This window comes from Leuresthes tenuis, unplaced genomic scaffold (genome assembly GCF_036924035.1).
Source record: "Leuresthes tenuis unplaced genomic scaffold, fLeuTen1.0.hap1 SCAF_4, whole genome shotgun sequence".
Taxonomy (NCBI): domain Eukaryota; kingdom Metazoa; phylum Chordata; class Actinopteri; order Atheriniformes; family Atherinopsidae; genus Leuresthes; species Leuresthes tenuis.
Genome location: NW_027325358.1, coordinates 32472702 through 32544790, shown reverse-complemented (window position 1 = coordinate 32544790; position 72089 = coordinate 32472702). Strand labels below are relative to the sequence as shown.

General features: G+C 42.4%; 6 non-coding genes and 1 pseudogene across 6 annotated transcripts; 5 read left to right on the top strand and 2 right to left on the bottom strand.

Annotated features, from left to right (window-relative positions):
- The first annotated feature begins 24210 nt into the window (after positions 1 to 24210).
- LOC140306463 (U2 spliceosomal RNA) lies at positions 24211 to 24401 on the top strand. The gene has a single exon (XR_011915768.1). It is a non-coding gene; the product is annotated as a U2 spliceosomal RNA (small nuclear RNA).
- Positions 24402 to 24812: 411 nt separating this feature from the next.
- On the top strand, positions 24813 to 24926 carry LOC140306296 (U5 spliceosomal RNA). The gene has a single exon (XR_011915617.1). It is a non-coding gene; the product is annotated as a U5 spliceosomal RNA (small nuclear RNA).
- A 275-nt stretch (positions 24927 to 25201) lies between these two features.
- LOC140306137 (U2 spliceosomal RNA) lies at positions 25202 to 25389 on the top strand. Its single transcript, XR_011915494.1, has one exon. It is a non-coding gene; the product is annotated as a U2 spliceosomal RNA (small nuclear RNA).
- Positions 25390 to 42646: 17257 nt separating this feature from the next.
- On the top strand, positions 42647 to 42838 carry LOC140306077 (U2 spliceosomal RNA). The gene has a single exon (XR_011915439.1). It is a non-coding gene; the product is annotated as a U2 spliceosomal RNA (small nuclear RNA).
- A 7985-nt stretch (positions 42839 to 50823) lies between these two features.
- LOC140306241 (U2 spliceosomal RNA) lies at positions 50824 to 50991 on the top strand (annotated as a pseudogene).
- An 8484-nt stretch (positions 50992 to 59475) lies between these two features.
- Positions 59476 to 59666, bottom strand: LOC140306412 (U2 spliceosomal RNA). Its single transcript, XR_011915722.1, has one exon. It is a non-coding gene; the product is annotated as a U2 spliceosomal RNA (small nuclear RNA).
- An 8937-nt stretch (positions 59667 to 68603) lies between these two features.
- On the bottom strand, positions 68604 to 68795 carry LOC140306084 (U2 spliceosomal RNA). Its single transcript, XR_011915445.1, has one exon. It is a non-coding gene; the product is annotated as a U2 spliceosomal RNA (small nuclear RNA).
- Between the last annotated feature and the right edge of the window lie 3294 nt (positions 68796 to 72089).

Here is a 72089-nt window from a genome sequence, read left to right as displayed (position 1 = left end):
CCACACTGTGCATACTGGGTGACTTAGACAACATCAACGTGGAATTTAGCTTAGCACACATGATCCTCACAGTGTTATGTATAGCAAAGAAAACTATTCTCATGAACTGGAAAGCGAAGAACAATCTGTGTATTAACCAGTTTAAAAATCGCTCTGGGCGGTTGGGTGTGTGCTGGGGGGGGCTGTGTGGCTTCGGGCGTCTGGTGGTCTCTCGGGTCGTGGGGACCGGGTTGGTCATTGCTAGGGGGGACTGTGTGTCGGGCTTGGAGGGCAGTTTTGGGGGCTTGCGGGTTGGGCTGTCTTGCGGTGTGGGGCGGGGTCCCTTAGGGGCCTTGGGGTGGTGGCTGCTGGCTCTGTACCGGGTGACCGGGCCGCTCTGGCGTGGGTGGTGGAGCTGGGCCTTGACCTGGTGGCTTGCCGCTGCCTTGTGCCCGGGGCGGGGCCCTGCCTGTGCCTGGGGGGGTCTGGGTTGCCCTGGACATGCCACAGTATGCGTGGGTTGGTGCAGGTCCTGGTGCCGGGCTTGTTGCTCTGGGAACTCCAAGGTGTCCGCAGGTGGTTGTTTTTTTTAGGGTGTTGGGGCGTGCGGTGAGGGGGAGGGGGTCTGTGTGGGGGTGTGCTTTTCCCCTGTTGGGAGGGGCCTGGGGGGGCCTGGGTGATGGTGGGTCTCAGGCCCGGGCTGCTGCGACTGGTGTGACCGGGTGATTTGTTTGTTTGTTTGTTTGATTTTTGTTGTTGTTTGTTTGTTTTTGTAGAGGTCCTCCGGGGTGGGGTTGGGTTGAGTGGTGTGGGGCGGGATTGGTTCCTTCTGGGGGTACAGTAGCTCCCGGAATATGGTGACTGCAGGCCCTGAGCCTGATGGACATCAGGCCCTCCTGCCCTGTGTTGGGTCCCAGGTAGCGGGGATGCCTATTGAAGCCAGTCTCTGTAAACATAAACAATAAACATTTATAAAACTTCCCTTGGCAAAGCAAATCTGTTTGGCATAAAGGTATTCAGACTACAATTCTGCTGCCAACAACACTAAACCTTTAGGAATCCGAGAATAAGCTTATTTTCACGAGTTCTACACAATTTCGGATTTTGACATAAAATTAATTCCTTCACTCAAACCAAGTTAAAACTGCTTTGTCCTTCATATTTATCCATGTCTAAATAGCTTTAAACAAAAAAGAACGTTGTACTTTGCAGGATAGGAAAGAACAACACTAAACCTTTTCAGGAATCCGAGAATAAGCGTCGTTTGACGAGTTCTACACAATATCGGATTTTGATATAAAATGAATTCCTTCACTCAAACCAAGTTAAAACTGCTTTGTACTTCATATTTATCCATGTCTAAATAGCTTTAAACAAAAACAAACGTAGTACTTTTCAGGATAGGAAACAACAACACTAAATTTTTTCAGGAATCCAAGAATAAGCTTCTTTTCACGAGTTCTACACAATTCCGGATTTTGATATAAAATTAATTCCTTCACTCAAACCAAGTTAAAACTGCTTTGTCCTTCATATTTATCCATGTCTAAATAGCTTTAAACAAAAAAGAACGTTGTACTTTGCAGGATAGGAAAGAACAACACTAAACCTTTAGGAATCCGAGAATAAGCTTATTTTCACGAGTTCTACACAATTTCAGATTTTGTTATAAAATGAATTCCTTCACTCAAACCAAGTTAAAACTGCTTTGTCCTTCGTGTTTTTGCATGTCTAAATAGGTTTCAGGCATAAAATTCTTCATATTACCCTGTATGTGAAAGAAGCATACTTGTGATGGAGCAATACACTCCTTTTGGGTAACCTAAACTGATGGTTGGGGAGGAAAGTTAGAAGAACAATCAACTATCAACCAAAGACAGATGACGTGATGAGCGGGCAATATAACTGTGTGTTTTTACTTCAGTGGTCAGAGCAACTCTGTATTCTGTACTGTGTTGTTCTCTCTTTCAAGATATTATTATTAAAGCCTCTTATCTCCTCAGGAGAAAATAACTGACTCTGTGCGTTACTAAATTTCCACCACAATTTTGGCGTCACGAACAGGATCCCTCGACTGGTGTCTCTGGACCGGATCGCAGTGCATGGCCAGCCTGGACTGAAGTAGCTGTTCCAGCCTCATACCTCCAAGGCCTTTTCTGAGAGAGAGGACTGGCAGGTCCTTTTCCTGAATACCAGCGCTGGGATCATTTTTGAAATATGATAGTCTGAGACGATAGGACTGCTTTTTAGTTTTTATTTGAATAAAAGAGGGTTTCCCGGTTGTGTCATTAGTGAGACAGAGATTTCATGGGTAAGTGAAACTTTTGAAGCAGTCCGAAGAAGTGTGAAGTACTCCGAAGAAGTGTGAGTACAGATTAAGGTCCTCATTGGAGACGTCCTTTGAGTGAAGGAATATATTTCCCCATTCCAAGTCTGAGAATGGGAAACAGTAGGTCTCAGACTTTTGACCCTACCGGGGGACCTGAGCATGATGAAATGAAAAAGACATATGGTCCAGAGGTTTTCCACCTGAAGGTTCTTTTAGTATGTTAGAAATAAGAAAATTAGAAGAAAAGTTTTGCAAATATGAGAAAGAGATGAAGCAAAAAAAAGAAAATTAAGTTTAAATAAGAAGTAAGAAAGGTATAGAATTTTGGAAAAAATAAAGTGTATTAAGAGAAAGAAAGGAAAATGTTAAACAAATGCCATGACGGAATGATGATAATAATTTAGTATTAGCTGTGCCGGATCCAGACCTGGACTCCTGCCCTCCACAACGCCTGCAACAACAACAGCCAGCCCTGCCACAAGCCTCTGGCTCTCGGGAAGAAGGGACTTCTTCCATCCTCCCTCGGGAAGAAATTCCATCATTCTCACAACATCAGTTACATAGGTCTGATGATGAGGAAAAGGAAGACGTTTGGTTCTCCAGCGTACCTGCCCAAGAACTTTTAACGCAAGTGACAAAAATCCTTTACCCACAATCTGGACTTCAGAGATCTAAACGTGAGAAAAAACAAAACCAGATTCAAACCATGCCTATGGTTAAAGTTGCAGTTCCCACTGGACCATTACTGGTTTATCGACCCTGGACTGAGACTGACATCATGGAAGCATAACAATGCTTACCAGATCCAGAGATTTCTGGACCCCATTTTGCTGACGAGTTGCGAGATTTCTGCGCACAATTCTGCCTGACTGGGGTTGAATTGCGTCGCATATTGGCAAAAAAGTTCAAACCGACCGACCTCGGCAAAATAGAGGCCAGTATGCTACAACTGGATTTGCGACCTACCAACAGTGAACGAGGACATAATGATAACGCTCAATATGAAGCAGCCATCCAAAGACTGTGTCAAGCCATCACCACTCAATTTCCAACCAAAATCAATATGTCCCACATTTACACCTGCAAACAGAAACCTGGTGAAGGGACTGATGATTTTGTACACCGCATCCTTGAGAAAGTCAGCAAGCACAGCGGTCATCAGAGACCAAGGGATTTGAGTATTGCATGCAATGGAATGTCCGACCATAGTTGGTAAGAAAAGGTTAAAATACCCGACTGTACACAATCAATAGTGGGAGCGTATGTGTTCGGCTACAAGAAGGTGTGAAAGTCCGACCATGGTTTGTAAAAAGCAGGTAAGAAAAGGTGCGAATGCCCGACAATGTATGATCAAAAGAGGGAGCGGAGGTTTTCAGCTGCAAGAAGGTCTGAATGTCCAACCATAATTTTTTTTAAAACGGGGAAGAAAATAATCGAAAGCCCGACTATACACCATCAAAAGCGGGAGCGGAGGTGTTCAGCTGCAAGAAGGTCTGAATGTCCATCAATAATTGCTAGAAAACATGAAAGAAAATTTTCGAATATCAAACCGCACATGATCATAAGCGGGAGAGGAGGTGTTCAGCTGCAGGAAGGTTTGAATGTCCACCCATAATTCCTGAAAAATGGGTAAAAAAAAAAGGTAAGAATGCCCAACCATACATCATCAAAAGCAGGTGTGAATGTTAGATCATAATTTGCAAAAAGCTGATGAGAAAGGGTGAGAATGCCCGACTATACACCATCAAATGCAGGAGCGGAGGTGTTCGGCTGTAAGGAGGTGTGAATCTCCGACCATAATTGCTGAAAAATGTGTTAGAAAAGGTAAGAATGCCGGACCATACATCATCAAAAGCGGGAGAGGTGGTGTTCGGCTGCAAGTAGGTGTGAATGTCCAGCCATAATTACTCACAAACGGGTAAGAAAAGGTAGTATTGCCAGACCATACATGATCAAAACAGGGAGCGGAGGTGGTTCGGCTGCAAGAAGGTGTGAATGTCCGACTAAAGTTCAAATATATTAACAAAAGCGGGAGGAGAGGTCTTCGGATGAGAGTGGTTGAGAATTTCCAACCATAATCTATAAAATGCGGTGAAAAAAAAGGTGTGATAGAACACTAAAAGGTGGAGCGGAAGTGTTCGGCTGCAAGAAGGTGTGAATGTCCGACTATATTTGGTGAAAAGCAGGTGAAGCAAGGTCTGAATGCCCAACCTTACATCATGAAAAGCGATATCAGAGGTGTTTGGCTGAGAGAAGGCCACAGTTTGCGATGCAATAATTAAAGGCCTCATGCCAGATGTCGCCACTGAAGTAAAGAACATTTACGTGGGATGGTGTGAGGGTCCTCGTTTGGCTGACGTTGGCCGATATGCTCGCCATGCTCAGAACCAAGTTGAGACGCGTAAGACAACCAAAAGGGACAAATGTGAAAAGGAGCTGCATTTGGCAGCCATGACCATGTATTACGCAGTTGGTGTAAACAGAGGACGAGGCCGAAGTCGAAGACGTGGACGTGTGGGAGAGGAGGTCGAAATGGGCCACGCCAGAGCTATGATCCGAATATTTGTTTTTACTGTGGCCAGACTGGACACTGGAAGAAGGACTGTCCACAGCTGAAAAGTGATGAAATTGGGCAAAAGGCTGACTGAGGGTGGGAGGCAGGTTCTGGACGTCACGCGGCAGCGGAGCCTCCACTAATGGGTGATAGCACAAACACACTCACACATTTTTCCTGCTCTGTGTAGTGAAGAAACGCTTGCCGACTGTGATTCACGTAGTAAAGTTTTGCATGCTATTTCCGTCCTAGAGCAAAGATATTTCTCTCAGAATATAGGAACTTATGTTCATCAGTAGTGACGTCAGGGGAGTTTGATTGTCCTCCAAAGTTAAGTGGAAACCACGTTTACTGTATGTCTGCATCAGGCCAGGTTGTGAAGGAGAAAATGACAATGCCCATTGCGTGTTGTCACTCCCGATGAGCTCTCCTTCAAACACTCATTTTTGTTATCAGAGTTGTGTCCCATTAACCTGATGGGCTGTGATCTCATGTGTAAATTAGGCATTATTTTAACTTCTACACCTGAGGGTGTTAAGGTTATGTTACAGCCTGACAAAGTTTTCACAGCAGTGCAGTTTGATTCATCGGCACTTACATATGCTTATGAGTGGAAACTTCCCAGCTCTCCTTTTTCACAACAACTAGTGGAAGAAGCAAAAGCGTTAGTTTCACCCCTTTCTGATTTCATGCAACCTACTGATTTGCACTGCACATCACACATTTCTTTGAGGCCTGACAATGACTATGAGAAGAAGTGAAAAAATATGTGCGCCTACTTTATTGGCTGTGTCGCTCACTCCAGAGCACTTCGATTTTTTTAATGTTTGTGGTACTCGCCCTCACATTTCCTTGGCCAAACGTACACACAGGCAGTGACAAGGTGTGGGAGAGTTTGTTGCTACATGTCAGAAAGAAATGGAGTGGACCGTTTCACCTGCTGATCCAAATTTGATGTTTTCTGAACGATTGTCATTATACAAAAAAACATTTTTGAGTACAATGCATTGTCAAAGAACTGTGGACTTAATTCCTACCACAGAATTACATTTTGAAGCATGTTTTTTATCTGAAACAGATTTGTCTTCGATACCCATGTTGGCTGAAGTGCCCAATGATCTTTGGGCTAAGAGCAAATATGATGTGGGGTTGATAAAAGGCTGTGAACCAGTAATTGTCACCCCTAAATCAGACTTTTGTCCATGTAAAAAACAATACCCTTTTAAGCCTGAAGCAATTAAAGGGATTAAACCTGTTTTTCAATCTTTTCAGAAAACAGGCGTTATTGTTCCTTTTGAAAATTCACCTGTGCTTACTCCATTGATTCCTGTTAAAAAGATTAAAGATGCTGGCCAGCCAGATGAATGGCGTTTTGTACAGGACCTCCAAGCGGTGAATGCTGCAGTTCAGCCACATGCTCCTACTGTGCCCAACCCACACACTATTTTGTCTCAAATTACATCAGATGCACAGTTTTTCTCAGTGGTTGACTTGTCGCCAGTGCACCCTGATAGCCCATTTTGGTTTGCTTTTTAGTTTGAAGGGAGATCTTGGACTTTTACCCGGTTATGCCAGGGGTACTGTGAAAGTCCCACTATTTACAATGCTGCCCTCAAAGCTAGTCTGGATTAACTTCAATCAACCACAGGCTCTGCTCTTTTGCAGTATGTGGATGCCATCCTTTTATGTAGTCCATCTAAACAACAGTGTGAAAAAGACAGTGAATCTGTTGAAACATCTTCATTCTTATGGCCATAAAGCCAGCCTTTCTAAGTTACAGTTTGTACAGGACGAAGTCACCTTTTTGGGTCATGTGATTTCTAAGGATGGGCGCTCACTTTCTCCTAAACGTGTTGCTGCAGTTCAGATCATTCCTAAACCGGTTACTAAAAAACAGCTTATGTCATTCTTAGGTATAACATCTTACTGCAGGAACTTTATTCCTAACTACTCTTTTCTCGAAGCTCTCTTAGGTACTCTTATCCATGGTAAAGGCAGCTGCAGTTCTGATATGCAGCTCCAGTCAGCTGATCGTGTTCCATGGACTCCTGAGGCTGAATCAGCCTTTAGTCAGCTTAAGCTGGCTCTTCAAACAGCACCAACACTTGGCATTCCAGATCCTCATAAACCTTTCATACAGGCAGTTGATGAGAAGCATGGTTGTATGACATCTGTTCTTATGCAGGAACATGGGGCAGGCAAAGGCCAGTGGCTCATTTCTCAGCAAAACTGGACTCTGTGGCTGCAGGCCTGTCTGGTTGTCTTCGTGTTGTTGCAGCTGCAGAGAAAGCTGTCCTGGCCTCCCAAGATATTGTGGGCTACGCTAATTTGACTGTTTTGGTTCCTCATGCTGTTGCCATTATTCTTCTCGAGCAGAAAACTTCACAACTTTCAACTGCTCGTTGGCTCAGATACACCTCTGTGATATGCCAAATGTCACTGTTAAACGTTGTACTGTTCTGAATCCTGCTACTTTGCTTCCGACTCCTGAGGATGGGGAGCCTCATGACTGTGAAGCTGTTTTGGAACAAGTTTGTACACCCCAACCTGATCTTTTAGAGACTCCTCTTCCAAACTCTGACATGATTCTTTTTGTAGATGGATCAGCTTTGCGTGATCCAGCCACAGGTACTAACTGTGTTTGGTTTGCAGTATGTTCTTCACATGACACTTTGTTGTCTGGTTCCCTTCCTAAACATTTCTCTGCTCAAACTACTGAGCTTATTGCACTTACTGAAGCTTGTAAGTTGGCAGCTGGTAAGTCTGTCACTATTTACACAGATTCCAGATATGCTTTTGGTGTTGTTCATGACTTTGGTGCGCTGTGGAAACACAGGCATTTCCTTAAATCAGATGGTAAAACTATTCTGAACTCCAAGCAGGTTTCTGATCTTCTTGATGCGATCCTTTTGCCTACAGCAATCTCGGTCTGTAAGTGTGCGGCTCACACTAACTCAGACGATCCTGTTGCTTGTGGCAATGCCAGAGCTGATGCTGCAGCTAAGCAAGCAGCTAAATCTTTTCCTGTTTTCGCTTCCCTCTCTTTGCAGGCAGAAGACTCCCTCACAGATCTCCATGCTTTGCAAACTTTTGCCTCTGCAGATGAAATTTGGTCCTCTGGACGCATTTGGTCCTCTGTGGGTGCAACTCATATGGATGGTGTTTGGATGGGACCTAATGGTAAACCCTGTCTACCTAAACATTTTTTTCCTCATTTTTCAAAATTGACACATGGGTTGGACCATGTGTCAAAAGGGGGGATGCTGAATGCACTCACTGCTCAGTGGTTCACAAAAGGGTTCAGTTCATATGCGCAAAAATACTGTCAGTCATGTATGGTTTGTGCCACACATAATGTAGGAAAGGCATTACACACATCGCAAGTTGCACACCCTCCACCAGAGAAACCTTTTGAACATTTGATGATGGATTTTGTTGAACTCACACCAGCTGAAGGAAAGAAATATGCACTAGTAATAGTGGACGTGTTTAGTAAATGGGTTGAAGTTTTCCCTGCAAAACATGCAAACAGTAATGCAGTGACTAAAGCACTGCTAAACAGAAATCATTCCTAGATGGGGCATTCCAGAGAAGATCAGCAGTGATAATGGCACACATTTTGTAAACACTGCATTGACTGAGGTTGGTAAATTCCTGGGAATAACCTTGCGCACACATTGTGCTTATCATCCACAGAGTGGAGGTGCTGTGGAAAGAGAAAATGGTACATTAAAGTCCAAGTTAGCCAAATGTTGTGAAGAAACAGGTCTGCCATGGACAAAAGCATTACCTATTGTGCTTACCTACATGAGAATGAGAATCAGAGCTCAAGTGAATCTCAGTCCATTTGAAATTTTATTTGGCAGACCTCCTAACCTGGGATTGGGACCTGTAACCAGACCCCTCCCTTCCACAACTGTTTGTGATGATGCTATGTTGTCTTACTGTCGAAACCTTTCCACTGTTCTATCTCAAGTTTCACAGACAGTAAAAGCAGCCCTTCCAGCCACAGAAAACACACCACTCCAACCAGATGACAGGTGGTGAAGGAACTTCGCAGGAAACATTGGAAGTCCAAACGTTGGCAAGGCCCGTTCCAGGTGCTACTGGTCACTCACACAGCTGTTAAAGTTGCAGAGAGAGCAACCTGGATTCATGCCAGTCACTGTAAGAAGGTACCAGAACCAGTAGATGACTTCCACCCTGACATACATCAGCCTAACCAACACGCCCGGAAGGACAAAGATAAGAGTCAGCAGTAAAAGCTGTACTCCACCGGTGTGTTAAGTGCTAGTAACCTCTGACACCGAAGATTGAAACATCCTTACTGAGACCTGCGATGAAGGTGATCATACACATGCTGTGAACCATGGCAGAAACTGTTTGTTGTTTGTATTTTCTTATTTGTAACCAGCATGTGCACATTGTACACATTCGTCCTGTACAAACTGTAACTTAGAAAGGCTGGCTTTATGGCCATAAGAAGGAAGATGTTTCAACAGATTCACTGTCTTTTTCACACTGTTGTTTAGATGGACTACATAAAAGGATGTCATCCACATACTGCAAAAGAGCAGAGCCTGTGGTTGATTGAAGTTAATCCAGACTAGCTTTGAGGGCAGCATTGTAAATAGTGGGACTTTCACAGTACCCCTGGCATAACCGGGTAAAAGTCCAAGATCTCCCTTCAAACTAAAAAGCAAACCAAAATGGGCTATCAGGGTGCACTGGCGACAAGTCAACCACTGAGAAAAACTGTGCATCTGATGTAATTTGAGACAAAATAGTGTGTGGGTTGGGCACAGTAGGAGCATGTGGCTGAACTGCAGCATTCACCGCTTGGAGGTCCTGTACAAAACGCCATTCATCTGGCTGGCCAGCATCTTTAATCTTTTTAACAGGAAACAATGGAGTAAGCACAGGTGAATTTTCAAAAGGAACAATAACGCCTGTTTTCTGAAAAGATTGAAAAACAGGTTTAATCCCTTTAATTGCTTCAGGCTTAAAAGGGTATTGTTTTTTACATGGACAAAAGTCTGATTTAGGGGTGACAATTACTGGTTCACAGCCTTTTATCAACCCCACATCATATTTGCTCTTAGCCCAAAGATCATTGGGCACTTCAGCCAACATGGGTATCGAAGACAAATCTGTTTCAGATAAAAAACATGCTTCAAAATGTGATTCTGTGGTAGGAATTAAGTCCACAGTTCTTTGACAATGCATTGTACTCAAAAATGTTTTTTTGTATGCTGACAATCGTTCAGAAAACATCAAATTTGGATCAGCAGGTGAAATGGTCCACTCCATTTCTTTCTGACATGTAGCAACAAACTCTCCCACACCTTGTCACTGCCAGTGTGTACGTTTGGCCAAGGAAATGTGAGGGCGAGTACCACAAAAAAATCGAAGTCCTCTGGAGTGAGCGACACAGCCAATAAAGTAGGCGCACATATTTTTTCACTTCTTCTCATAGTCATTGTCAGGCCCCAAAGAAATGTGTGATGTGCAGTGCAAATCAGTAGGTTGCATGAAATCAGAAAGGGGTGAAACTAACGCTTTTGCTTCTTCCACTAGTTGTTGTGAAAAAGGAGAGCTGGGAAGTTTCCACTCATAAGCATATGTAAGTGCCGATGAATCAAACTGCACTGCTGTGAAAACTTTGTCAGGCTGTAACATAACCTTAACACCCTCTGGTGTAGAAGTTAAAATAATGCCTAATTTACACATGAGATCACAGCCCATCAGGTTAATGGGACACAACTCTGATAACAAAAATGAGTGTTTGAAGGAGAGCTCATCGGGAGTGACAACACGCAATGGGCATTGTCATTTTCTCCTTCATAACCTGGCCTGATGCAGACATACAGTAAACGTGGTTTCCACTTAACTTTGGAGGACAATCAAACTCCCCTGACGTCACTACTGATGAACATAAGTTCCTATATTCTGAGAGAAATATCTTTGCTCTAGGACGGAAATAGCATGCAAAACTTTACTACGTGAATCACAGTCGGCAAGCGTTTCTTCACTACCAGAGCAGGAAAAATGTGTGAGTGTGTTTGTGCTATCACCCATTAGTGGAGGCTCCGCTGCCGCGTGACGTCCAGAACCTGCCTCCCACCCTCAGTCAGCCTTTTGCACAATTTCATCACTTTTCAGCTGTGGACAATCCTTCTTCCAGTGTCCAGTCTGGCCACAGTAAAAACAAATATTCGGATCATAGCTCTGGCGTGGCCCATTTCGACCTCCTCTCCCACACGTCCACGTCTTCGACTTCGGCCTCGTCCTCTGTTTACACACACTGCGTAATACATGGTCATGGCTGCCAAATGCAGCTCCTTTTCACACTTGTCCCTTTTGGTTGTCTTACGCGTCTCAACTTGGTTCTGAGCATGGCGAGCATATCGGCCAACGTCAGCCAAACGAGGACTCTCACACCATCCCACGTAAATGTTCTTTACTTCAGTGGCGACATCTGGCATGAGGCCTTTAATTATTGCATCGCAAACTGTGGCCTTCTCTCAGCAAAACACCTCTGATCTCGCTTTTCATGATGTAAGGTTGGGCATTCAGACCTTGCTTCACCTGCTTTTCACCAAATATAGTCGGACATTCACACCTTCTTGCAGCCGAACACTTCCGCTCCACCTTTTAGTGTTCTATCACACCTTTTTTTTCACCGCATTTTATAGATTATGGTTGGAAATTCTCAACCACTCTCATCCGAAGACCTCTCCTCCCGCTTTTGTTAATATATTTGAACTTTAGTTGGACATTCACACCTTCTTGCAGCCGAACCACCTCCGCTCCCTGTTTTGATCATGTATGGTCTGGCAATACTACCTTTTCTTACCCGTTTGTGAGTAATTATGGCTGGACATTCACACCTACTTGCAGCCGAACACCACCTCTCCCGCTTTTGATGATGTATGGTCCGGCATTCTTACCTTTTCTAACACATTTTTCAGCAATTATGGTCGGAAATTCACACCTCCTTACAGCCGAACACCTCCGCTCCTGCATTTGATGGTGTATAGTCGGGCATTCTCACCCTTTCTCATCAGCTTTTTGCAAATTATGATCTAACATTCACACCTGCTTTTGATGATGTATGGTTGGGCATTCTTACCTTTTTTTTTACCCATTTTTCAGGAATTATGGGTGGACATTCAAACCTTCCTGCAGCTGAACACCTCCTCTCCCGCTTATGATCATGTGCGGTTTGATATTCGAAAATTTTCTTTCATGTTTTCTAGCAATTATTGATGGACATTCAGACCTTCTTGCAGCTGAACACCTCCACTCCCGCTTTTGATGGTGTATAGTCGGGCTTTCGATTATTTTCTTCCCCGTTTTTAAAAAAATTATGGTTGGACATTCAGACCTTCTTGCAGCCGAAAACCTCCGCTCCCTCTTTTGATCATACATTGTCGGGCATTCGCACCTTTTCTTACCCGCTTTTTACAAACCATGGTCGGACTTTCACACCTTCTTGTAGCCGAACACATACGCTCCCACTATTGATTGTGTACAGTCGGGTATTTTAACCTTTTCTTACCCGCTTTTTACCAACTATGGTCGGACATTCCATTGCATGCAATACTCTCCCATGGTCCTGATTCATTACCCAAATCCCTTGGTCTCTGATGACCGCTGTGCTTGCTGACTTTCTCAAGGATGCGGTGTACAAAATCATCAGTCCCTTCACCAGGTTTCTGTTTGCAGGTGTAAATGTGGGACATATTGATTTTGGTTGGAAATTGAGTGGTGATGGCTTGACACAGTCTTTGGATGGCTGCTTCATATTGAGCGTTATCATTATGTCCTCGTTCACTGTTGGTAGGTCGCAAATCCAGTTGTAGCATACTGGCCTCTATTTTGCCGAGGTCGGTCGGTTTGAACTTTTTTGCCAATATGCGACGCAATTCAACCCCAGTCAGGCAGAATTGTGCGCAGAAATCTCGCAACTCGTCAGCAAAATGGGGTTCAGAAATCTCTGGATCTGGTAAGCATTGTTATGCTTCCATGATGTCAGTCTCAGTCCAGGGTCGATAAACCAGTAATGGTCCAGTGGGAACTGCAACTTTAACCATAGGCATGGTTTGAATCTGGTTTTGTTTTTTCTCACGTTTAGATCTCTGAAGTCCAGATTGTGGGTAAAGGATTTTTGTCACTTGCGTTAAAAGTTCTTGGGCAGGTACGCTGGAGAACCAAACGTCTTCCTTTTCCTCATCATCAGACCTATGTAACTGATGTTGTGAGAATGATGGAATTTCTTCCCGAGGGAGGATGGAAGAAGTCCCTTCTTCCCGAGAGCCAGAGGCTTGTGGCAGGGCTGGCTGTTGTTGTTGCAGGCGTCGTGGAGGGCAGGAGTCCAGGTCTGGATCCGGCACAGCTAATACTAAATTATTATCATCATTCCGTCATGGCATTTGTTTAACATTTTCCTTTCTTTCTCTTAATACACTTTATTTTTTCCAAAATTCTATACCTTTCTTACTTCTTATTTAAACTTAATTTTCTTTTTTTTGCTTCATCTCTTTCTCATATTTGCAAAACTTTTCTTCTAATTTTCTTATTTCTAACATACTAAAAGAACCTTCAGGTGGAAAACCTCTGGACCATATGTCTTTTTCATTTCATCATGCTCAGGTCCCCCGGTAGGGTCAAAAGTCTGAGACCTACTGTTTCCCATTCTCAGACTTGGAATGGGGAAATATATTCCTTCACTCAAAGGACGTCTCCAATGAGGACCTTAATCTGTACTCACACTTCTTCGGAGTACTTCACACTTCTTCGGACTGCTTCAAAAGTTTCACTTACCCATGAAATCTCTGTCTCACTAATGACACAACCGGGAAACCCTCTTTTATTCAAATAAAAACTAAAAAGCAGTCCTATCGTCTCAGACTATCATATTTCAAAAATGATCCCAGCGCTGGTATTCAGGAAAAGGACCTGCCAGTCCTCTCTCTCAGAAAAGGCCTTGGAGGTATGAGGCTGGAACAGCTACTTCAGTCCAGGCTGGCCATGCACTGCGATCCGGTCCAGAGACACCAGTCGAGGGATCCTGTTCGTGACGCCAAAATTGTGGTGGAAATTTAGTAACGCACAGAGTCAGTTATTTTCTCCTGAGGAGATAAGAGGCTTTAATAATAATATCTTGAAAGAGAGAACAACACAGTACAGAATACAGAGTTGCTCTGACCACTGAAGTAAAAACACACAGTTATATTGCCCGCTCATCACGTCATCTGTCTTTGGTTGATAGTTGATTGTTCTTCTAACTTTCCTTCCCAACCATCAGTTTAGGTTACCCAAAAGGAGTGTATTGCTCCATCACAAGTATGCTTCTTTCACATACAGGGTAATATGAAGAATTTTATGCCTGAAACCTATTTAGACATGCAAAAATATGAAGGACAAAGCAGTTTTAACTTGGTTTGAGTGAAGGAATTCATTTTATAACAAAATCTGAAATTGTGTAGAACTCGTGAAAATAAGCTTATTCTCGGATTCCTAAAGGTTTAGTGTTGTTCTTTCCTATCCTGCAAAGTACAACGTTCTTTTTTGTTTAAAGCTATTTAGACATGGATAAATATGAAGGACAAAGCAGTTTTAACTTGGTTTGAGTGAAGGAATTAATTTTATATCAAAATCCGGAATTGTGTAGAACTCGTGAAAAGAAGCTTATTCTTGGATTCCTGAAAAAATTTAGTGTTGTTGTTTCCTATCCTGAAAAGTACTACGTTTGTTTTTGTTTAAAGCTATTTAGACATGGATAAATATGAAGTACAAAGCAGTTTTAACTTGGTTTGAGTGAAGGAATTCATTTTATATCAAAATCCGATATTGTGTAGAACTCGTCAAACGACGCTTATTCTCGGATTCCTGAAAAGGTTTAGTGTTGTTCTTTCCTATCCTGCAAAGTACAACGTTCTTTTTTGTTTAAAGCTATTTAGACATGGATAAATATGAAGGACAAAGCAGTTTTAACTTGGTTTGAGTGAAGGAATTCATTTTATGTCAAAATCCGAAATTGTGTAGAACTCGTGAAAATAAGCTTATTCTCGGATTCCTAAAGGTTTAGTGTTGTTGGCAGCAGAATTGTAGTCTGAATACCTTTATGCCAAACAGATTTGCTTTGCCAAGGGAAGTTTTATAAATGTTTATTGTTTATGTTTACAGAGACTGGCTTCAATAGGCATCCCCGCTACCTGGGACCCAACACAGGGCAGGAGGGCCTGATGTCCATCAGGCTCAGGGCCTGCAGTCACCATATTCCGGGAGCTACTGTACCCCCAGAAGGAACCAATCCCGCCCCACACCACTCAACCCAACCCCACCCCGGAGGACCTCTACAAAAACAAACAAACAACAACAAAAATCAAACAAACAAACAAACAAATCACCCGGTCACACCAGTCGCAGCAGCCCGGGCCTGAGACCCACCATCACCCAGGCCCCCCCAGGCCCCTCCCAACAGGGGAAAAGCACACCCCCACACAGACCCCCTCCCCCTCACCGCACGCCCCAACACCCTAAAAAAAACAACCACCTGCGGACACCTTGGAGTTCCCAGAGCAACAAGCCCGGCACCAGGACCTGCACCAACCCACGCATACTGTGGCATGTCCAGGGCAACCCAGACCCCCCCAGGCACAGGCAGGGCCCCGCCCCGGGCACAAGGCAGCGGCAAGCCACCAGGTCAAGGCCCAGCTCCACCACCCACGCCAGAGCGGCCCGGTCACCCGGTACAGAGCCAGCAGCCACCACCCCAAGGCCCCTAAGGGACCCCGCCCCACACCGCAAGACAGCCCAACCCGCAAGCCCCCAAAACTGCCCTCCAAGCCCGACACACAGTCCCCCCTAGCAATGACCAACCCGGTCCCCACGACCCGAGAGACCACCAGACGCCCGAAGCCACACAGCCCCCCCCCCAGCACACACCCAACCGCCCAGAGCGATTTTTAAACTGGTTAATACACAGATTGTTCTTTGCTTTCCAGTTCATGAGAATAGTTTTCTTTGCTATACATAACACTGTGAGGATCATGTGTGCTAAGCTAAATTCCACGTTGATGTTGTCTAAGTCACCCAGTATGCACAGTGTGGGGCATGCAGGAATGCTACACTTTAGCCATGTTGATAGGTCCGCACAGACTTCAAGCCAGAACTTCTGGACAGGCGCACAAAACCACAAAGCGTGTGCATAATCATCAGATGTGTTATCTGTGCAATGTGAGCAGATGTTTGAGTGTGTTAGACCCATCCTGAACATCCTTTGTCCTGTATAGTGTGTTCTATGAAGAATTTTGTATTGTATGAGCTGTAAATTAGGATTTTGAGTCATTCTGAAGGTGTTCAAACATATTTGTGGCCAGAAGCTATGACTAGAACTGATGGATAAATCTGCCTCCCATTTTGAGGACGGTAGAGACATTGTGTCATCTATCTTAGACAATAATTTATATATATTTGATAGTAGTTTTGGGGTGCAGATGCTTAGAAATTCTGCTACCCTAATCGGGAGTTGTAAGTCTGGTTGGTGGAGGATATATTTCTTTGTTATTATAGACTTAAGTTGTTGATATTCTAGGAATTTATTGCTGCCTATCTCATGTTGTGATATGAGCTCATCAAATGAAATAAAATGTCCATTTTGGATTATATGTTCCAGATGTTTGATTCCTTTGATCTTCCACAGAGTAAAGTTTAGCATTTTTTTGTTTTGCAGGATGTCAGGATTGTTCCAGATGGGTGTAAGCTTACACGGGACAAGTGAAGACTTTGTTATTTTAAGAAATTCCCACCAGGCTGTCAGAGAGGTGCTGATGTTAATGCTTTTGAAACATTTGTGATTTTTTACGTTTTGACTAATAAGTGGCAGGTCAGAGATTTCCAGATTATCACACAATGCTTGTTCTATATTTATCCATGTTCATCTATTGGGCTAGGTTTAAACCATTTTGATATATACCGTAACCTATTGGCTAAGGAATAGTGCTGAAAATTAGCTAAATCTAATCCACCCTGTCCTTGGTCTTCTGTAGGGTTTTTAAACTAATACGTGGTGGTTTGTTTTTCCACAGAAATTTGGAGATGCATGAATCTAGTGACTTAAACCAAGTAGCAGGTTGGTTTTATGGGGATCATTGAGAACAAATAGTTAACTTTTGGTAGTATCATCATTTTAATGGTTGTAACTCTCCCCATAAGTGATATAGGTAAGGACTTCCAACGAGAGAGATTGTCCTTTACTGTCTTTAATAATTGCACATAAATTAGCTTTGTTAGCTCTGAGAGCCTGGAGGAAATGTTTATGCCTAAATATCTAATATTTCCTGACTGTAAAGTGATCGCAGGTATATTCTGGACCCTACAGTTAATGGGCAGAACTGTGGTCTTAGACCAATTGATAGAGTAGTCAGAAAGTGCTGAGAATTTATTTATGAGTGTGATCGTGTGAGTGAGAGACGTCTGTGAGTTCTGAAGGAAAAGTAATACATCATCAGCATAAAGACTTATTTTATGCTCAATATTTTGGGGTTGGTTGTCTTTAATATTTCTATCTTGTCTGATAGCAGCTGCTTAAGGTTTGATGAAAATAGCAAAAAGTGAGGGAGAAAGTGAGCAACCCTGTCTTGTACTTCTCTGCAGACTGAAGCTTGGAGAAGTTTGATCATTTGTCCTGACACTTGCATTTGGGGAGTCAGTTATTTTCTTGTGAGGAGATAAGAGGCTTTAATAATAATATCTTGCAAGAGAGAACAACACAGTACAGAATACAGAGTTGCTCTGACCACTGAAGCAAAAACACACAGTTATATTGCCCGCTCATCACGTCATCTGTTTTTGGGTATAATTGATTGTTCTTCTAACTTTCCTCCCCAACCATCAGTTGAGGTTACCCAGACACACTCGTAAATACCAGCCTAACCCTGTCCCCCCTAAAGTGCAGCTATCTCATTATAACAAGCCCACCATTGTAAAGAGGAATTTAAGAAAACAGGGCAGGGTGGTACCTTGCAGCTCGGTCATTTGCAGGTTATACACAGTAACACTCAATACAATGCATATAAGAATTATTTTCCATTACATTCCTCCCTTTTGATTATAATAATACCATTATATTAATCAACCCAAAATAAACAAGGAAAATAATAACTTTATCTGTAAAACATCAGCCTGCATTTGCACACAACGTGAGTTTAAAATGCAGGCATCATAGTAATAAAGGGTCCAATGATAAACAATCAAAACATGAACAATTAAACATGATTATCTTCATCCCTCTCTAAGTCAGCGTCACTAGAGGAAAGATTTTGAAAGCAAGAAAGTTATTTGAGTCATTTGGTCTTTTTCACACTGTTGTTTAGATGGACTACATAAAAGGATGTCATCCACATACTGCAAAAGAGCAGAGCCTGTGGTTGATTGAAGTTAATCCAGACTAGCTTTGAGGGCAGCATTGTAAATAGTGGGACTTTCACAGTACCCCTGGCATAACCGGGTAAAAGTCCAAGATCTCCCTTCAAACTAAAAAGCAAACCAAAATGGGCTATCAGGGTGCACTGGCGACAAGTCAACCACTGAGAAAAACTGTGCATCTGATGTAATTTGAGACAAAATAGTGTGTGGGTTGTGCACAGTAGGAGCATGTGGCTGAACTGCAGCATTCACCGCTTGGAGGTCCTGTACAAAACGCCATTCATCTGGCTGGCCAGCATCTTTAATCTTTTTAACAGGAAACAATGGAGTAAGCACAGGTGAATTTTCAAAAGGAACAATAACGCCTGTTTTCTGAAAAGATTGAAAAACAGGTTTAATCCCTTTAATTGCTTCAGGCTTAAAAGGGTATTGTTTTTTACATGGACAAAAGTCTGATTTAGGGGTGACAATTACTGGTTCACAGCCTTTTATCAACCCCACATCATATTTGCTCTTAGCCCAAAGATCATTGGGCACTTCAGCCAACATGGGTATCGAAGACAAATCTGTTTCAGATAAAAAAACATGCTTCAAAATGTGATTCTGTGGTAGGAATTAAGTCCACAGTTCTTTGACAATGCATTGTACTCAAAAATGTTTTTTTGTATGCTGACAATCGTTCAGAAAACATCAAATTTGGATCAGCAGGTGAAACAGTCCACTCCATTTCTTTCTGACATGTAGCAACAAACTCTCCCACACCTTGTCACTGCCAGTGTGTACGTTTGGCCAAGGAAATGTGAGGGCGAGTACCACAAACATTAAAAAAATCGAAGTGCTCTGGAGTCAATAAAGTAGGCGCACATATTTTTTCACTTCTTCTCATAGTCATTGTCAGGCCCCAAAGAAATGTGTGATGTGCAGTGCAAATCAGTAGGTTGCATGAAATCAGAAAGGGGTGAAACTAATGCTTTTGCTTCTTCCACTAGTTGTTGTGAAAAAGGAGAGCTGGGAAGTTTCCACTCATAAGCATATGTAAGTGCCGATGAATCAAACTGCACTGCTGTGAAAACTTTGTCAGGCTGTAACATAACCTTAACACCCTCTGGTGTAGAAGTTAAAATAATGCCTAATTTACACATGAGATCACAGCCCATCAGGTTAATGGGACACAACTCTGATAACAAAAATGAGTGTTTGAAGGAGAGCTCATCGGGAGTGACAACACGCAATGGGCATTGTCATTTTCTCCTTCACAACCTGGCCTGATGCAGACATACAGTAAACGTGGTTTCCACTTAACTTTGGAGGACAATCAAACTCCCCTGACGTCACTACTGATGAACATAAGTTCCTATATTCTGAGAGAAATATCTTTGCTCTAGGACGGAAATAGCATGCAAAACTTTACTACGTGAATCACAGTCGGCAAGCGTTGCTTCACTAGACAGAGCAGGAAAAATGTGTGAGTGTGTTTGTGCTATCACCCATTAGTGGAGGCTCCGCTGCCGCGTGACGTCCAGAACCTGCCTCCCACCCTCAGTCAGCCTTTTGCCCAATTTCATCACTTTTTAGCTGTGGACAGTCCTTCTTCCAGTGCCCAGTCTGGCCACAGTAAAAACAAATATTCGGATCATAGCTCTGGCGTGGCCCATTTCGACCTCCTCTCCCACACGTCCACGTCTTCGACTTCGGCCTCGTCCTCTGTTTACACCAACTGCGTAATACATGGTCATGGTTGCCAAATGCAGCTCCTTTTTACACTTGTCCCTTTTGGTTGTCTTACGCGTCTCAACTTGGTTCTGAGCATGGCGAGCATATCGGCGAACGTCAGCCAAACGAGGACCCTCACACCATCCCACGTAAATGTTCTTTACTTCAGTGGCGACATCTATATAATATTATCTGGGTCCCGTTAAAACATGTATTTTTCCCATCTAATTCCTTGTTTGCTTTAAAACAAGTATTCCCCATTTTCTATCCCTTCAGTAGCCAACCAGTTTGTATGGAGTACACTGGAGCAACTTGACTGATCAGTAAAACACTGCTTTTGTTGTCACCGCAAGGCTTCCCTCGTCGGTTGTTTCACTGAGACACTACTGAGTAACTACAACTCAACACAGTTTATACACATAACATTCATATACATACTAACAAACAAACAAACAATAATTTATCGCAATTTTCTCATCTCTGTTTGAACGTACACCCAGGTAAATATTCCTGTAGTCTTCTCATACCGACTATGGACCCATTCATTGTTTAACTTCACTGTTTTGCCAATCCTAATTGAATATTACACATTGACATTGAACTTTACTGGATAAGCAGGTCTTCATTGCATTCAGCAGCCTATATGTGAGCATCTATGTGTAAGCTGTTCTTCTTTGCATTTATCAGGAGCAAGCAATTCTTCACTGCACATGCATATGTAAATAGTAAAACAATTCCAATGTGTTAGCGAAACCTTCTATATCACAGTGGTTTCTAAGATCTATTTTAAGTTCTTTGCCATCAGTGAGATGACATAGTTTACAAAGTGTGTCAAATTATCACTGAAGATCTTTTCAGGAATTTCAAATCTAGAAATGAGTTATTTTACGGGTGATTTTGCTACTGAGAGTGCATCTGCTTGTGCACATGGAAATATTTCAGACCATTTGGTAAAAACCTCTGTTGTCACTGAGCAGAATCGTTTCCCTTAACATTAATTTAGTTCAATGAAATCTACACAATAATGAAATAATGAAATCCAAACAAATATGTTGAAAAAGATACACTGGCTTAGGGAATTATCTTAGTTTTGGTCTTAGATTGCCCTGTGGAATGTATTTTGCACATATTTGACCTGCTAGACAAAACTTTATTCATTTATTTATTCTAAAAAAAAAAATTCAATAATTAGTAAAACCATATGCTGTAAAAACCTTGTTCATTATTGCTTCCATCCCTCCTGTTGAGACATGACATGGTGCGTGGCTCAATACTGCAGCATATTTAAACAAATTCTTTGGCAGTATGGTTTTCCTTCCGGTCATTCATACGAGTCTATTGTAGATGGCAATTGAATAACATCTAATAATGTAATAATAAAATATTTGTAGTTTATACATTTAGCTGTGGATGTCAACATACCTGTTTTTCCAATGCTGTGTTAACACATGTACAGTTGAGAAGGCATACTGACTGTCAGTGTAAACGTTAACAACCTTTTTGTTATTTAATTTACAAGCTTCAGTTAAAGCTACCAATTCGACTGCTTGAACAGAGTAATTTTTTGGTAGTGGTTGTTTTAAGAAAACTTCAGTTTCTGTTACTACTGCAAATCCTGTAGCATTTGTGCCATCAGGGTTTTTTGCTTGACCTGTTGAATAAATATAGTTATTTCTGCATTTTCATAACGTATATCAGTTAAGTCTGGCCTGGGTAAAACACTGATGGTTATTTCTGACATGCAATCATGAGGCTTTCCATCTGTGGGGTAGGTAGCAGTGTGGATGGATTAAGTGTAGCACATCTCTCGACAACAAGGTGTGGCTGTGAAAGAAGAACTGTTATGTAGGAGAGATGTCTGGTAAAGATATTTTGTTAAGTAAACATATCACAGCCACTGCATGAGGTACCTTAAGTGTTAATGGGTGAAATAACACCATTATTGTTGATGCCTGCACTGCCAATGGCTTCTGGCCATTGATTCAAAAGTACGATCTCGTCCCTTTTTCCCCCTTTCAGTGGACACTGGCCCCTAATTACCGCAATTCAGCAGGGGGTCTTTCATTAGGAGTACTGGACTCCCCCGTGCACGGTTTCAGCTCCGACCCTGGAAAGCGGAAAAAACGTTGAGATCTGGTTTGAGGACCCAATTGTTGAGAAAAGTCTCTCAATGAGACTCAGAGTTGCTGGAGTCAGTTAATGCAAATGTTTAATCTTGCAGCAAGTTCAAGAATGTGTGTGTGTATGGGTGTATGTGTGCAAACGTGTGTGAGTTTGTGTGTGTGAGAGTTTAAAGAACCTGTTATCCACAGGCAGGTCTTAACTAGTATGGCACAGGTCCAGCCTGTCTCATCTTTTTTGGAAGGTCCAGCGCTCGGCCGTAACCCTTCTGTCTGTTTGGACTCTCACATACATTCGGTTAATCATAGAAAAACGAGAACAAAACTTTTTAGCCCCTTAAATTCATAAAACAGACATGGTGCAGTTATTTCCATTCTAGAAAATAAGAGTAATCACCACCATTCCTATAAATTCTGGATATTCTAACAATCTGAATCTTTTTTAAATGTTCGATGAAGCCCTTTGCTGTTCTGTTTAGAGACTCAGCTGATCATAAAACAAGTTTTGCTCTTGAACCAAGCTTCTAAACTCTTCACCTTTTTCATTTCTCAGTTAGTATTCACTTTAAAACTGATTAAAAGAAAAATTAAATGAATGCCTATCAACAAATGTGGGATCTAAACTCTAGTGCTTTCTCTAAAATAATTTCCTTTCTCAATTCAGAAATGTGTGTGTGTAAGTCACAACACCCGTGACACCAAAATGGCTTTCTTTTCTCTCTTTTCTCTACACTCTGCACTGTGAGCACACACACCAAATCAGAAAGGCTTTTTTCTCTCTTTTCTACATTATGGACTATGGGGACACAAACCGCTCTCTCTCTTTTTTTTTTTGATTGTGTGCCAGGGCGTTGTCTCACGTATTAGATTATGCTTAAGATACGAATGGGTTTATCAGTCACATCAGAATCCATACATACTGATCCTCCCGTAATAAAATGGTCGGATCTTATCAAACACACTTTGTTTCTTGTGACAAGTCAGCGAAACAACGTATACACGTCAAGACACTGAATCAAGTTTGCCACAAGAACTCATGAGTTTGGCAGTATTGCTCTGCCGTCAGCAATCATACACCCATTTTATTTTCATGAGACATGTGCAGGCACCTGTTCATCTACTGTTCTATCACTATGAATTAGTTTATCTATTATCAGTAAGGATACTTCTACAACTACTATCAAAGTATGTCCGGACTTCTTATGTTGTCAGTTGCTATATATGAATAAGTGGGTTGCTACTGAAAAGCATTAAGCATGTCACACAGCCCAAACATATAACATTTCAGGACACACCACACAGTTAACAACCACAGTGAAGCGTGTCAAAGCCCAAACATGTAACATTCAACAGGACACTTACACAACACATTCAAATCAAACAGTCAGACAACATACAAGAACATATACCCCAGCCGGCATTGCTCCCTGCCTATTTTCCTACAACTCACTATGTGTGCGCACACCTTTATTCACAAACTCTTCAACTTATACTCTTTAACCGAAGTTGCTACAGCTCGATTGGCCAAATACCCTTAGATCCTATTTCGGTGAATTTGACATCTGCCTTGTATGTAACAGATTAGCGGTTTAGCAGTTTTAATTTAGTTTGAGTGAAGGAATTCATTTTATAGCAAAATCCGAAATCGTGAAGAACTCATGAAAGTAAGCTTATTCTCGGATTCCTGAAACTTTAGATTTGCTCTTTCTTTTACTGCAAAGTACAACGTTGAGCAGCACTAATGAGTTGTTTCTATTTTTGGCAGGCTTTACCTTTGCGGATGAAGCCCTTTCTGTCTGTGCAAAAGAAATCTTGTTACTGTGCAGAGTGACTTCTCTGAGTAGAGTCGCCTTACTTGTTGCGACTGTGCCGATGTTCGAAGCTGGAGTGCAAAGTTGTTGCTTGAATGGTGCTCGCTGGAGCGTGTGGTAGTGTAAAGTTATACCATTTAAAAGGGCTGAAGAGTGCTCAGTGCAGCGGGTGGGCGGAGGTGCAAAGTGACACTATGGCCATAAAAAGAACACCGCTACAAGTGCGCATTGTGCCAGGAAGGGCCCTCGGACGTGAACCAGTGGACAGTTATCGCTTCTCGGCCTTTTGGCTAAGATCAAGTGTAGTATCTGTTCTTATCAGTTTAATGTCTGATATGTCCTCTATGCGAGGACTACATATTAAATGGATTTTTATCAATAGGAGATGAAAAAGGAGCTTGCTCCGTTCACTCCAAGCATCGACCCGGTACTGCAGTGCCGCTGGGAACGGTGCGCTCTCCTCTGCTCTTGTGAAAAAGCAAACAGCGGTGCAGGATGGAAGTTTCAGGGAGCCTAAGATGAAACTTTCTTTTAATCTGCTGAGAAAAGAGAGTGAATGCGAAGCAGACTTTAACACGCCTCTGGGAGCGAGTCGAGTGCGGGCTAACCGGGAGAATTGCTTGAAAGAAACGCGACACCGAATGAGCAGTCAGAACAAAGCCTCAATACGGTGTTCCCGTGTTGTTTGTGGCTGCCTTGTCTTTTGCACAGAGTAAAAGACAAGGCAGCCATCGAATAGGGCCCGATTGTTCCTACTTGGTCAGCCGAGGAGCAAGGGGGGGGAGCAAGCGTCTCAACCAAGCAAAGCTCACCATGGGGAAGGTGGCTATGCCAACTAGCCTGATGCCCTGCTCCCGCAGTGATGGATAATCGTACACTGGTTTCTCTTCATAATGTACAAGTCTTTTGCCTTTTACTAAAGACTTCCGTGGAGAGCAGCACTAATGAATTGTTTCTATTTTTGGCAGGCTTTACCTTTGCGGGTGAAGCCCTTTCTGTCTGTGCAAAAGAAATCTTGTTACTGTGCAGAGTGACTTCTCTGAGTAGAGTCGCCTTACTTGTTGTGACTGTGCCGATGTTGCTTGAATGGTGCTCGCTGGAGCGTGCGGTAGTGTAAAGTTATACCATTTAAAAGGGTTGAAGAGTGCTCAGTGCAGCGGGTGGGCAGAGGTGCAAAGTGACACTATGGCCATAAAACGAACACCGCTACAAGTGCGCATTGTGCCAGGAAGGGCCCTCGGACGTGAACCAGTGGACAGATATCGCTTCTCGGCCTTTTGGCTAAGATCAAGTGTAGTATCTGTACTTATCAGTTTAATATGTGATATGTCTATGCAAGGACTACATATTAAATGGATTTTTATCAATAGGAGTTGAAAAAGGAGCTTGCTCCGTTCACTCCAAGCATCGACCCGGTACTGCAGTGCCGCTGGGAACGGTGCGCTCTCCTCTGCTCTTGTGAAAAAGCAAACAGCGGTGCAGGAAGGAAGTTTCTTTTAATCTGCTGAGAAAAGAGAGTGAATGCGAAGTAGACTTTAACACGGCTCTGGGAGCGAGCCGAGTGCGGGCTAACCAGGAGAATTGCTTGAAAGATACGCGACACCGAATGAGCGGTCAGAACAAAGCCTCAATACGGTGTTCCTGTGGTGTTTTTATAAAATGCGGTGTAAAAAAAGGTGTGAATGCCCCATAGAAAACTAAAAGGTGGAGCGGAAGTGTTCGGCTGCAAGAAGGTGTGAATGTCTGACTATATTTGGTGAAAAGCAGGTGAAGCAAGGTCTGAATGCCCAACCTTACATCATCAAAAGCGAGATCAGAGGTTTTTGGCTGCAAGAAGGCCATAGTTGGCCAAAAGCGGGTAAGGTGCGAATGATCGGCTAAATATCAACAAAAGTGGGGGCGGAGGTCTTCGGATGCAAGTGGGTGTGAATATCCCACCATACAAGTATGGTGGAGAGGAAGCTGTGAATGGCCGACCATAGTTTGCAAAAAGCGGGTGAGAAAAGGTGCGAATGTCCAACCATACATGATCAAAACAGGGAGCGGAGGTGTTTGGCTGCGACAAGGTGTGAATGTCCACCCATAATTAATGAAAAGCGGGCAACAAGTAGGTTCGAATGCCCAACCATACATCATCAAAAGCAGGAGTGGATGTGTTCGGCTACAAGAAGGTTTGAATGTCCGAGCATAGTTTGTAAAAAGTGGGTAAGAAAAGGTTCGAATGCCCGAACATACACCATCAAAAGAGGGAGCGGAGGTGTTCCGCTGTAAGACGGTGTGAATGTCCGACCATAGTTGGTAAAAAGTGGGTATGAAAAGGTTCGAATGCCCAAATTCGGCTGCAAAAAACTGTTCGGCTGCAAAAAGGTGTGAATGTTTGACTAAAGTTTGTAAAAAGCGGGTAAGACAAGGTGCGAATGCCTGACAATGTATGATCAAAAGCGGGAGCGGAGGTGTTCAGCTGCAAGAAGGTCTAAATGTCCATTTTTAATTGCTAGAAAACATGAAAGAAAATTTTCGAAAATCAATCCGCACATGATCATAAGTGGGAGCGGAGGTGTTCAGCTGCAAGAAGGTGTGAATGTCCTACCATAATTGCTGAAAAATGTGTTAGAAATGGTAAGAATGCCGGACCATACATCATCAAAAGCTAGAGAGGTGGTGTTCGGCTGCAAGTAGGTGTGAATGTCTGACTAAAGTTCAAATATATTAACAAAAGCGGGAGGATAGGTCTTCGGATGAGTGGTTGAGAATTTCCAACCATAATCTATAAAATGCGGTGAAAAAAAAGGTGTGATAGATACCTAAAAGGTGGAGCGGAAGTGTTCGGCTGCAAGAAGGTGTGAATGTTATATATATAGTTGGTGAAAAGCAGGAAAAACAAGGTCTGAATGCCCAATCTTACATCATCAAAAGCGAGATCAGAGGTGTTTGGCGGCAAGAAAACGGGTAAGGTGTGAATGACCGACTAAATATCAACAAAAGTGGGGGCGGAGGTCTTCGGATGCAAGTGGGTGTGAATATCCCACCATACAAGTATGGTGGAGAGGAAGCTGTGAATGGCCGACCATAGTTTGCAAAAAGCGGGTGAGAAAAGGTGCGAATGTCCAACCATACATGATCAAAACAGGGAGCGGAGGTGTTTGGCTGCGACAAGGTGTGAATGTCCACCCATAATTAATGAAAAGCGGGCAACAAGTAGGTTCGAATGCCCAACCATACATCAACAAAAGCAGGAGTGGATGTGTTTGGCTACAAGAAGGTTTGAATGTCCGAGCATACATCAACAAAAGCAGGAGTGGATGTGTTCGGCTACAAGAAGGTTTGAATGTCCGAGCATAGTTTGTAAAAAGCGGGTAAGAAAAGGTGCGAATGCCCGACAAAGTATGATCAAAAGAGGGAGTGGAGGTTTTCGGCTACGAGAAGGTTTGAATGTCCGACCATAGTTTGTAAAAAGCGGGTAAGAAAAGGTGCGAATGCCCGAACATACACCATCAAAAGAGGGAGCGGAGGTGTTACGCTGAAAGACGGTGTGAATATCCGACCATAGTTGGTAAAAAGCGGGTAAGAAAAGGTTCGAATGCCCGAATATATACCATCAAAAGCGGAAGCGGAGGTGTTCGGCTGCAAGAAGGTGTGAACGTCCGACCAAAGTTTAAAAAAAGCGGGTGAGAAAAGGTGCGAATGTCCAACCATACATGATCAAAACAGGGAGCAGAGCTATTCGACTGCAAGTAGGTGTGAATGTCCACCCATAATTACTGAAAAATGGGTAAGAAAAGGTGCGAATGCCCAACCATACATCATCAAAAGAAGAAGTGGATGTGTTCTGCTACAAGAAGGTTTGAATGTCCGACCATAGTTTGTAAAAAGTGGGTAAGAAAAAGTTCGAATGCCCGAACATACACCATCAAAAGAGGGAGCGGAGGTGTTCCGCTGTAAGATGCTGCGAATGTCCGACCATAGTTGGTGAAAATTGGGGAAGAAAAGGTTAAAAAACCCGACTGTACACAATCAATAGCGGGAGCGGAGTTGGTTGGCTACAAGAAGGTGTGAAAGTCCGACCATGGTTTGTAAAACGCGGGTAAGACAAGGTGCGAATGCCCGACAATGTATGATCAAAAGAGGGAGCGCAGGTGTTCGGCTGCAAGGTCTGAATTTCCAACCATAATTTGTAAACACCGTTGAAGAAAAGCCTCGAAAGCCCGACTATACAACATCAAAAGCGGGAGCGGAGGTGTTCAGCTGTAAGAAGGTGTGAATGTCCGACCATAGTTGGTAAAAAGCGGGTAAGAAAAGGTTAAAATACCCGACTCTACACAATCAATAGCGGGAGCGGAGTTGTTCGGCTAAAAGAAGGTGTGAAAGTCCGACCATGGTTTGTAAAAAGCGGGTAAGAAAAGGTTCGAATGCCAAAATATACACCATCAAAAGCGGAAGCCGAGGTGTTCGGCTGCAAGTAGGTGTGAATGTCAGATCATAATTTGCAAAAAGCTGATGAGAAAGGTGTGAATGACCGACAATAATTGCTGAAAAATGTGTTAGAAAAGGTAAGAATGTTGGACCATTCATCATCAAAAGCGGGAGAAGAGGTGTTCGGCTGCAAGAAGCTGTGAATGTCCAGCCATAATTACTCAAAAACGGGTAAGAAAAGGTAGTATTGCCAGACCATAAATGATCAAAAGAGGGAGCGGAGGTGTTCCGCTGTAAGAAGGTGTGAATGTCCGACCATAATTGGTAAAAAGCGGGTAAGAAAAGGTTAAAATACCCGACTGTACACAATCAATAGCGGGAGCGGAGTTGTTTGGCTACTAAAAGGTGTGAAAGTCCAACCATGGTTTGTAAAAAGCGGGTAAGAAAAGGTGCGAATGCCGGACAATGTATGATCAAAAGAGGGAACGGAGGTTTTCGGCTAAAAGAAGGTCTGAATGTCCAACCATAATTTGTAAAAACCGGGGAAGAAAAGGCTCGAAAGCCCGACTATACACCATCAAAAGCGGGAGCAGAGGTGTTCAGCTGCAAGAAGGTCTGAATGTCCATCAATAATTGCTAGAAATCATGAAAGAAAATTTTCGAATATCAAACCGCACATGATCATATAAGGGAGAGGAGGTGTTCAGCTGCAAGATGGTGTGAAAATGGGTAAAAAAAGGTGCGAATGCCCAACCATACATCATCAAAAGCAGGTGTGAATGTCAGATCATAATTTGCAAAAACCTGATGAGAAATGGTGAGAATGCCCGACTATACACCATCAAATGCGGGAGCGGAGGTGTTCGGCTGTGAGTAGGTGTGAATGTCCGACCATACTTGCTGAAAAATATGACAAAGCAGTTTTCACTTGGTTTGAGTGAAGGAATTCATTTTATATCAAAATCCGAAATTGTGTAGAACTCGTGGAAATAAGTTTATTCTCGGATTCCTAAAGGTTTAGTGTTGTTCTTTGGTATACTGCAAAGTAATACTTTCTATTTTGTTGAAACCGATTCAGACATGGATAAATATGAAGGACAAAGCAGTTTTAACTTGGTTTGAGTGAAGGAATTCATTTTATATCAAAATCCGAAATTGTGTAGAACTGGTGAAAAGAAGCTTATTCTCGGATTACTAAAGGTTTAGTGTTGTTCTTTGGTATACTGCAAAGTAATACTTTCTTTTTTTGTTGAAACATATTCAGACATGGATAAATATTAAGGACAAAGCAGTTTTAACTTGGTTTGAGTAAAGGAATTCATTTTATATCAAAATCCGGAATTGTGTAGAACTCGTGAAAAGAAGCTTATTCTTGGATTCCTGAAAAGGTTTAGAGTTGTTCTTTCCTATCCTGCAAAGTACAACCTTCTTTTTTTGTTTAAAGCTATTCAGACATGGATAAATATGAAGGACAAAGCAGTTTTAACTTGGTTTGAGTGAAGGAATTCATTTTATATCAAAATCCGAAATTGTGTAGAACTCGTGAAAATAAGATTATTCTCGGATTCCTAAAGGTTTAGTGTTGTTCTTTCCTATCCTGCAAAGTACAACGTTCTTTTTTTCTTTAAAGCTATTATGACATGGATAAATATGAAGGACAAAGCAGTTTTAACTTGGTTTGAGTGAAGGAATTCATTTTATATCAAAATCCAGAGTTGTGCATTATGGCAGCAGAATTGTAGTCTGAATACCTTTTATGCCAAACAGATTTGCCTTGCCAAGGGAAGTTTTATAAATGTTTATTGTTTATGTTTAAAATATATAAACTAGCAGAAGAATTAATTCATCCGCCTGGTCCCTCCCACCCCGGAGAGGGCAGCCAGAGACTGGCTGCAATAGGCATCCCCGCAACCTGGGACCCAACACAGGGCAGGAGGGCCTTATGTCCACCAGGCTCAGGGCCTGCAGTCACCATATTCCGGGAGCTACTGTACCCACAGAAGGAACTGCTTTGTCCTTCATATTTATCCATGTCTAAATAGCTTTAAACAAAAACAAGAACGTTGTACTTTGCAGGATAGGAAAGAACAACTCTAAACCTTTTCAGGAATCCGAGAATAAGCGTCGATGGACGAGTTCTACACAATTTCGGATTTTGATATAAAATTGAATTCCTTCACTCAAACCAAGTTAAAACTGCTTTGTCCTTGATATTTATCCATGTCTGAATCGGTTTCAACAAAATAGAAAGTATTACTTTGCAGTATACCAAAGAACAACACTAAACCTTTAGGAATCCGAGAATAAACTTATTTCCACGAGTTCTACACAATTTCGGATTTTGATATAAAATGAATTCCTTCACTAGAACCAAGTGAAAACTGCTTTGTCATATTTTTCAGCAAGTATGGTCGGACATTCACACCTACTCACAGCCGAACACCTCCGCTCCCGCATTTGATGGTGTATAGTCGGGCATTCTCACCATTTCTCATCAGGTTTTTGCAAATTATGATCTGACATTCACACTTGCTTTTGATGATGTATGGTTGGGCATTCGCACCTTTTTTCTTACCCATTTTTGAGCAATTATGGGTTGACATTCACACCTTGCAGCTGAACACCTCCGCTCCCACTTATGATCATGTGCGGTTTGATATTCGAAAATTTTCTTTCATGTTTTCTAGCAATTATTGATGGACATTCAGACCTTCTTGCAGCTGAACACCTCCGCTCCCGCTTTTGATGATGTATAGTCGGGCTTCCGAGCCTTTTCTTCCCCGGTTTTTACAAATTATGGTTGGACATTCAGACCTTCTTTTAGCCAAAAACCTCTTCTCCCTCTTTTGATCATACATTGTCGGGCATTCGCACCTTTTCTTACCCGCTATTTACAAAACATGGTCGGACTTTCACACCTTCTTGTAGCCGAACACATTCGCTCCCGCTATTGATTGTGTACAGTCGGGTATTTTAACCTTTTCTTACCCACTTTTTACCAACTACGGTCGGACATTCACACCTTCTTATGGCGGAACACCTCCGCTGCCTCTTTTGATGGTGTATGTTCGGGCATTCGAACCTTTTCTTACCCGCTTTTTACAAACTATGGTCGGACATTCAAACCTTCTTGTAGCCGAACACATCCAGTCCTGCTTTTGATGATGTATGGTTGGGCATTCGCACCTTTTTTATTACCCATTTTTGAGGAATTATGGGAGGACATTCACACCTTCTTGCAGCTGAACACCTCCTCTCCCACTTATGATCATGTGCGGTTGGATATTCGAAATTTTTTTTTCATGTTTTCTAGCAATTATTGATGGACATTCAGACCTTCTTGCAGCTGAACACCTCCGCTCCCGCTTTTGATGATGTATAGTCGGGCTTCCGAGCCTTTTCTTCCCCGGTTTTTACAAATTATGGTTGGACATTTAGACCTTCTTGCAGCCGAAAACCTCCGTTCCCTCTTTTGATCATACATTTTCCGGCATTCACACCTTTTCTTACCCGCTTTTTACCAATTATGGTCGGACATTCACACCTTCTTTCAGCGGAACACCTCCGCTCCCTCTTTTGATCATTTATGGTCTGGCAATACTACCTTTTCTTACCGGTTTTTAGGTAATTATGGCTGGACATTCACAGCTTCTTGCAGCCGAACACCTCTTCTCCCGCTTTTGATGATGAATGGTCCGGCATTCTTACCTTTTCTAACACATTTTTCAGCAATTATTGTCGGTCATTCACACCTTTCTCATCAGCTTTTTGCAAATTATGATCTGACATTCACACCTACTTGCAGCCGAACACCTCGGCTTCCGCTTTTGATGGTGTATATTTTGGCATTCGAACCTTTTCTTACCCGCTTTTTACAAACCATGGTCGGACTTTCACACCTTCTTTTAGCCGAACAACTCCGCTCCCGCTATTGATTGTGTAGAGTCAGGTATTTTAACCTTTTCTTACCCGCTTTTTACCAACTATGGTCGGACATTCACACCTTCTTACAGCGGAACACCTCCGCTCCCTCTTTTGATGGTGTATGTTCTGGCATTCGAACCTTTTCTTACCCACTTTTTACAAACTATGCTCGGACATTCACACCTTCTTGCAGCGAAACACCTCGGCTCCCGCTTTTGATTGTGTATGTTCGGGCATTCGAACCTTTTCTTACCCGCCTTTTACAAACTATGGTCGGACATTCACACCTTCTTGTAGCCGAACAACTCCGCTCCCGCTATTGATTGTGTACAGTCGGGTATTTTAACCTTTTCTTACCCGCTTTTTACCAATTATGGTCGGACATTCGCACCGTCTTACAGCGAAACACCTCCGCTCCCTCTTTTGATGGTGTATGTTCGGGCATTCGAACTTTTTCTTACCCACTTTTTACAAACTATGGTCGGACATTCAAACCTTCTTGTAGCAGAACACATCCACTTCTTCTTTTGATGATGTATGGTTGGGCATTCGCACCTTTTCTTACCCATTTTTCAGGAATTATGGGTGGACATTCACACCTACTTGCAGTCGAACAGCTCTGCTCCCACTTTTGATTATGTTTGGTTGGATATTCGAACCTTTTCTTAACTGCTTTTTACAAACTTTGGTCGGACGTTCACACCTTCTTGCAGCCGAACACCTCCGCTTCCGCTTTTGATGGTATATATTCGGGCATTCGAACCTTTTCTTACCCGCTTTTTACCAACTATGGTCGGACATTCGCACCATCTTACAGCGGAACACCTCCGCTCCCTCTTTTGATGGTGTATGTTCGGGCATTCGCACCTTTTCTTACCTGCTTTTTACAAACTTTGGTCGGACGTTCACACCTTCTTGCAGCCGAACACCTCCGCTTCTGCTTTTGATGGTATATATTCGGGCATTCGAACCTTTTCTTACCCGCTTTTTACCAACTATGGTCGGACATTCGCACCATCTTACAGCGGAACACCTCTTCTCCCGCTTTTGATGATGAATGGGCCGGTATTCTTAACTTTTCTAACACATTTTTCAGCAATTATTGTCGGTCATTCACACCTTTCTCATCAGCTTTTTGCAAATTATGATCTGACATTCACACCTACTTGCAGCCGAACACCTCGGCTTCCGCTTTTGATGGTGTATATTTTGGCATTCGAACCTTTTCTTACCCGCTTTTTACAAACCATGGTCGGACTTTCACACCTTCTTTTAGCCGAACAACTCCGCTCCCGCTATTGATTGTGTAGAGTCGGGTATTTTAACCTTTTCTTACCCGCTTTTTACCAACTATGGTCGGACATTCACACCTTCAACAAGCCCTTCAATGTCCACAATTTTGGCGTCACGAACAGGATCCCTCGACTGGTGTCTCTGGACCGGACCGCAGTGCATGGCCAGCCTGGACTGAAGTAGCTGTTCCAGCCTCATACCTCCAAGGCCTTTTCTGAGAGAGAGGACTGGCAGGTCCTTTTCCTGAATACCAGCGCTGGGATCATTTTTGAAATATGATAGTCTGAGACGATAGGACTGCTTTTTAGTTTTTATTTGAATAAAAGAGGGTTTCCCGGTTGTGTCATTAGTGAGACAGAGATTTCATGGGTAAGTGAAACTTTTGAAGCAGTCCGAAGAAGTGTGAAGTACTTCGAAGAAGTGTGAGTACAGATTAAGGTCCTCATTGGAGACGTCCTTTGAGTGAAGGAATATATTTCCCCATTCCAAGTCTGAGAATGGGAAACAGTAGGTCTCAGACTTTTGACCCTACCGGGGGACCTAAGCATGATGAAATGAAAAAGAAATATGGTCCAGAGGTTTTCCACCTGAAGGTTTTTTTAGTATGTTAGAAATAAGAAAATTAGAAGAAAAGTTTTGCAAATATGAGAAAGAGATGAAGCAAAAAAAAGAAAATTAAGTTTAAATAAGAAGTAAGAAAGGTATAGAATGTTGGAAAAAATAAAGTGTATTAAGAGAAAGAAAGGAAAATGTTAATGCCATGACGGAATTATGATAATAATTTAGTATGTGGACGAAAAGATAATTCAGCTCTGATTAAGACTGAATCTTCTTTTAAACCACCACCATATTCCACTGATAACACTTTTTCTCCTTCTGCACCTCTTTACCCCACCCTGAGCGCTCTCGCTGTGCCGGATCCAGACCTGGACTCCTGCGCTCCACGACGCCTGCAACAACAACAGCCAGCCCTGCCACAAGCCTCTGGCTCTCGGGAAGAAGGGACTTCTTCCATCCTCCCTCGGGAAGAAATTCCATCATCCTCACACCATCAGTTACATAGGTCTGATGATGAGGAAAAGGAAGACGTTTGGTTCTCCAGCGTACCTGCCCAAGAACTTTTAACGCAAGTGACAAAAATCCTTTACCCACAATCTGGACTTCAGAGATCTAAACGTGAGAAAAAACAAAACCAGATTCAAACCATGCCTATGGTTAAAGTTGCAGTTCCCACTGGACCATTACTGGTTTATCGACCCTGGACTGAGACTGACATCATGGAAGCATAACAATGCTTACCAGATCCAGAGATTTCTGGACCCCATTTTGCTGACGAGTTGCGAGATTTCTGCGCACAATTCTGCCCGACCGGGGTTGAATTGCGTCGCATATTGGCAAAAAAGTTCAAACTGACCGAACTCTACAAAATAGAGGCCAGTATGCTACAACTGGATTTGCGACCTACCAACAGTGAACGAGGACATAATGATAACGCTCAATATGAAGCAGCCATCCAAAGACTGTGTCAAGCCATCACCACTCAATTTCCAACCAAAATCAATATGTCCCACATTTACACCTGCAAACAGAAACCCGGTGAAGGGACTGATGATTTTGTACACCGCATCCTTGAGGAAGTCAGCAAGCACAGCGGTCATCAGAGACCAAGGGATTTGGGTAATGAATCAGGACCATGGGAGAGTATTGCATGCAATGCAATAATTAAAGGCCTCATGCCAGATGTCGCCACTGAAGTAAAGAACATTTACGTGGGATGGTGTGAGGGTCCTCGTTTGGCTGACGTTCGCCGATATGCTCGCCATAATCAGAACCAAGTTGAGACGCGTAAGACAACCAAAAGGGACAAGTGTGAAAAGGAGCTGCATTTGGCAGCCATGACCATGTATTACGCAGTTGGTGTAAACAGAGGACGAGGCCGAAGTCGAAGACGTGGACGTGTGGGAGAGGAGGTCGAAATGGGCCACGCCAGAGCTATGATCCGAATATTTGTTTTTACTGTGGCTGTGTCCACAGCTGAAAAGTGATGAAATTGGGCAAAATGCTGACTGAGGGTGGGAGGCAGGTTCTGGACGTCACGCGGCAGCGGAGCCTCCACTAATGGGTGATAGCACAAACACACTCACACATTTTTCCTGCTCTGTGTAGTGAAGAAACGCTTGCCGACTGTGATTCACGTAGTAAAGTTTTGCATGCTATTTCCGTCCTAGAGCAAAGATATTTCTCTCAGAATATAGGAACTTATGTTCATCAGTAGTGACGTCAGGGGAGTTTGATTGTCCTCCAAAGTTAAGTGGAAACCACGTTTACTCTATGTCTGCATCAGGCCAGGTTGTGAAGGAGAAAATGACATCGCCCATTGCGTGTGTCACTCCCGATGGGCTCTCCTTCAAACATTCATTTTTGTTATCAGAGTTGTGTCCCATTAACCTGATGGGCTGTGATCTCATGTGTAAATTAGGCATTATTTTAACTTCTACACCAGAGGGTGTTAACGTTATGTTACAGCCTGACAAAGTTTTCACAGCAGTGCAGTTTGATTCATCTGCACTTACATATGCTTATGAGTGGAAACTTCCCAGCTCTCCTTTTTCACAACAACTAGTGGAAGAAGCAAAAGCGTTAGTTTCACCCCTTTCTGATTTCATGCAACCTGCTGATTTGCACTGCACATCACACATTTCTTTGGGGCCTGACAATGACTATGAGAAGAAGTGAAAAAATATGTGCGCCTACTTTATTGGCTGTGTCGCTCACTCCAGAGCAATTCGATTTTTTTAATGTTTGTGGTACTCGCCCTCACATTTCCTTGGCCAAACGTACACACTGGCAGTGACAAGGTGTGGGAGAGTTTGTTGCTACATGTCAGAAAGAAACAGACCGTTTCACCTGCTGATCCAAATTTGATGTTTTCTGAACGATTGTCAGCATACAAAAAAACATTTTTGAGTACAATGCATTGTCAAAGAACTGTGGAATTAATTCCTACCACAGAATCACATTTTGAAGCATGTTTTTAATCTGAATAAGATTTGTCTTCGATACCCATGTTGGCTGAAGTGCCCAATGATCTTTGGGCGAAGAGCAAATATGATGTGGGGTTTGTTTATTGTTGAAACTAGATTAGAAGTAGATAAATATGAAGGACAAAGCAGTTTGAACTTGGTTTGAGAGAAGGAATTCATTTTATTGCAAAATCCGAATTCATGCATAACTCGTCAAATAGATAGTGATGTGTCGTTCGTGAGCGATTCGTTCGATATGAACAAATTTTTTATATGACTCGGGAGTAACGAGTTGTCTCAGTGAGTGATTCGTTCATTTTCATGCAGTACCCTTCCTCACCACATGGCAGGCGGCAGCTTCATAAGCTCAGTCAGCAGGACAGGAAACAGTATTGATTAGTTTACGACTCAACTCCTTGGGTCTTCGTTCATTTGTCACGTTTTAAATTCTACGTTTCATTTGACAGGCTGAAGAGCAGTAGGCACAACAGTTCGTTCACAAACCGGATCATTAATCTCATAGACTATTCTACCATCAACAACTTGGAAACCACAATCGACTCTCTAGATGCAGAAAAAGCATTTAATGGAGTGAACTGGAAATTTTTATTCGCAGCATAAAACAAATTCGGGTTTGGGTCACACTTCATCAACTGGATAAGGATATTATATAGCTCCCCAAATGCAAGTGTCAGGACAAATGATCAAACTTCTCCAAGCTTCAGACTGCAGAGAGGTACAAGACAGGGTTGCTCACTTTCTCCCTCACTTTTTGCTATTTTCATCAAACCTTTAGCAGCTGCTATCAGACAAGATAGAAATATTAAAGGCATCCAACCCCAAAATATTGAGCATAAAATAAGTCTTTATGCTGATGATGTATTATTTTTCCTTCAGAACTCAGAGACGTCTCTCACTCACACGATCACACTCATAAATAAATTCTCGGCACTTTCTGACTACTCTATCAAATGGTCAGGAAACAGTCAGGAAATATTAGATATTTAGGCATAAACATTTCCTCCAGGCTCTCAGAGCTAACAAAGCTAAATTATGTGCAATTATTAAAGAGAGTAGAGGACGATCTCTCTCGTTGGAAGTCCTTACCTATATCACTTATGGGGAGAGTTACAACCATTAAAATGATGATACTACCAAAAGTTAACTATTTGTTCTCAATGATCCCCATAAAACCATTTGCTACTTGGTTTAAGTCACTAGATTCATGCATCTCCAAATTTCTGTGGAAAAACAAACCACCACGTATTAGTTTAAAAACCCTACAGAAGACCAAGGACAGTGGTGGATTAGATTTACCTCATTTTCAGCACTATTCCTTAGCCAATAGGTTACAATATATATCAAAATGGTTTAAACCTTGTTGTTGTCACAGTTCCCAGAGACGTTGTAATCGTTGAGGATTCTATATTCACCCCCTCATTAGAGGCACGTGTTGCAGATTGATGACACTGAATCTTCTTCTCTGTTCATTGCTGGCATCATTCGCAGCATCGTAAGTGTTCGTGGCATTGTTAGCCTCTTCTTCTGGATCTTGATATCGAGCATCCTTTTGTATTTCTGGTTTGTAAGTCCTCTCTCTTCGTTCACCGGAGTCTTCGTCTCTTTGTCCTTGAGTTTGGTGATTTTTTCTTCTTTTGATGCCTTGACACAGTGTGACAGGTGATACCACGTGGGAGATCCTTTAACTTGGACTGCTGTCCCTGTGCTGCGAAATGGCTGTGCTGCTCAAATGGTCTCTCCTTCATCATATACACAGTTATTTATACATCACCTTCCACCATGAAGCGTTGTCCCTTTTTGTTTCTCTCTTTGTTCTTAAAATGCTGTTATGCATGTCTAAACCAATCCATTAAACTAGATCATTTTGGCAGTAAAGCGATCTACAATGTGCTTGGTCGCAAAGCTGCTCATCTGTGGTAAACAGCTCTTCAGAAAGGCATTCTTCAATTGATTTCACTAATTTTATGTAATAATTTTGTGATTTCCTACAAAACTACACTTCTTCTCCCATCTGTCTGAGTATTTAATATTGTCTGGGTCCCGTTAAAACATGTATTTTTCCCATCTAATTCCTTGTTTGCTTTAAAACAAGTATTCCCCATTTTCTATCCCTTCAGTAGCCAACCAGTTTGTATGGAGTACACTGGAGCAACTTGACTGATCAGTAAAACACTGCTTTTGTTGTCACCGCAAGGCTTCCCCCGTCGGTTGTTTCACTGAGACACTACTGAGTAACTATAACTCAACACAGTTTATACACATAACATTCATATACATACTAACAAACAAACAAACAATAATTTATCGCAATTTTCTCATCTCTGTTTGAACGTACACCCAGGTAAATATTCCTGTAGTCTTGTCATACCGACTATGGACCCATTCATTGTTTAACTTCACTGTTTTGCAAATCCTAATTGAATATTACACATTGACATTGAACTTTACTGGATAAGCAGGTCTTCATTGCATTCAGCAGCCTATATGTGAGCATTTATGTGTAAGCTGTTCTTCTTTGCATTTATCAGCAGCAAGCAATTCTTCACTGCACATGCATATGTAAATAGTAAAACAATTCCAATGTGTTAGCGAAACCTTCTATATCACAGTGGTTTCTAAGGTCTATTTTAAGTTCTTTGCCATCAGTGAGATGACATAGTTTACAAAGTGTGTCAAATTATCACTGAAGATCTTTTCAGGAATTTCAAATCTAGAAATGAGTTATTTTACGGGTGATTTTGCTACTGAGAGTGCATCTGCTTGTGCACATGGAAATATTTCAGACCATTTGGTAAAAACCTCTGTTGTCACTGAGCAGAATCGTTTCCCTTAACATTAATTTAGTTCAATGAAATCTACAAAATAATGAAATAATGAAATCCAAACAAATATGTTGAAAAAGATACACTGGCTTAGGGAATTATCTTCGTTTTGGTCTTAGATTGCCCTGTGGAATGTATTTTGCACATATTTGACCTGCTAGACAAAACTTTATTCATTTATTTATTCTAAAATTTTTTTTTTAATAATTAGTAAAACCATATGCTGTAAAAACCTTGTTCATTATTGCTTCCATCCCTCCTGTTGAGACATGACATGGTCCGTGGCTCAATACTGCAGCATATTTAAGTATGGCAGTATGGTTTTCCTTCCGGTCATTCATACGAGTCTATTGTAGATGGCAATTGAATAACATCTAATAATGCTAAAATATTTGTAGTTTATACATTTAGCTGTGGATGTCAACATACCTGTTTTTCCAATGCTGTGTTAACACATGTACAGTTGAGAAGGCATACTGACTGTCAGTGTAAACGTTAACAACCTTTTTGTTATTTAATTTACAAGCTTCAGTTAAAGCTACCAATTCGACTGCTTGAACAGAGTAATTTTTTGGTAGTGGTTGTTTTAAGAAAACTTCAGTTTCTGTTACTACTGCAAATCCTGTAGCATTTGTGCCATCAGGGTTTTTTTCCTTGATCTGTTGAATAAATATAGTTATTTCTGCATTTTCATAACGTATATCAGTTAAGTCTGGCCTGGGTAAAACACTGATGGTTATTTCTGACATGCAATCATGAGGCTTTCCATCAGTGGGATATGTAGCAGTGTGGATGGATTAAGTGTAGCACATCTCTCGACAACAAGGTGTGGTTGTGAAAGAAGAACTGTTATGTAGGAGAGATGTCTGGTAAAGATATTTTGTTAAGTAACCATATCACAGCCACTGCATGAGGTACCTTAAGTGTTAATGGGTGAAATAACACCATTATTGTTGATGCCTGCACTGCCAATGGCTTCTGGCCATTGATTCAAAAGTACGATCTCGTCCCTTTTTCCCCCTTTCAGTGGACACTGGCCCCTAATTACCGCAATTCAGCAGGGGTTCTTTCATTAGGAGTACTGGACTCCCCCGTGCACGGTTTCAGCTCTGACCCTGGACAGCGGAAAAAACGTTGAGATCTGGTTTGAGGACCCAATTGTTGAGAAAAGTCTCTCAATGAGACTCAGAGTTGCTGGAGTCAGTTAATGCAAAGGTTTAATCTTGCAGCAAGTTCAAGAATGTGTGTGTGTATGGGTGTATGTGTGCGAACGTGTGTGAGTTTGTGTGTGTGAGAGTTTAAAGAACCTGTTATCCACAGGCAGGTCTTAACTAGTATGGCATGGGTCCAGCCTGTCTCATCTTTTTTGGAAGGTCCAGCGCTCGGCCGTAACCCTTCTGTCTGTTTGGACTCTCACATACATTCGGTTAATCATAGAAAAACGAGAACAAAACTTTTTAGCCCCTTAAATTCATAAAACAGACGTGGTGCAGTTATTTCCATTCTAGAAAATAAGAGTAATCACCACCATTCCTATAAATTCTGGATATTCTAACAATCTGAATCTTTTTTAAATGTTTGATGAAGCCCTTTGCTATTCTGTTTAGAGACTCAGCTGATCATAAAACAAGTTTTGCTCTTGAACCAAGCTTCTAAACTCTTCACCTTTTTCATTTCTCAGTTAGTATTCACTTTAAAACTGATTAAAAGAAAAATTAAATGAATGCCTATCAACAAATGTGGGATCTAAACTCTAGTGCTTCCTCTAAAATAATTTCCTTTCTCAATTCAGAAATGTGTGTGTGTAAGTCACAACACCCGTGACACCAAAACGGCTTTCTTTTCTCTCTTTTCTCTACACTCTGCACTGTGAGCACACACACCAAATCAGAAAGGCTTTTTTCTCTCTTGTCTACATTATGGACTGTGGGGACACAAAACCGCTCTCTCTTTTTTTTTTTTTGATTGTGTGCCAGGGCGTTGTCTCACGTATTAGATTATGCTTAAGATACGAATGGGTTTATCAGTCACATCAGAATCCATACATACTGATCCTCCCGTAATAAAATGGTCGGATCTTATCAAACACACTTTGTTTCTTGTGACAAGTCAGCGAAACAGCGTATACACGTCAAGACACTGAATCAAGTTTGCCACAAGAACTCATAAGTTTGGCAGTATTGCTCTGCCGTCAGCAATCATACACCCATTTTATTTTCTTGAGACATGTGCAGGCACTTGTTCATCTACTGTTCTATCACTATGAATTAGTTTATCTATTATCAATAAGGATACTTCTACAACTACTATCAAAGTATGTCCGGACTTCTTATGTTGTCAGTTGCTATATATGAATAAGTGGGTTGCTACTGAAAAGCATTAAGCATGTCACACAGCCCAAACATATAACATTTCAGGACACACCACACAGTTAACAACCACAGTGAAGCGTGTCAAAGCCCAAACATGTAACATTCAACAGGACACTTACACAACACATTCAAATCAAACAGTCAGACAACATACAAGAACATATACCCCAGCCGGCATTGCTCCCTGCCTATTTTCCTACAACTCACTATGTGTGCGCACACCTTTATTCACAAACTCTTCAACTTATACTCTTTTACCGAAGCTGCTACAGCTCGATTGGCCAAATACCCTTAGATCCTATTTCGGTGAATTTGACATCTGCCTTGCATTTAACAGATTAGCGGTTTAGCAGTTTTAATTTAGTTTGAGTGAAGGAATTCATTCTATAGCAAAATCCAAAATCGTGAAGAACTCATGAAAGTAAGCTTATTCTCGGATTCCTGAAACTTTAGATTTGCTCTTTCTTTTACTGCAAAGTACAACGTTGAGCAGCACTAATGAGTTGTTTCTATTTTTGGCAGGCTTTACCTTTGCAGATGAAGCAATTTCTGTCTGTGCAAAAGAAATCTTGTTACTGTGCAGAGTGACTTCTCTGAGTAGAGTCGCCTTACTTGTTGCGACTGTGCCGATGATCGAAGCTGGAGTGCAAAGTTGTTGCTTGAATGGTGTTCGCTGGAGCGTGCGGTAGTGTAAAGTTATACCATTTAAAAGGGTTGAAGAGTGCTCAGTGCAGCGGGTGGGCGGAGGTGCAAAGTGACACTATGGCCATAAAAAGAACACCGCTACAAGTGCGCATTGTGCCAGGAAGGGCCCTCGGACGTGAACCAGTGGACTGTTATCGCTTCTCGGCCTTTTGGGTTAAGATCAAGTGTAGTATCTGTTCTTATCAGTTTAATGTCTGATATGTCCTCTATGCGAGGACTACATATTAAATGGATTTTTATCAATAGGAGTTGAAAAAGGAGCTTGCTCCGTTCACTCCAAGCATCGACCCGGTACTGCAGTGCCGCTGGGAACGGTGCGCTCACCTCTGCTCTTGTGAAAAAGCAAACAGCGGTGCAGGATGGAAGTTTCAGGGAGCCCAAGATGAAACTTTCTTTTAATCTGCTGAGAATAGAGAGTGAATGCGAAGTAGACTTTAACACAGCTCTGGGAGCGAGCCGAGTGGGGGCTAACCAGGAGAATTGCTTGAAAGAAACGCGACACCGAATGAGCGGTCAGAACAAAGCCTCAATACGGTGTTCCTGTGGTGTTTTTATAAAATGCGGTGAAAAAAAAGATGTGAATGCCCCATAGAAAACTAAAAGGTGGAGCGGAAGTGTTCGGCTGCAAGAAGGTGTGAATGTCCGACTATATTTGGTGAAAAGCAGGTGAAGCAAGGTCTGAATGCCCAACCTTACATCATCAAAAGCGAGATCAGAGGTTTTTGGCTGCAAGAAGGCCATAGTTTGCCAAAAGCGGGTAAGGTGCGAATGACCGACTAAATATCAACAAAAGTGGGGGCGGAGGTCTTCGGATGCAAGTGGGTGTGAATATCCCACCATACAAGTATGGTGGAGAGGAAGCTGTGAATGGCCGACCATAGTTTGCAAAAAGCGGGTGAGAAAAGGTGCGAATGTCCAACCATACATGATCAAAACAGGGAGCGGAGGTGTTTGGCTGCGACAAGGTGTGAATGACCACCCATAATTAATGAAAAGCGGGCAACAAGTAGGTTCGAATGCCCAACCATACATCAACAAAAGCAGGAGTGGATGTGTTCGGCTACAAGAAGGTTTGAATGTCCGAGCATAGTTTGTAAAAAGCGGGTAAGAAAAGGTGCGAATGCCCGACAAAGTATGATCAAAAGAGGGAGTGGAGGTTTTCGGCTACAAGAAGGTTTGAATGTCCGACCATAGTTTGTAAAAAGCGGGTAAGAAAAGGTGCGAATGCCCGAACATACACCATCAAAAGAGGGAGCGGAGGTGTTCCGCTGTAAGATGGTGTGAATGTCCGACCATAGTTGGTAAAAAGCGGGTAAGAAAAGGTTCGAATGCCCGAATATATACCATCAAAAGCGGAAGCGGAGGTGTTCGGCTGCAAGAAGGTGTGAACGTCCGACCAAAGTTTGTAAAAAGCAGTTAAGAAAAGGTTCGAATATCCAACCAAACATAATCAAAAGAGGGAGCAGAGCTGTTCGACTGCAAGTAGGTGTGAATGTCCACACATAATTCCTGAAAAATGGGTAAGAAAAGGTGCGAATGCCCAACCATACATCATCAAAAGAAGAAATGGATGTGTTCCACTACAAGAAGGTTTGAATGTCCGACCATAGTTTGTAAAAAGTGGGTAAGAAAAAGTTCGAATGCCCGAACATACACCATCAAAAGAGGGAGCGAAGGTGTTCCGCTGTAAGACGGTGTGAATGTCCGACCATAATTGGTAAAAAGCGGGTAAGAAAAGGTTAAAATAACCGACTGTACACAATCAATAGTGGGAGCGGAGTTGTTCGGCTACAAGAAGGTGTGAAAGTCCGACCATGGTTTGTAAAACGCGGGTAAGAAAAGGTGCGAATGCCCGACAATGTATGATCAAAAGAGGGAGCGGAGGTGTTCGGCTGCAAGGTCTGAATTTCCAACCATAATTTGTAAACACCGTTGAAGAAAAGCCTCGAAAGCCCGACTATACACCATCAACAGCGGGAGCAGAGGTGTTCAGCTGCAAGAAGGTCTGAATGTTCACCAATAATTACTGAAAAATGGGTAAGAAAAGGTGTGAATGCCCAACTATACATCATCAAAAGCAGAAGTGGATGTGTTCAGCCACAAGAAGGTTTGAATGTCCGACCATAGTTTGTAAAAGGCGGGTAAGAAAAGGTTCGAATGCCCGAACATACACAATCAAAAGAGGGAGCGAAGGTGTTTCGCTGCAAGAAGGTGTGAATGTCCGAGCATAGTTTGTAAAAAGTGGGTAAGAAAAGGTTCGAATGCCAGAACATACACAATCAAAAGAGGGAGCGGAGGTGTTCCGCTGTAAGATGGTGCGAATGTCCGACCATAGTTGGTAAAAAGCGGGTAAGAAAAGGTTCGAATGCCCGAATATATACCATCAAAAGCGGAAGCGGAGGTGTTCGGCTGCAAGAAGGTGTGAACGTCCGACCAAAGTTTGTAAAAAGCAGTTAAGAAAAGGTTCGAATATCCAACCAAACATAATCAAAAGAGGGAGCAGAGCTGTTCGACTGCAAGTAGGTGTGAATGTCCACACATAATTCCTGAAAAATGGGTAAGAAAAGGTGCGAATGCCCAACCATACATCATCAAAAGAAGAAATGGATGTGTTCTGCTACAAGAAGGTTTGAATGTCCGACCATAGTTTGTAAAAAGTGGGTAAGAAAAAGTTCGAATGCCCGAACATACACCATCAAAAGAGGGAGCGAAGGTGTTCCGCTGTAAGACGGTGTGAATGTCCGACCATAATTGGTAAAAAGCGGGTAAGAAAAGGTTAAAATAACCGACTGTACACAATCAATAGTGGGAGCGGAGTTGTTCGGCTACAAGAAGGTGTGAAAGTCCGACCATGGTTTGTAAAACGCGGGTAAGAAAAGGTGCGAATGCCCGACAATGTATGATCAAAAGAGGGAGCGGAGGTGTTCGGCTGCAAGGTCTGAATTTCCAACCATAATTTGTAAACACCGTTGAAGAAAAGCCTCGAAAGCCCGACTATACACCATCAACAGCGGGAGCAGAGGTGTTCAGCTGCAAGAAGGTCTGAATGTCCACCAATAATTACTGAAAAATGGGTAAGAAAAAGTGTGAATGCCCAACTATACATCATCAAAAGCAGAAGTGGATGTGTTCAGCCACAAGAAGGTTTGAATGTCCGACCATAGTTTGTAAAAGGCGGGTAAGAAAAGGTTCGAATGCCCGAACATACACAATCAAAAGAGGGAGCGAAGGTGTTTCGCAGCAAGAAGGTGTGAATGTCCGAGCATAGTTTGTAAAAAGTGGGTAAGAAAAGGTTCGAATGCCAGAACATACACAATCAAAAGAGGGAGCGGAGGTGTTCCGCTGTAAGAAGGTGTGAATGTCCGACCGTAGTTGGTAAAAAGCGGGTAAGAAAAGGTTAAAATGTCCGACTGTACACAATCAATAGCGGGAAGGGATGTGTTCGGCTACAAGAAGGTGTGAATGTCCGAGCATAGTTTGTAAAAAGCGGGTAAGAAAAGGTTTGAATGCCCAAACATACACCATCAAAAGAGGGAGCGGAGGTGTTCGGCTGCAAGAAGGTGTGAATGTCCGACCAAAGTTTGTAAAAAGCAGGTAAGAAAAGGTGCGAATGCCCAACCATACATCATAAAATGAAGAAGTGGATGTGTTCTGCTACAAGAAGGTTTGAATGTCCGACCATAGTTTGTAAAAAGTGGGTAAGAAAAAGTTTGAATGCCCGAACACACACCATCAAAAGAGGGAGCGGAGGTGTTCCGCTGTAAGACGGTGTGAATGTCCGACCATAATTGGTAAAAAGCGGGTAAGAAAAGGTTAAAATACCCGACTGTACACAATCAATAGCGGGAGTGAATGTGTTCGGCTACAAGAAGGTGTGAAAGTCCGACCATGTTTTATAAATAGCGGGTAAGAAAAGGTGCGAATGCCCGACAATGTATGATCAAAAGAGGGAGCGGAGGTTTTCGGCTGCAAGAAGGTCTGAATGTCCAACCATAATTTGTAAAAACCGGGGAAGAAAAGGCTCGAAAGCCCGACTATACACCATCAAAAGCGGGAGCGGAGGTGTTCAGCTGCAAGAAGGTCTGAATGTCCATCAATAATTGCTAGAAAACATGAAAGAAAATTTTCGAATATCAAACCGCACATGATCATAAGCGGGAGAGGAGGTGTTCAGCTGCAGGAAGGTTTGAATGTCCACCCATAATTCCTGAAAAATGGGTAAAAAAAAAGGTAAGAATGCCCAACCATACATCATCAAAAGCAGGTGTGAATGTTAGATCATAATTTGCAAAAAGCTGATGAGAAAGGGTGCCCGACTATACACCATCAAATGCGGGAGCGGAGGTGTTCGGCTGTGAGGAGGTCTGAATCTCCGACCATAATTGCTGAAAAATGTGTTAGAAAAGGTAAGAATGCCGGACCATACATCATCAAAAGCGGGAGAGGTGGTGTTCGGCTGCAAGTAGGTGTGAATGTCCAGCCATAATTACTCACAAACGGGTAAGAAAAGGTAGTATTGCCAGACCATACATGATCAAAACAGGGAGCGGAGGTGGTTCGGCTGCAAGAAGGTGTGAATGTCCGACTAAAGTTCAAATATATTAACAAAAGCGGGAGGAGAGGTCTTCGGATGAGAGTGGTTGAGAATTTCCAACCATAATCTATAAAATGCGGTGAAAAAAAAGGTGTGATAGAACACTAAAAGGTGGAGCGGAAGTGTTCGGCTGCAAGAAGGTGTGAATGTCCGACTATATTTGGTGAAAAGCAGGTGAAGCAAGGTCTGAATGCCCAACCTTACATCATGAAAAGCGAGATCAGAGGTGTTTGGCTGAGAGAAGGCCACAGTTTGCGATGCAATAATTAAAGGCCTCATGCCAGATGTCGCCACTGAAGTAAAGAACATTTACGTGGGATGGTATGAGGGTCCTCGTTTGGCTGACGTTCGCCGATATGCTCGCCATGCTCAGAACCAAGTTGAGACACGTAAGACAACCAAAAGGGACAAGTGTGAAAAGGATCTGCATTTGGCAGCCATGACCATGTATTACGCAGTTGGTGTAAACAGAGGACGAGGCCGAAGTTGAAGACGTGGACGTGTGAGAGAGGAGGTCGAAATGGGCCACGCCAGAGCTATGATCCGAATATTTGTTTTTACTGTGGCCAGACTGGACACTGGAAGAAGGACTGTCCACAGCTGAAAAGTGATGAAATTTGGCCAAAGGCTGACTGAGGGTGGGAGGCAGGTTCTGGACGTCACGCGGCAGCGGAGCCTCCACTAATGGGTGATAGCACAAACACACTCACACATTTTTCCTGCTCTGTGTAGTGAAGAAACGCTTGCCGACTGTGATTCACGTAGTAAAGTTTTGCATGCTATTTCCGTCCTAGAGCAAAGATATTTCTCTCAGAATATAGGAACTTATGTTCATCAGTAGTGACGTCAGGGGAGTTTGATTGTCCTCCAAAGTTAAGTGGAAACCACGTTTACTGTATGTCTGCATCAGGCCAGGTTGTGAAGGAGAAAATGACAATGCCCATTGCGTGTTGTCACTCCCGATGAGCTCTCCTTCAAACACTCATTTTTGTTATCAGAGTTGTGTCCCATTAACCTGATGGGCTGTGATCTCATGTGTAAATTAGGCATTATTTTAACTTCTACACCAGAGGGTGTTACGGTTATGTTACAGCCTGACAAAGTTTTCACAGCAGTGCAGTTTGATTCATCGGCACTTACATATGCTTATGAGTGGAAACTTCCGAGCTCTCCTTTTTCACAACAACTAGTGGAAGAAGCAAAAGCGTTAGTTTCACCCCTTTCTGATGTCATGCAACCTACTGATTTGCACTGCACATCACACATTTCTTTGGGGCCTGACAATGACTATGAGAAGAAGTGAAAAAATATGTGCGCCTACTTTATTGGCTGTGTCGCTCACTCCAGAGCACTTCGATTTTTTTAATGTTTGTGGTACTCGCCCTCACATTTCCTTGGCCAAACGTACACACTGGCAGTGACAAGGTGTGGGAGAGTTTGTTGCTACATGTCAGAAAGAAATGGAGTGGACCGTTTCACCTGCTGATCCAAATTTGATGTTTTCTGAACGATTGTCAGTATACAAAAAAACATTTTTGAGTACAATGCATTGTCAAAGAACTGTGGACTTACCTACCACAGAATCACATTTTGAAGCATGTTTTTTATCTGAAACAGATTTGTCTTCGATACCCATGTTGGCTGAAGTGCCCAATGATCTTTGGGCTAAGAGCAAATATGATGTGGGGTTGATAAAAGGCTGTGAACCAGTAATTGTCACCCCAAAATCAGACTTTTGTCCATGTAAAAAATAATACCCTTTTAAGCCTGAAGCAATTAAAGGGATTAAACCTGTTTTTCAATCTTTTCAGAAAACAGGCGTTATTGTTCCTTTTGAAAATTCACCTGTGCTTACTCCATTGATTCCTGTTAAAAAGATTAAAGATGCTGGCCAGCCAGATGAATGGCGTTTTGTACAGGACCTCCAAGCGGTGAATGCTGCAGTTCAGCCACATGCTCCTACTGTGCCCAACCCACACACTATTTTGTCTCAAATTACATCAGATGCACAGTTTTTCTCAGTGGTTGACTTGTCGCCAGTGCACCCTGATAGCCCATTTTGGTTTGCTTTTTAGTTTGAAGGGAGATCTTGGACTTTTACCCGGTTATGCCAGGGGTACTGTGAAAGTCCCACTATTTACAATGCTGCCCTCAAAGCTAGTCTGGATTAACTTCAATCAACCACAGGCTCTGCTCTTTTGCAGTATGTGGATGACATCCTTTTATGTAGTCCATCTAAACAACAGTGTGAAAAAGACAGTGAATCTGTTGAAACATCTTCATTCTTATGGCCATAAAGCCAGCCTTTCTAAGTTACAGTTTGTACAGGACGAAGTCACCTTTTTGGGTCATGTGATTTCTAAGGATGGGCGCTCACTTTCTCCTAAACGTGTTGCTGCAGTTCTGATCATTCCTAAACCGGTTACTAAAAAACACCTTATGTCATTCTTAGGTATAACATCTTACTGCAGGAACTTTATTCCTAACTACTCTTTTCTCGAAGCTCTCTTAGGTGCTCTTATCCATGGTAAAGGCCTCCAGTCAGCTGATCGTGTTCCATGGACTCCTGAGGCTGAATCAGCCTTTAGTCAGCTTAAGCTGGCTCTTCAAACAGCACCAACACTTGGCATTCCAGATCCTCATAAACCTTTCATACAGGCAGTTGATGAGAAGCATGGTTGTATGACATCTGTTCTTATGCAGGAACATGGGGCAGGCAAAGGCCAGTGGCTCATTTCTCAGCAAAACTGGACTCTGTGGCTGCAGGCCTGCCTGGTTGTCTTCGTGCTGTTGCAGCTGCAGAGAAAGCTGTCCTGGCCTCCCAAGATATTGTGGGCTACGCTAATTTGACTGTTTTGGTTCCTCATGCTGTTGCCATTATTCTTCTCGAGCAGAAAACTTCACATCTTTCAACTGCTCGTTGGCTCAGATACACCTCTGTGCTCCTTGATATGCCAAATGTCACTGTTAAACGTTGTACTGTTCTGAATCCTGCTACTTTGCTTCCGACTCCTGAGGATGGGGAGCCTCATGACTGTGAATCTGTTTTGGAACAAGTTTGTACACCCCGACCTGATCTTTTAGAGACTCCTCTTCCAAACTCTGACATGATTCTTTTTGTAGATGGATCAGCTTTGCATGATCCAGCCACAGGTACTAACTGTGTTTGGTTTGCAGTATGTTCTTCAGATGACACTTTGTTGTCTGGTTCTCTTCCTAAACATTTCTCTGCTCAAACTACTGAGCTTATTGCACTTACTGAAGCTTGTAAGTTGGCAGCTGGTAAGTCTGTCACTATTTACACAGATTCCAGATATGCTTTTGGTGTTGTTCATGACTTTGGTGCGCTGTGGAAACACATGCATTTCCTTAAATCAGATGGTAAAACTATTATGAACTCCAAGCAGGTTTCTGATCTTCTTGATGCGATCCTTTTGCCTACAGCAATCTCGGTCTGTAAGTGTGCGGCTCACACTAACTCAGACGATCCTGTTGCTTGTGGCAATGCCAGAGCTGATGCTGCAGCTAAGCAAGCAGCTAAATCTTTTCCTGTTTTCGCTTCCCTCTCTTTGCAGGCAGAAGACTCCCTCACAGATCTCCATGCTTTGCAAACTTTTGCCTCTGCAGATGAAATTTGGTCCTCTGGACGCATTTGGTCCTCTGTGGGTGCAACTCATACGGATGGTGTTTGGATGGGACCTGATGGTAAACCCTGTCTACCTAAACATTTTTTTCCTCATTTTTCAAAATTGTCTGATATGTCCTCTATGCGAGGACTACATATTAAATGGATTTTTATCAATAGGAGTTGAAAAAGGAGCTTGCTCCGTTCACTCCAAGCATCGACCCGGTACTGCAGTGACGCTGGGAACGGTGCGCTCTCCTCTGCTCTTGTGAAAAAGCAAACAGCGGTGCAGGATGGAAGTTTCTTTTAGTCTGCTGAGAAAAGAGAGTGAATGCGAAGTAGACTTTAACACGGCTCTGGGAGCGAGCCGAGTGCGGGCTAACCAGGAGAATTGCTTGAAAGAAACGCGACACCGAATGAGCGGTCAGAACAAAGCCTCAATACGGTGTTCCTGTGGTGTTTTTATAAAATGCGGTGAAAAAAAAGGTGTGAATGCCCCATAGAAAACTAAAAGGTGGAGCGGAAGTGTTCGGCTGAAAGAAGTTGTGAATGTCCGACTATATTTGGTGAAAAGCAGGTGAAGCAAGGTCTGAATGCCCAACCTTACATCATCAAAAGCGAGATCAGAGGTTTTTGGCTGCAAGAAGGCCATAGTTTGCCAAAAGCGGGTAAGGTGCGAATGACCGACTAAATATCAACAAAAGTGGGGGCGGAGGTCTTCGGATGCAAGTGGGTGTGAATATCCCACCATACAAGTATGGTGGAGAGGAAGCTGTGAATGGCCGGCCATAGTTTGCAAAAAGCGGGTGAGAAAAGGTGCGAATGTCCAACCATATATGATCAAAACAGGGAGCGGAGGTGTTTGGCTGCGACAAGGTGTGAATGTCCACCCATAATTAATGAAAAGCGGGCAACAAGTAGGTTCGAATGCCCAACCATACATCAACAAAAGCAGGAGTGGATGTGTTTGGCTACAAGAAGGTTTGAATGTCCGAGCATAGTTTGTAAAAAGCGGGTAAGAAAAGGTGCGAATGCCCGACAAAGTATGATCAAAAGAGGGAGTGGAGGTTTTCGGCTACAAGAAGGTTTGAATGTACGACCATAGTTTGTAAAAAGCGGGTAAGAAAAGGTTTGAATGCCCGAACATACACCATCAAAAGAGGGAGCGGAGGTGTTACACTGAAAGACGGTGTGAATGTCCGACCATAGTTGGTAAAAAGTGGGTAAGAAAAGGTTAAAATGCCCGAATATATACCATCAAAAGCGGAAGCGGAGGTGTTCGGCTGCAAGAAGGTGTGAACGTCCGACCAAAGTTTGTAAAAAGCAGTTAAGAAAAGGTTCGAATATCCAACCAAACATAATCAAAAGTGGGAGCAGAGCTGTTCGACTGAAAGTAGGTGTGAATGTCCACCCATAATTCCTGAAAATTGGGTAAGAAAAGGTGCGAATGCCCAACCATACATCATCAAAAGAAGAAGTGGATGTGTTCTGCTACAAGAAGGTTTGAATGTCCGACCATAGTTTGTAAAAAGCGGGTAAGAAAAAGTTCGAATGCCCGAACATACACCATCAAAAGAGGGAGCGGAGGTGTTCCGCTGTAAGATGCTGCGAATGTCCGACCATAGTTGGTAAAAAGCGGGTAAGAAAAGGTTAAAAAACCCAACTGTACACAATCAATAGCGGGAGCGGAGTTGTTCGGCTACAAGAAGGTGTGAAAGTCCGACCATGGTTTGTAAAACGCGGGTAAGACAAGGTGCGAATGCCCGACAATGTATGATCAAAAGAGGGAGCGGAGTTGTTCGGCTGCAAGGTCTGAATTTCCAACCATAATTTGTAAACACCGTTGAAGAAAAGCCTCGAAAGCCCGACTATACACCATCAAAAGCGGGAGCGGAGGTGTTCAGCTGCAAGAAGGTCTGAATGTCCACCAATAATTACTGAAAAATGGGTAAGAAAAGGTGTGAATGCCCAACTATACATCATCACAAGCAGAAGTGGATGTGTTCGGCCACAAGAAGGTTTGAATGTCCGACCATAGTTTGTAAAAGGCGGGTAAGAAAAGGTTCCAATGCCCGAACATACACAATCAAAAGAGGGAGCGGAGGTGTTTCGCTGCAAGAAGGTGTGAATGTCCGAGCATATTTTGTAAAAAGTGGGTAAGAAAAGGTTCGAATGCCAGAACATACACCATCAAAAGAGGGAGCGGAGGTGTTCCGCTGTAAGACGGTGTGAATGTCCGACCATAGTTGGTAAAAAGCGGGAAAGAAAAGGTTGAAATACCCGACTCTACACAATCAATAGCGGGAGCGGAGTTGTTCGGCTAAAAGAAGGTGTGAAAGTCCGACCATGGTTTATAAAAAGCGGGTAAGAAAAGGTTCGAATGCCAAAATATACACCATCAAAAGCGGAAGCCGAGGTGTTCGGCTTCAAGTAGGTGTGAATGTCAGATCATAATTTGCAAAAAGCTGATGAGAAAGGTGTGAATGACCGACAATAATTGCTGAAAAATGTGTTAGAAAAGGTAAGAATGCCGGACCATTCATTATCAAAAGCGGAGAAGAGGTGTTCGGCTGCAAGAAGCTGTGAATGTCCAGCAATAATTACTCAAAAACGGGTAAGAAAAGTTAGTATTGCCAGACCATAAATGATCAATACAGGGAGTGGAGGTGTTCCGCTGTAAGAAGGTGTGAATGTCCAACCATAATTGGTAAAAAGCGGGAAAGAAAAGGTTAAAATACCCGACTGTACACAATCAATAGCGGGAGCGGAGTTGTTTGGCTACTAAAAGGTGTGAAAGTCCAACCATACATCATCAAAAGCAGGACTGGATGTGTTCCGCCATAAGAAGGTGTGAATGTCCGACCGTAGTTGGTAAAAAGCGGGTAAGAAAAGGTTAAAATGGCCGACTGTACACAATAACTAGCGGGAAGGGATGTGTTCAGCTACAAGAAGGTGTGAAAGTCCGACCATGTTTTGTAAAAACCGGGGAAGAAAAGGCTCGGAAGCCCGACTATACACCATCAAAAGCGGGAGCAGAGGTGTTCAGCTGCAAGAAGGTCTCAATGTCCATCAATAATTGCTAAAAAACATGAAAGAAAATTTTCGAATATCAAACCGCACATGATCATATGCGGGAGAGGAGGTGTTCAGCTGCAAGAAGGTGTGAATGTCCACCCATAATTCCTGAAAAATGGGTAAAAAAAGGTGCGAATGCCCAACCATACATCATCAAAAGCAGGTGTGAATGTCAGATCATAATTTGCAAAAACCTGATGAGAAATGGTGAGAATGCCCGACTATACACCATCAAATGCGGGAGCGGAGGTGTTCGGCTGTGAGTAGGTGTGAATGTCCGACCATACTTGCTGAAAAATATGACAAAGCAGTTTTCACTTGGTTTGAGTGAAGGAATTAATTTTATATCAAAATCCGAAATTGTGTAGAACTCGTCAATTGACGCTTATTCTCGGATTCCTGAAAAGGTTTAGAGTTGTTATTTCCTATCCTGCAAAGTACAACGTTCTTTTTTTGTTTAAAGCTATTTACACATGGATAAATATGAAGGACAAAGCAGTTCCTTCTGTGGGTACAGTAGCTCCCGGAATATGGTGACTGCAGGCCCTGAGCCTGGTGGACATAAGGCCCTCCTGCCCTGTGTTGAGTCCCAGGTTGCGGGGATGCCTATTGCAGCCAGTCTCTGGCTGCTCTCTCCGGGATGGGAGGGACCAGGCGGATCAATTAATTATTCTGCTAGTTTATATATTTTAAACATAAACAATAAACATTTATAAAACTTCCCTTGGCAAGGCAAATCTGTTTGGCATAAATGGTATTCAGACTACAATTCTGCTGCCATAATGCACAACTCTGAATTTTGATATAAAATGAATTCCTTCACTCAAACCAAGTTAAAACTGCTTTGTCCTTCATATTTATCCATGTCATAATAGCTTTAAAGAAAAAAAGAACGTAGTACTTTGCAGGATAGGAAAGAACAACACTAATTTTTTTCAGGAATCCGAGAATAAGCTTCTTTTCACGAGTTCTACACAATTCCGGATTTTGATATCAAATGAATTCCTTCACTCAAACCAAGTTAAAACTGCTTTGTCCTTAAGATTTATCCATGTCTGAATAGGTTTCAACAAAAAAGAAAGTATTACTTTGCAGTATACCAAAGAACAACACTAAACCTTTAGTAATCCGAGAATAAGCTTCTTTTCACCAGTTCTACACAATTTCGGATTTTGATATAAAATTAATTCCTTCACTCAAACCAAGTTAAAACTGCTTTGTCCTTAAGATTTATCCATGTCTGAATAGGTTTCAACAAAAAAGAAAGTATTACTTTGCAGTATACCAAAGAACAACACTAAACCTTTAGTAATCCGAGAATAAGCTTCTTTTCACCAGTTCTACACAATTTCGGATTTTGATATAAAATGAATTCCTTCACTCAAACCAAGTTAAAACTGCTTTGTCCTTAAGATTTATCCATGTCTGAATCGGTTTCAACAAAATAGAAAGTATTACTTTGCAGTATACCAAAGAACAACACTAAACCTTTAGGAATCCGAGAATGAACTTATTTCCACAAGTTCTACACAATTTCGGATTTTGATATAAAATGAATTCCTTCACTCAAACCAAGTGAAAACTGCTTTGTCACATTTTTCAGCAAGTATGGTCGGACATTCACACCTACTCACAGCCGAACACCTCCGCTCCCGCATTTGATGGTGTATAGTCGGGCATTCTCACCATTTCTCATCAGGTTTTTGCAAATTATGATCTGACATTCACACCTGCTTTTGATGATGTATGGTTGGGCATTCGCACCTTTTTTTACCCATTTTCACACCATCTTGCAGCTGAACACCTCCTCTCCCTTATATGATCATGTGCGGTTTGATATTCGAAAATTTTCTTTCATGTTTTTTAGCAATTATTGATGGACATTGAGACCTTCTTGCATTCAAACCTTTTCTTACCCGCTTTTTACAAACTATGCTCGGACATTCACACCTTCTTGTAGCCGAACACATCCCTTCCCCCTATTGATTGTGTACAGTCGGACATTTTAACCTTTTCTTACCCGCTTTTTACCAACTACGGTCGGACATTCACACCTTCTTATGGCGGAACACCTCCGCTCCCTCTTTTGATGGTGTATGTTCGGGCATTCGAACCTTTTCTTACCGGCTTTTTACAAACTATGCTCGGACATTCACACCTTCTTGCAGCGAAACACCTCCGCTCCTCCTTTTGATTGTGTATGTTTGGGCATTCGAACCTTTTCTTACCCGCCTTTTACAAACTATGGTCGGACATTCAAACCTTCTTGTGGCCGAACACATCCACTTCTGCTTTTGATGATGTATAGTTGGGCATTCACACCTTTTCTTACCCATTTTTCAGTAATTATTGATGGACATTCAGACCTTCTTGCAGCTGAACACCTCTGCTCCCGCTTTTGATGGTGTATAGTCGGGCTTTCGAGGCTTTTCTTCAACGGTGTTTACAAATTATTGTTGGAAATTCAGACCTTGCAGCCGAACACCTCCGCTGCCTCTTTTGATCATACATTGTCTTACCTGCGTTTTACAAACCATGGTCGGACTTTCACACCTTCTTGTAGCCGAACAACTCCGCTCCCGCTATTGATTGTGTATAGTCGGGTATTTTAACATTTTCTTACCCGCTTTTTACCAATTATGGTCGGACATTCACACCGTCTTACAGCGGAACACCTCCGCTCCCTCTTTTGATGGTGTATGTTCGGGCATTCAAACTTTTTCTTACCCACTTTTTACAAACTATGGTCGGACATTCAAACCTTCTTGTAGCAGAACACATCCACTTCTTCTTTTGATGATGTATGGTTGGGCATTCGCACCTTTTCTTACCCATTTTTCAGGAATTATGGGTGGACATTCACACCTACTTGCAGTCGAACACCTCAGCTTCCGCTTTTGATGGTATATATTCGGGCATTCGAACCTTTTCTTACCCGCTTTTTACCAACTATGGTCGGACATTCGCACCATCTTACAGCGGAACACCTCTTCTCCCTCTTTTGATGATGAATGGTCCGGCATTCTTACCTTTTCTAACACATTTTTCAGCAATTATTGTCGGTCATTCACACCTTTCTCATCAGCTTTTTGCAAATTATGATCTGACATTCAAACCTACTTGCAGCCGAACACCTCGGCTTCCTCTTTTGATGGTGTATATTTTGGCATTTGAACCTTTTCTTACCCGCTTTTTACAAACCATGGTCGGACTTTCACACCTTCTTTTAGCCGAACAACTCCGCTCCCGCTATTGATTGTGTATGTTCGGGCATTCAAACTTTTTCTTACCCACTTTTTACAAACTATGGTCGGACTTTCAAACCTTCTTGTAGCAGAACACATCCACTTCTTCTTTTGATGATGTATGGTTGGGCATTCGCACCTTTTCTTACCCATTTTTCAGGAATTATGGGTGGACATTCACACCTACTTGCAGTCGATCAGCTCTGCTCCCTCTTTTGATGGTGTATGTTCGGGCATTCGCACCTTTTCTTACCTGCTTTTTACAAACTTTGGTCGGACGTTCACACCTTCTTGCAGCCGAACACCTCCGCTTCCGTTTTTGATGGTATATATTCGGGCATTCGAACCTTTTCTTACCCGCTTTTTACCAACTATGGTCGGACATTCGCATCATCTTACAGCGGAACACCTCCGCTCCCTCTTTTGATGGTGTATGTTCGGGCATTCGCACCTTTTCTTACCTGCTTTTTACAAACTTTGGTCGGACGTTGACACCTTCTTGCAGCCGAACACCTCCGCTTCCGCTTTTGATGGTATATATTCGGGCTTCGAACCTTTTCTTACCCGCTTTTTACCAACTATGGTCGGACATTCACACCTTCTTACAGTGGAACACCTCCGCTCCCTCTTTTGATTGTGTATGTTCTGGCATTCGAACCTTTTCTTACCCACTTTTTACAAACTATGCTCGGACATTCACACCTTCTTGCAGCGAAACACCTCCGCTCCCTCTTTTGATTGTGTATGTTCGGGCATTCGAACCTTTTCTTACCCGCCTTTTACAAACTATGGTCGGACATTCAAACCTTCTTGTGGCTGAACACATCCACTTCTGCTTTAGATGATGTATAGTTGGGCATTCACACCTTTTCTTACCCATTTTTCAGTAATTATCGGTGTACATTCAGACCTTCTTGCAGCTGAACACCTCTGCTCCCGCTGTTGATGGTGTATAGTCGGGCTTTCGAGGCTTTTCTTCAACGGTGTTTACAAATTATGGTTGGAAATTCAGACCTTGCAGCGGAACACCTCCGCTCCCTCTTTTGATGGTGTATGTTCGGGCATTCGAACTTTTTCTTACTCACTTTTTACAAACTATGGTCGGACATTCAAACCTTCTTGTAGCAGAACACATCCATTTCTTCTTTTGATGATGTATGGTTGGGCATTCGCACCTTTTCTTACCCATTTTTCAGGAATTATGTGTGGACATTCACACCTACTTGCAGTCGAACAGCTCTGCTCCCTCTTTTGATTATGTTTGGTTGGATATTCGAACCTTTTCTTAACTGCTTTTTACAAACTTTGGTCGGACGTTCACACCTTCTTGCAGCCGAACACCTCCGCTTCCGCTTTTGATGGTATATATTCGGGCATTCGAACCTTTTCTTACCCGCTTTTTACCAACTATGGTCGGACATTTGCACCATCTTACAGCGGAACACCTCTTCTCCCTCTTTTGATGATGAATGGTCCGGCATTCTTACCTTTTCTAACACATTTTTCAGCAATTATTGTCGGTCATTCACACCTTTCTCATCAGCTTTTTGCAAATTATGATCTGACATTCACACCGTCTTACAGCGGAACACCTCCGCTCCCTCTTTTGATGGTGTATGTTCGAGCATTCGAACCTTTTCTTACTCGCTTTTTACAAACTATGCTCGGACATTCAAACCTTCTTGTAGCCGAACACATCCACTCCTGCTTTTGATGATGTATGGTTGGGCATTCAAACCTACTTGTTGCCCGCTTTTCATTCATTATGGGTGGACATTCACACCTTGTCGCAGCCAAACACCTCCGCTCCCTGTTTTGATCATGTATGGTTGGACATTCGCACCTTTTCTCACCCGCTTTTTGCAAACTATGGTCGGCCATTCACAGCTTCCTCTCCACCATACTTGTATGGTGGGATATTCACACCCACTTGCATCCGAAGACCTCCGCCCCCACTTTTGTTGATATTTAGTCAGTCATTCGCACCTTACCCGCTTTTGGCCAACTATGGCCTTCTTGCAGCCAAAAACCTCTGATCTCGCTTTTGATGATGTAAGGTTGGGCATTCAGACCTTGCTTCACCTTCTTTTCACCAAATATAGTCTGACATTCACACCTTCTTGCAGCCGAACACTTCCGCTCCACCTTTTAGTTTTCTATGGGGCATTCACACCTTTTTTTTCACCGCATTTTATAAAAACACCACAGGAACACTGTATTGAGGCTTTGTTTTGACCGCTCATTCGGTGTCGCGTTTCTTTCAAGCAATTCTCCTGGTTAGCCCGCACTCGGCTCGCTCCCAGAGCCGTGTTAAAGTCTACTTCGCATTCACTCTCTTTTCTCAGCAGATTAAAAGAAAGTTTCATCTTGGGCTCCCTGAAACTTCCATCCTGCACCGCTGTTTGCTTTTTCACAAGAGCAGAGGAGAGCGCACCGTTCCCAGCGGCACTGCAGTACCGGGTCGATGCTTGGAGTGAACGGAGCAAGCTCCTTTTTCAACTCCTATTGATAAAAATCCATTTAATATGTAGTCCTCGCATAGAGGACATATCAGACATTAAACTGATAAGAACAGATACTACACTTGATCTTAGCCAAAAGGCCGAGAAGCGATAACTGTCCACTGGTTCACGTCCGAGGGCCCTTCCTGGCACAATGCGCACTTGTAGCGGTGTTCTTTTTATGGCCATAGTGTCACTTTGCACCTCCACCCACCCGCTGCACTGAGCACTCTTCAACCCTTTTAAATGGTATAACTTTACACTACCGCACGCTCCAGCGAACACCATTCAAGCAACAACTTTGCACTCCAGCTTCGAACATCGGCACAGTCGCAACAAGTAAGGCGACTCTACTCAGAGAAGTCACTCTGCACAGTAACAAGATTTCTTTTGCACAGACAGAAATTGCTTCATCCGCAAAGGTAAAGCCTGCCAAAAATAGAAACAACTCATTAGTGCTGCTCAACGTTGTACTTTGCAGTAAAAGAAAGAGCAAATCTAAAGTTTCAGGAATCCGAGAATAAGCTTACTTTCATGAGTTCTTCACGATTTTGGATTTTGCTATAGAATGAATTCCTTCACTCAAACTAAATTAAAACTGCTAAACCGCTAATCTGTTAAATGCAAGGCAGATGTCAAATTCACCGAAATAGGATCTAAGGGTATTTGGCCAATCGAGCTGTAGCAGCTTCGGTAAAAGAGTATAAGTTGAAGAGTTTGTGAATAAAGGTGTGCGCACACATAGTGAGTTGTAGGAAAATAGGCAGGGAGCAATGCCGGCTGGGGTATATGTTCTTGTATGTTGTCTGACTGTTTGATTTGAATGTGTTGTGTAAGTGTCCTGTTGAATGTTACATGTTTGGGCTTTGACACGCTTCACTGTGGTTGTTAACTGTGTGGTGTGTCCTGAAATGTTATATGTTTGGGCTGTGTGACATGCTTAATGCTTTTCAGTAGCAACCCACTTATTCATATATAGCAACTGACAACATAAGAAGTCCGGACATACTTTGATAGTAGTTGTAGAAGTATCCTTATTGATAATAGATAAACTAATTCATAGTGATAGAACAGTAGATGAACAGGTGCCTGCACATGTCTCATGAAAATAAAATGGGTGTATGATTGCTGACGGCAGAGCAATACTGCCAAACTTATGAGTTCTTGTGGCAAACTTGATTCAGTGTCTTGACGTGTATACGCTGTTTCGCTGACTTGTCACAAGAAACAAAGTGTGTTTGATAAGATCCGACCATTTTATTACGGGAGGATCAGTATGTATGGATTCTGATGTGACTGATAAACCCATTCGTATCTTAAGCATAATCTAATACGTGAGACAACGCCCTGGCACACAATCAAAAAAAGAGAGAGCGGTTTTGTGTCCCCACAGTCCATAATGTAGAAAAGAGAGAAAAAAGCCTTTCTGATTTGGTGTGTGTGCTCACAGTGCAGAGTGTAGAGAAAAGAGAGAAAAGAAAGCCGTTTTGGTGTCACGGGTGTTGTGACTTACACACACACATTTCTGAATTGAGAAAGGAAATTATTTTAGAGGAAGCACTAGAGTTTAGATCCCACATTTGTTGATAGGCATTCATTTAATTTTTCTTTTAATCAGTTTTAAAGTGAATACTAACTGAGAAATGAAAAAGGTGAAGAGTTTAGAAGCTTGGTTCAAGAGCAAAACTTGGTTTATGATCAGCTGAGTCTCTAAACAGAACAGCAAAGGGCTTCATCGAACATTTAAAAAAGATTCAGATTGTTAGAATATCCAGCATTTATAGGAATGGTGGTGATTACTCTTATTGTCTAGAATGGAAATAACTGCACCATGTCTGTTTTATGAATTTAAGGGGCTAAAAAGTTTTGTTCTCGTTTTTCTATGATTAACCGAATGTATGTGAGAGTCCAAACAGAAAGAAGGGTTACGGCCGAGCACTGGACCTTCCAAAAAAGTTGAGACAGGCTGGACCCGTGCCATACTAGTTAAGACCTGCCTGTGGATAACAGGTTCTTTAAACTCTCACACACACAAACTCACACACGTTCGCACACATACACCCATACACACACACATTCTTGAACTTGCTGCAAGATTAAACCTTTGCATTAACTGACTCCAGCAACTCTGAGTCTCATTGAGAGACTTTTCTCAACAATTGGGTCCTCAAACCAGATCTCAACGTTTTTTCCGCTGTCCAGGGTCGGAGCTGAAACCGTGCACGGGGGAGTCCAGTACTCCTAATGAAAGAACCCCTGCTGAATTGCGGTAATTAGGGGCCAGTGTCCACTGAAAGGGGGAAAAAGGGACGAGATCGTACTTTTGAATCAATGGCCAGAAGCCATTGGCAGTGCAGGCATCAACAATAATGGTGTTATTTCACCCATTAACACTTAAGGTACCTCATGCAGTGGCTGTGATATGGTTACTTAACAAAATATCTTTACCAGACATCTCTCCTACATAACAGTTCTTCACAGCCACACCTTGTTGTCGAGAGATGTGCTACACTTAATCCATCCACACTGCTACATATCCCACTGATGGAAAGCCTCATGATTGCATGTCAGAAATAACCATCAGTGTTTTACCCAGGCCAGACTTAACTGATATACGTTATGAAAATGCAGAAATAACTATATTTATTCAACAGATCAAGGAAAAAAACCCTGATGGCACAAATGCTACAGCAGTGTTTTACTGATCAGTCAAGTTGCTCCAGTGTACTCCATACAAACTGGTTGGCTACTGAAGGGATAGAAAATGGGGAATACTTGTTTTAAAGCAAACAAGGAATTAGATGGGAAAAATACATGTTTTAACGGGACCCAGACAATATTAAATACTCAGACAGATGGGAGAAGAAGTGTAGTTTTGTAGGAAATCACAAAATTATTACATAAAATTAGTGAAATCAATTGAAGAATGCCTTTCTGAAGAGCTGTTTACCACAGATGAGCAGCTTTGCGACCAAGCACATTGTAGATCGCTTTACTGCCAAAATGATCTAGTTTAATGGATTGGTTTAGACATGCATAACAGCATTTTAAGAACAAAGAGAGAAACAAAAAGGGACAACGCTTCATGGTGGAAGGTGATGTATAAATAACTGTGCATATGATGAAGGAGAGACCATTTGAGCAGCACAGCCATTTCGCAGCACAGGGACAGCAGTCCAAGTTAAAGGATCTCCCACGTGGTATCACCTGTCACACTGTGTCAAGGCATCAAAAGAAGAAAAAATCACCAAACTCAAGGACAAAGAGACGAAGACTCCGGTGAACGAAGAGAGAGGACTTACAAACCAGAAATACAAAAGGATGCTCGATATCAAGATCCAGAAGAAGAGGCTAACAATGCCACGAACACTTACGATGCTGGGAATGATGCCAGCAATGAACAGAGAAGAAGATTCAGTGTCATCAATCTGCAACACGTGCCTCTAATGAGGGGGTGAATATAGAATCCTCAACGATTACAACGTCTCTGGGAACTGTGACAACAACAAGGTTTAAACCATTTTGATATATATTGTAACCTATTGGCTAAGGAATAGTGCTGAAAATGAGGTAAATCTAATCCACCACTGTCCTTGGTCTTCTGTAGGGTTTTTAAACTAATACGTGGTGGTTTGTTTTTCCACAGAAATTTGGAGATGCATGAATCTAGTGACTTAAACCAAGTAGCAAATGGTTTTATGGGGATCATTGAGAACAAATAGTTAACTTTTGGTAGTATCATCATTTTAATGGTTGTAACTCTCCCCATAAGTGATATAGGTAAGGACTTCCAACGAGAGAGATCGTCCTCTACTCTCTTTAATAATTGCACATAATTTAGCTTTGTTAGCTCTGAGAGCCTGGAGGAAATGTTTATGCTTAAATATCTAATATTTCCTGACTGTAAAGTGATCGCAGGTATATTCTGGACCCTACAGTTAATGGGCAGAACTGTGGTCTTAGACCATTTGATAGAGTAGTCAGAAAGTGCCGAGAATTTATTTATGAGTGTGATCGTGTGAGTGAGAGACGTCTCTGAGTTCTGAAGGAAAAATAATACATCATCAGCATAAAGACTTATTTTATGCTCAATATTTTGGGGTTGGATGCCTTTAATATTTCTATCTTGTCTGATAGCAGCTGCTAAAGGTTTGATGAAAATAGCAAAAAGTGAGGGAGAAAGTGAGCAACCCTGTCTTGTACCTCTCTGCAGTCTGAAGCTTGGAGAAGTTTGATCATTTGTCCTGACACTTGCATTTGGGGAGCTATATAATATCCTTATCCAGTTGATGAAGTGTGACCCAAACCCGAATTTGTTTTATGCTGCGAATAAAAATTTCCAGTTCACTCCATTAAATGCTTTTTCTGCATCTAGAGAGTCGATTGTGGTTTCCAAGTTGTTGATGGTAGAATAGTCTATGAGATTAATGATCCGGTTTGTGAACGAACTGTTGTGCCTACTGCTCTTCAGCCTGTCAAATGAAACGTAGAATTTAAAACGTGACAAATGAACGAAGACCCAAGGAGTTGAGTCGTAAACTAATCAATACTGTTTCCTGTCCTGCTGACTGAGCTTATGAAGCTGCCGCCTGCCATGTGGTGAGGAAGGGTACTGCATGAAAATGAACGAATCACTCACTGAGACAACTCGTTACTCCCGAGTCATATAAAAAATTTGTTCATATCGAACGAATCGCTCACGAACGACACATCACTATCTATTTGACGAGTTATGCATGAATTCGGATTTTGCAATAAAATGAATTCCTTCTCTCAAACCAAGTTCAAACTGCTTTGTCCTTGATATTTATCCATGTCTGAATCGGTTTCAACAAAATAGAAAGTAGTACTTTGCAGTATACCAAAGAACAACACTAAACCTTTAGGAATCCGAGAATAAACTTATTTCCACGAGTTCTACACAATTTCGGATTTTGATATAAAATGAATTCCTTCACTAGAACCAAGTGAAAACTGCTTTGTCATATTTTTCAGCAAGTATGGTCGGACATTCACACCTACTCACAGCCGAACACCTCCGCTCCCGCATTTGATGGTGTATAGTCGGGCATTCTCACCATTTCTCATCAGGTTTTTGCAAATTATGATCTGACATTCACACTTGCTTTTGATGATGTATGGTTGGGCATTCGCACCTTTCTTTTACCCATTTTTGAGGAATTATGGGTGGACATTCACACCTTGCAGCTGAACACCTCCGCTCCCACTTATGATCATGTGCGGTTTGATATTCGAAAATTTTCTTTCATGTTTTCTAGCAATTATTGATGGACATTCAGACCTTCTTGCAGCTGAACCCCTCTGCTCCCGCTTTTGATGGTGTATAGTCGGGCTTTCGAGCCTTTTCTTCCCCGGTTTTTACAAATTATGGTTGGACATTCAGACCTTCTTTTAGCCGAAAACCTCCGCTCCCTCTTTTGATCATACATTGTCGGGCATTCGCACCTTTTCTTACCCGCTATTTACAAAACATGGTCGGACTTTCACACCTTCTTGTAGCCGAACACATTCGCTCCCGCTATTGATTGTGTACAGTCGGGTATTTTAACCTTTTCTTACCCACTTTTTACCAACTACGGTCGGACATTCACACCTTCTTATGGCGGAACACCTCCGCTGCCTATTTTGATGGTGTATGTTCGGGCATTCGAACCTTTTCTTACCCGCTTTTTACAAACTATGGTCGGACATTCAAACCTTCTTGTAGCCGAACACATCCAGTCCTGCTTTTGATGATGTATGGTTGGGCATTCGCACCTTTTTTTTTAACCCATTTTTGAGGAATTATGGGAGGACATTCACACCTTCTTTCAGCGGAACACCTCCGCTCCCTCTTTTGATCATTTATGGTCTGGCAATACTACCTTTTCTTACCGGTTTTTAGGTAATTATGGCTGGACATTCACAGCTTCTTGCAGCCGAACACCTCTTCTCCCGCTTTTGATGATGAATGGTCCGGCATTCTTACCTTTTCTAACACATTTTTCAGCAATTATTGTCGGTCATTCACAACTTTCTCATCAGCTTTTTGCAAATTATGATCTGACATTCACACCTACTTGCAGCCGAACACCTCGGCTTCCGCTTTTGATGGTGTATATTTTGGCATTCGAACCTTTTCTTACCCGCTTTTTACCAACTATGGTCGGACATTCACACCTTCTTACAGCGGAACACCTCCGCTCCCTCTTTTGATGGTGTATGTTCTGGCATTCGAACCTTTTCTTACCCACTTTTTACAAACTATGCTTGGACATTCACACCTTCTTGCAGCGAAACACCTCTGCTCCCTCTTTTGATTGTGTATGTACGGGCATTCGAACCTTTTCTTACCCGCCTTTTACAAACTATGGTCGGACATTCAAACCTTCTTGTGGCCGAACACATCCACTTCTGCTTTTGATGATGTATAGTTGGGCATTCACACCTTTTCTTACCCATTTTTCAGTATTTATTGGTGGACTTTCACACCTTCTTCTAGCCGAACAACTCCGCTTCCGCTATTGATTGTGTACAGTCGGGTTTTTTAACCTTTTCTTACCCGCTTTTTACCAACTACGGTCGGACATTCGCAGCATCTTACAGCGGAACACCTCCGCTCCCTCTTTTGATGGTGTATGTTCGGGCATTCAAACTTTTTCTTACCCACTTTTTACAAACTATGGTCGGACATTCAAACCTTCTTGTAGCAGAACACATCCACTTCTTCTTTTGATGATGTATGGTTGGGCATTCGCACCTTTTCTTAACCATTTTTCAGGAATTATGGGCTGACATTCACACCTACTTGCAGTCGAACAGCTCTGCTCCCACTTTTGATTATGTTTGGTTGGATATTCGAACCTTTTCTTAACTGCTTTTTACAAACTTTGGTCGGACGTTCACAACTTCTTACAGCCGAACACCTCCGCTTCCGCTTTTGATGGTATATATTCGGGCATTCTAACCTTTTCTTACCCGCTTTTTACCAACTATGGTCGGACATTCACACCGTCTTTCAGCGGAACACCTCCGCTCCCTCTTTTGATGGTGTATGTTCGGGCATTCGCACCTTTTCTTACCCGCTTTTTACAAACTATGGTCGGACATTCAAACCTTCTTGTAGCCGAAAACCTCCACTCCCTCTTTTGATCATACTTTGTCGGGCATTCGCACCTTTTCTTACCCACTTTTTACAAACTATGCTCGGACATTCGCACCTTTTCTTACCCGCTTTTTACAAACTATGCTCGGACATTCAAACCTTCTTGTAGCCAAACACATCCACTCCTGCTTTTATTGATGTATGGTTGGGCATTCGAACCTACTTGTTGCCCGCTTTTCATTAATTATGGGTGGACATTCGCACCTTTTCTCACCCGCTTTTTGCAAACTATGGTCAGCCATTCACAGCTTCCTCTCCACCATACTTGTATGGTGGGATATTCACACCCACTTGCATCCGAAGACCTCCGCCCCCACTTTTGTTGATATTTAGTCGGTCATTCACACCTTACCCATTTTCTTGCCGCCAAACACCTCTGATCTCGCTTTTGATGATGTAAGATTGGGCATTCAGACCTTGCTTTTCCTGCTTTTCACCAACTATATATATAACATTCACACCTTCTTGCAGCCGAACACTTCCGCTCCACCTTTTAGGTATCTATCACACCTTTTTTTTCACCGCATTTTATAGATTATGGTTGGAAATTCTCAACCACTCATCCGAAGACCTATCCTCCCGCTTTTGTTAATATATTTGAACTTTAGTCAGACATTCACACCTACTTGCAGCCGAACACCACCTCTCTAGCTTTTGATGATGTATGGTCCGGCATTCTTACCGTTTCTAACACATTTTTCAGCAATTATGGTAGGACATTCACACCTTCTTGCAGCTGAACACCTCCGCTCCCACTTATGATCATGTGCGGATTGATTTTCGAAAATTTTCTTTCATGTTTTCTAGCAATTAAAAATGGACATTTAGACCTTCTTGCAGCTGAACACCTCCGCTCCCGCTTTTGATAATACATTGTCAGGCATTCGCACCTTGTCTTACCCGCTTTTTACAAAATTTAGTCGAACAGTCACACCTTTTTGCAGCCGAACAGTTTTTTGCAGCCGAATTTGGGCATTCGAACCTTTTCATACCCACTTTTTACCAACTATGGTCGGACATTCACACCGTCTTACAGCGGAACACCTCCGCTCCCTCTTTTGATGGTGTATGTTCGGGCATTCGAACCTTTTCTTACCCGCTTTTTACAAACTATGCTCGGACATTCAAACCTTCTTGTAGCCGAACACATCCACTCCTGCTTTTGATGATGTATGGTTGGGCATTCGAACCTACTTGTTGCCCGCTTTTCATTAATTATGGGTGGACATTCACACCTTGTCGCAGCCAAACACCTCCGCTCCCTGTTTTGATCATGTATGGTTGGACATTCGCACCTTTTCTCACCCGCTTTTTGCAAACTATGGTCGGCCATTCACAGCTTCCTCTCCACCATACTTGTTTGGTGGGATATTCACACCCACTTGCATCCGAAGACCTCCGCCCCCACTTTTGTTGATATTTAGCCGATCATTCGCACCTTACCCGCTTTTGGCCAACTATGGCCTTCTTGCAGCCAAAAACCTCTGATCTCGCTTTTGATGATGTAAGGTTGGGCATTCAGACCTTGCTTCACCTGCTTTTCACCAAATATAGTCGGACATTCACACCTTCTTGCAGCCGAACACTTCCGCTCCACCTTTTAGTTTTCTATGGGGCATTCACACCTTTTTTTACACCGCATTTTATAAAAACACCACAGGAACACCGTATTGAGGCTTTGTTCTGACCGCTCATTCGGTGTCGCGTTTCTTTCAAGCAATTCTCCTGGTTAGCCCGCACTCGGCTCGCTCCCAGAGCCGTGTTAAAGTCTGCTTCGCATTCACTCTCTTTTCTCAGCAGATTTTCTCAGCAGAAAAGAAAGTTTCATCTTAGGCTCCCTGAAACTTCCATCCTGCACCGCTGTTTGCTTTTTCACAAGAGCAGAGGAGAGCGCACCGTTCCCAGCGGCACTGCAGTACCGGGTCGATGCTTGGAGTGAACGGAGCAAGCTCCTTTTTCAACTCCTATTGATGAAAATCCATTTAATATGTAGTCCTCGCATAGAGGACATATCAGACATTAAACTGATAAGAACAGATACTACACTTGATCTTAACCCAAAAGGCCGAGAAGCGATAACAGTCCACTGGTTCACGTCCGAGGGCCCTTCCTGGCACAATGCGCACTTGTAGCGGTGTTCTTTTTATGGCCATAGTGTCACTTTGCACCTCCGCCCACCCGCTGCACTGAGCACTCTTCAGCCCTTTTAAATGGTATAACTTTACACTACCACACGCTCCAGCGAGCACCATTCAAGCAACAACTTTGCACTCCAGCTTCGAACATCGGCACAGTCGCAACAAGTAAGGCGACTCTACTCAGAGAAGTCACTCTGCACAGTAACAAGATTTCTTTTGCACAGACAGAAAGGGCTTCATCCGCAAAGGTAAAGCCTGCCAAAAATAGAAACAACTCATTAGTGCTGCTCAACGTTGTACTTTGCAGTAAAAGAAAGAGCAAATCTAAAGTTTCAGGAATCCGAGAATAAGCTTACTTTCATGAGTTCTTCACGATTTCGGATTTTGCTATAAAATGAATTCCTTCACTCAAACTAAATTAAAACTGCTAAACCGCTAATCTGTTACATACAAGGCAGATGTCAAATTCACCGAAATAGGATCTAAGGGTATTTGGCCAATCGAGCTGTAGCAGCTTCGGTAAAAGAGTATAAGTTGAAGAGTTTGTGAATAAAGGTGTGCGCACACATAGTGAGTTGTAGGAAAATAGGCAGGGAGCAATGCCGGCTGGGGTATATGTTCTTGTATGTTGTCTGACTGTTTGATTTGAATGTGTTGTGTAAGTGTCCTGTTGAATGTTACATGTTTGGGCTTTGACACGCTTCACTGTGGTTGTTAACTGTGTGGTGTGTCCTGAAATGTTATATGTTTGGGCTGTGTGACATGCTTAATGCTTTTCAGTAGCAACCCACTTATTCATATATAGCAACTGACAACATAAGAAGTCCGGACATACTTTGATAGTAGTTGTAGAAGTATCCTTATTGATAATAGATAAACTAATTCATAGTGATAGAACAGTAGATGAACAGGTGCCTGCACATGTCTCATGAAAATAAAATGGGTGTATGATTGCTGACGGCAGAGCAATACTGCCAAACTTATGAGTTCTTGTGGCAAACTTGATTCAGTGTCTTGACGTGTATACGCTGTTTCGCTGACTTGTCACAAGAAACAAAGTGTGTTTGATAAGATCCGACCATTTTATTACGGGAGGATCAGTATGTATGGATTCTGATGTGACTGATAAACCCATTCGTATCTTAAGCATAATCTAATACGTGAGACAACGCCCTGGCACACAATCAAAAAAAAAAAGAGAGAGAGCGGTTTTGTGTCCCCACAGTCCATAATGTAGAAAAGAGAGAAAAAAGCCTTTCTGATTTGGTGTGTGTGCTCACAGTGCAGAGTGTAGAGAAAAGAGAGAAAAGAAAGCCGTTTTGGTGTCACGGGTGTTGTGACTTACACACAAACATTTCTGAATTGAGAAAGGAAATTATTTTAGAGGAAGCACTAGAGTTTAGATCCCACATTTGTTGATAGGCATTCATTTAATTTTTCTTTTAATCAGTTTTAAAGTGAATACTAACTGAGAAATGAAAAAGGTGAAGAGTTTAGAAGCTTGGTTCAAGAGCAAAACTTGGTTTATGATCAGCTGAGTCTCTAAACAGAACAGCAAAGGGCTTCATCGAACATTTAAAAAAGATTCAGATTGTTAGAATATCCAGAATTTATAGGAATGGTGGTGATTACTCTTATTTTCTAGAATGGAAATAACTGCACCATGTCTGTTTTATGAATTTAAGGGGCTAAAAAGTTTTGTTCTCGTTTTTCTATGATTAACCGAATGTATGTGAGAGTCCAAACAGACAGAAGGGTTACGGCCGAGCGCTGGACCTTCCAAAAAAGATGAGACAGGCTGGACCTGTGCCATACTAGTTAAGACCTGCCTGTGGATAACAGGTTCTTTAAACTCTCACACACACAAACTCACACACGTTTGCACACATACACCCATACACACACACATTCTTGAACTTGCTGCAAGATTAAACATTTGCATTAACTGACTCCAGCAACTCTGAGTCTCATTGAGAGACTTTTCTCAACAATTGGGTCCTCAAACCAGATCTCAACGTTTTTTCCGCTTTCCAGGGTCGGAGCTGAAACCGTGCACGGGGGAGTCCAGTACTCCTAATGAAAGACCCCCTGCTGAATTGCGGTAATTAGGGTTCAGTGTCCACTGAAAGGGGGAAAAAGGGACGAGATCATACTTTTGAATCAATGGCCAGAAGCCATTGGCAGTGCAGGCATCAACAATAATGGTGTTATTTCACCCATTAACACTTAAGGTACCTCATGCAGTGGCTGTGATATGGTTACTTAACAAAATATCTTTACCAGACATCTCTCCTACATAACAGTTCTTCTTTCACAGCCACACCTTGTTGTCACACTGCTACCTACCCCACAGATGGAAAGCCTCATGATTGCATGTCAGAAATAACCATCAGTGTTTTACCCAGGCCAGACTTAACTGATATACGTTATGAAAATGCAGAAATAACTATATTTATTCAACAGGTCAAGCAAAAAACCCTGATGGCACAAATGCTACAGGATTTGCAGTAGTAACAGAAACTGAAGTTTTCTTAAAACAACCACTACCAAAAAATTACTCTGTTCAAGCAGTCGAATTGGTAGCTTTAACTGAAGCTTGTAAATTAAATAACAAAAAGGTTGTTAACGTTTACACTGACAGTCAGTATGCCTTCTCAACTGTACATGTGTTAACACAGCATTGGAAAAACAGGTATGTTGACATCCACAGCTAAATGTATAAACTACAAATATTTTAGCATTATTAGATGTTATTCAATTGCCATCTACAATAGACTCGTATGATTGACCGGAAGGAAAACCATACTGCCAAAGAATTTGTTTAAATATGCTGCAGTATTGAGCCACGCACCATGTCATGTCTCAACAGGAGGGATGGAAGCAATAATGAACAAGGTTTTTACAGCATATGGTTTTACTAATTATTGAATTTTTTTTTTTAGAATAAATAAATGAATAAAGTTTTGTCTAGCAGGTCAAATATGTGCAAAATACATTCCACAGGGCAATCTAAGACCAAAACGAAGATAATTCCCTAAGCCAGTGTATCTTTTTCAACATATTTGTTTGGATTTCATTATTTCATTATTGTGTAGATTTCATTGAACTAAATTAATGTTAAGGGAAACGATTCTGCTCAGTGACAACAGAGGTTTTTACCAAATGGTCTGAAATATTTCCATGTGCACAAGCAGATGCACTCTCAGTAGCAAAATCACGCGTAAAATAACTCA